Source organism: Bidens hawaiensis, unplaced genomic scaffold (genome assembly GCF_021521415.1).
Source record: "Bidens hawaiensis isolate Kalapana, Puna unplaced genomic scaffold, B.hawaiensis_p1.1 tig00025186_1, whole genome shotgun sequence".
Classification (NCBI taxonomy): Eukaryota; Viridiplantae; Streptophyta; class Magnoliopsida; order Asterales; family Asteraceae; genus Bidens; species Bidens hawaiensis.
In genome coordinates, this window is record NW_027494008.1 from 53,622 (window position 1) to 125,710 (window position 72,089).

At 35.6% G+C, this 72,089-nt stretch overlaps 1 protein-coding gene across 1 annotated transcript; it reads left to right on the forward strand.

Moving 5' to 3' along the window:
* Positions 1-10,292: 10,292 nt before the first annotated feature.
* On the forward strand, positions 10,293-29,598 carry LOC143571057 (beta-amylase-like). Its single transcript, XM_077056576.1, has 8 exons — positions 10,293-10,600; positions 13,152-13,214; positions 14,385-14,783; positions 14,934-15,098; positions 27,633-27,893; positions 28,393-28,602; positions 28,690-28,929; positions 29,336-29,598. The coding sequence occupies exons 1-8, from the start codon at positions 10,400-10,402 to the stop codon at positions 29,531-29,533; spliced, it is 1,737 nt and encodes a 578-aa protein (XP_076912691.1). The 5' UTR covers positions 10,293-10,399; the 3' UTR covers positions 29,534-29,598.
* Positions 29,599-72,089: the final 42,491 nt, after the last annotated feature.

Below are 72,089 nucleotides of genomic sequence, written 5' to 3' on the forward strand. Positions count from 1 at the left end.
GAAAATTATCTTAAAGTTCGGTTCTCTTCTTCTCTCTTCTTTTTGAAGTCTAATCCACTCTACGGGTTTATCGGGAGATCAACCATCTTAAATCAGTTTCTATCAAATACTAATTAGATAAATCTAACTTTTGGAATGTACAATTTACCATTTATGAATTATGCATTATGAGATTCAGCTTTCTTGAAATAGAAGTTCAAGTCTCATGTCATATTGTCACATATAGTGCTAGATATTCAACTTTAACATAACAAAAGTTGAACCAGATTACTAGACTTACAATGATTAAAGCATTAGTATATATTAAAAACAACTTTTGAGTGTGTCTTGAAATCACTATTTAGTTTTAGCTCTTTCTATTGGTCCATGGATTATGATCTCTTTTATTTATCGTAGTAGCGTGAAGTACAAACAAATTTGATGAAGAAGATTCCAATAGTATGGTAACACATCCTTTTTATCCTTTATTTGTTATAACGATTACATCAAAACCGACTGAGTTATCATCCGTCGCAACGTATACAGCGTATATATGTGTTTTCACTTATTTTATAGAACTAGTTATACTAACAGCCCATGCGGTATGGATGAGCAAATTCGGTACCGGTATCAATTGGTACCGAATCGGTACCAAAGTTTTGAGTTTCGGTATCTGTACCGGTACCGTGTTTCCTGAATTTTTTACCTTCAATACCGGTAACGTCCATCGAATTGAAAATTTCAATACCGGTACCTAAAATTTGCGATCAGGACCGGGATTTTCGGGACCGATCGGTATCATCCCTATCATGCGGTTTACTAATACAATTAAACATTCCTCCGCAGCGCAGGGTCCTATATACTAGTAGTATATACTTAAGTAGAAGTTGTATGCAGGCTCGACCCCATGGTGGTGGCGCGGGGGGGGGGGGGGCTGGGTGTTCGACGACTACCGGCCCGACACCATGCTAGGCCCGAAAGTTTTAAAAAACAAAAATATTATATGTATTTTTATGAAAAACAATATATATATTTAATGTTTAAACTCAACAACTTAACAACTAACTTGGTATAGTGACAAAGGAATATGACTTCGAACCAAAATGTTGTGGGCTCTAATCTTATTTGAGACATGTTGAAGCTTGTCCTATGTGACAAGAAAAAATGACCCCCAAAAATATAAACCTATGTGTACAAAAAATCAATAATACAAATCATAGTCACATAAATCGCTACAACACCCACGAATTTCGTATTGATTAAAAAGGTAGTTCTTCAAGATGTATCAAAAAACCAATTTACTTTTATCTCGTTAGTTTAAATTTTACTAGCTTTAGAGCCCGTGTAACACACGGGATGATCTAAATAATTAAGTTACAAATAAATCAGTACATAATATATATAGAAAAATGTATTACATCTATGCTCGTATCATCATACATAAATTAATTTTATTTATATCACAAAATGATATGTTCCAAAAAAAACTTAATAAAAAAATAACGCACATGCAAAAACATACTCAAACACACTTCATCTGTTGAAAATTTATTGTCAGTATTATATATATGTATAAATGAAAGAAATTTGGTTATGAACCAATTTCAAAGAATACCTTTCATATAATAATAGTTCTGAGATACATCATGAAAAAGATTTTTGATTAGTTTGAGGGGCTTCTCGACTTTCCCAACTGACAAAAAAAAACAGGTCAACCCATTCAAGTTTGTGAATGTTTTGCTTCACTTGAGCATGATTTTGTACATCATGCTTCACATACAATATTTGATCACTATTCAAGGAAAAGTCAATACTGATCTGGAGGTGGCATGTCGGAAGTTTTGTCATTTTTTCTTAAATTTTAATAATGATGGGAAAAATACTCAATATTCAAAATCTAGAATCTTTTAGCTATTTTCAAAAATGTCTTTAAAATAAATTCAAAAACCCAATCACATTTAAAATTCAAACTTTCATTTGTTTTATATTTCAAGTTAAAACTCTGAACCCGTAACAAGTTTGCCAATAAATCTATTTGCATTTTCAAAGTTTAAAAAATATTCAGACTTTCTTTTTTTTTACCAGTAACAAATTTGAGCCAAATGTAGTTAATTTTTATTAAACGAACTATTTACCAACTTTTAACCTGTACCAGTCAAATTTAAGTTCCACAAAAAACCCGAAGCAATCATTGATAAATAAAAACCCAAGAAACTAAAGATGATAAACCTTATTATATTTGAAAGTGAGTGTATACTATCCTTACAGTTTAATACATATATGTATAATTTACTAAATTAATCAAAAAAATAATTTATATAACGTATATGAAAAAATATACTACATCTATGCTTATATCTATATTATGTGTACATAAATTTATTTTATTTATAAAACAAAATATTATTTTTTTAAATGATCTTAATAAAAAAATGCACGTGCAATAGCGTACCCGAGAACGCACCTTATATTGAAAGTTTCATTGTCGGTATGCTATATGTATAATTGAAAGAATTTTGGTTATGAACCAAATTCGGGAAAAAGACTTCTCATACAATAGTATTTCTGATAACTCAACCTAAATACAGAAAAAAAATCAACTTTATTGATACTAGCAAATGTGCCCGCGCGATGCCACGGGTTCCTGCAGGTTATCTTCTCGTATTGGTTTATAGTGTGTGGTGTGGTCTGTAATGGGTTATCAGTGCGAGCGCGCTGCCGCATGTGCATATGGTTTGTTGGATATTGTTTTTTGTGGGGTGTTTGTGTGATGGGGGGGGGTATTAAAATACTAACGTATGCATATATATTGTATACATCGTGTTTTGTGAAATATTTATTAGTAGTGGTCTTTCGGTTGCAGTTGGAGTAGAAAACATAAATAAGTTTCCCCAACCGTTCTACGGCATCTGAAAGACTGAAACATAAACTTTTTTCAAAATCAAATTGGAAAATCTATGATCATATTTATGCATTTCGTTTAATAGTTATCTTAATGAAAAGTGTTTAATTCAATTGTTTCTTACTTGTAAAAGATTATGAACTTCACATATTTTACAGTTTTACCCTAAATGATAAGGTGCAAAACTTAGTTAAATACATTGACTCGTTAGCTGCTGCTAAATGCATGTTTGACTTTCAAAAAGTCAATTATAGCAGTATCTAAATGACCTCAAATGAAGTTTACCAACAAGTCAACAATACACCAAATTTCTAAAATATGTCCAATGTGAAACTAAATCTTTTTATACCATAATTTCCATTGTATGTAGTTTCACTTTTTGAGTATTCCCAAAATACTCTTCTCGCAAATCTAGCCCGTATTAGTATTTTGTCCACTGCAAATCCTTTTTTCAAACTGTTTCAAATAACCCGAAACAATTAGCACCTTTTTTCTGGAATTAACAATAGTGTAACCCATTTTAACTTTTTCAAACATAATACAAAATAAAAAATAATAAGGGAAAAAAACTTGTGAAGCTAATAAAAGCAAATGATGTCGATAGAATTATTAGCAATAGAGCAATAGTTGTATATGTTGGTGATTCATATAATCTATTTCCGTTGACCTCATTTAACATTAAACCCCTGGTTAAAGTATTTAAAATTATTTTTCCAAATGTTAAGTATTAGCAAAGTCTTTTACCTTTAAGTTTACCCAAGGCTTAAGTAGTTTAATTTAGAAGTTTTAAGATAATGCCTCAATAATTATTTCCCTCTTAGTAGTCCTAGTGTTCTGAAAACCGAACAAAACTGTCACTCGTTAAACACCATAAAGACTAAATAAAATAAAAATTTGAGAAGATAATATTTATTTGTTTAGTTATAAATGATCCAATGTGGGTATTTTTAATCTCAAATGGAACACCCCATATCCTATGCACGATCATTATCAGAGAGAACATTAATTAATAATGTTAATGATGGAAAAAACAACAAAAGACAATACTCTTAAGATGTACTTGGAACAATATTAATTATCACAAAGTTAATAGCCATATCACACACCGGAAGTCTCCTGTTGATGTTATTATAGTCAGTATTAAGGGTGTCAATTCCTGACACGACCCGAAACCCGACACAAAAAAATATAGGTTTTGGGTTGGCTGACATGACCCGTTACCCGTCAAAAAGTGGGTTGACTCGTTAACCTTTTTAAGAATTTTGGAGAAGTTAATGTTTTGATTTTAGAAATAAGAAGTTTATTTCAAAATATATTCAATAATTTTCTAGAATCAAACTATTGGTATGGTTTCATTTTTATTTTTAAACGTTTCGGTTTACTAGGATTGAAAAATTTTAGTACGGTTTGGATCACACTTTTACCTAAAAACCGTCAAAACTGGGCCACAGTTGCATATATGCACGAGTCACATGATCCAACCATTTAGTAAAATCACATAGCTTAACCAATAACCACAAACAATAATTTCAACATGTTAAGGTAACACCAATATTAAAAAAGAGAAAAAGAACAATTTAGCATCGAGAAGAATATAAAAATGAGGTGTCAGGCTTCACACTGCAGGGTGTTTCAATCATAGGTCTTGTCCAATTGTAGGCGACTGATTTATACTTGAAGGCTTGAAACAATATAATTTCAAATATTGAAACAAAATAGTTTTTAAGTGAAGAATGCACAAATTTTAAATGCACTGGAGTATGAAGTGAAATTTCTTCAAGATTTCAAGATGAGCACCAATGCTGTAAATCTCCTTGGCTTTCGGTTTCACCATAAAGTCACAATTATTTTCTTGTGAACACATAATAAAGACAAAACACTCAATAATCAGACTAACCAATGATGTATGCTTTGATTCGTAAACAAACTGTATATAAACACTTAATACCGATACCGGTACCCCGGGTACTGATATGTAGTTTATTTGTTTTGACTTGAAAACTGAGTTATATAATACGTCTAAATTCGACTTGCTTATATATTTGCCTTATCACAAATGAACCTCTTAATGGTTGACAAGATATGTGGATATTATCAAAATTGTAATGGTAGAAATCTTTTAAATATATGAAAAAAGCTATTGTTTTGAGATGTTTTAAGCAAATAAAATGGTTGATTTATGATGTCACTTTAAAGAATAAAAACAGTATAGACTAAAATTAGTTTGGCATTCCAAATAAAGCCATTGGAATCAAGCAGTTGATAACTTCATGGCTTGGCTCGTTATACTTAATTGATCCATTAATAAACCCGAATCCACCCACTCGAAAGCAAATTCGTTAAAAGTTGCCATATCAAATAAGTGGAAACAAAAAGGGACCCTCACACCAAGGACCAGAGCAATAGTTGTATATGTTGGTGATTCATATAATCTATTTCCGTTGACCTCATTTAACATTAAACCCTGGTTAAAGTATTTAAAATTATTTTTCCAAATGTTAAGTATTGGCCAAGTCTTTTTACCTTTAAGTTTACCCAAGGCTTAAGTAGTTTAATTTAGAAGTTTTAAGATAATGCCTCAATAATTATTTCCTCTTAGTAGTCCTAGTGTTCTGAAAACCGAACAGAAACTGTCACTCGTTAAACACCATAAAGACTAAATAAAATAAAAATTTGAGAAGACAATATTTATTTGTTTACTTATAAATGATCCAATGTGGGTATTTTTAATCTCAAATGGAACACCCCATATCCTATGCACGATCATTATCAGAGAGAACATTAATTAATAATGTTAATGATGGAAAAAACAACAAAAGACAATACTCTTAAGATGTACTTGGAACAATATTAATTATCACAAAGTTTAATAGCCATATCACACACCGGAAGTCTCCTGTTAATGTTATTATAGTCAGTATTAGGGGTGTCAATTCCTGACACGACCCGAAACCCGACACGAAAAAATATAGGTTTTGGGTTGGCTGACATGACCCGTTTTCTTAAACAGGTCAACCCAAACCCGACCCGTCAAAAGTGGGTTGACTCGTTAACCTTTTTAAGAATTTTGGAGAAGTTAATGTTTTGATTTTAGAAATAAGAAGTTTATTTAAAAATATATTCAATAATTTGCTAGAATCAAACTATTGGTATGGTTTCATTTTTATTTTTAAACGTTTCGATTTACTAAGATTGAAAATTGTTAGTACGGTTTGGATCACACTTTTACCTAAAAACCGTCAAAACTGGGCCACAGTTGCATATATTCACGAGTCACATGATCCAACCATTTAGTAAAATCACATAGCTTAACCAATAACCACCAACAATAATTTCAACATGTTAAGGTAACACCAATATTAAAAAAGAGAAAAAGAACAATTTAGCATCGAGAAGAATATAAAAATGAGGTGCCAGGCTTCACACTGCAGGGTGTTTCAATCATAGGTCTTGTCCAATTGTAGGCGACTGATTTATACTTGAAGGCTTGAAACAATATAATTTCAAATCTTGAAACAAAATAGTTTTTAAGTGAAGAATGCACAAATTTTAAATGCACTGGAGTATGAAGTGGAATTTCTTCAAGATTTCAAGATGAGCACCAATGCTGTAAATCTCCATGGCTTTCGGTTTCACCATAAACTCACAATTATTTTCTTGTGAACACATAATAAAGACAAAACACTCAATAATCAGATTAACTAATGATATATGCTCTGATTCGTAAAAAATCTGTATATAAACACTTAATACCGATACCGGTACCCCGGGTACTGATATGTAGTTTATTTGTTTTGACTTGAAAACTGAGTTATATAATACGTCTAAATTCGACTTGCTTATATATTTGCCTTATCACAAATGAACCTCTTAATGGTTGACAAGATATGTGGATATTATCAAAATTGTAATGGTAGAAATCTTTTAAATATATGAAAAAAGCTATTGTTTTGAGATGTTTTAAGCAAAGAAAATGGTTGATTTATGATGTCACTTTAAAGAATAAAAACAGTATAGACTAAAATTAGTTTGGCATTCCAAATAAAGCCATTGGAATCAAGCAGTTGATAACTTCATGGCTTTGCTCGGTATACTTAATTGATCCATTAAAAAACCCGAATCCACCCACTCGAAAGCAAATTCGTTAAAAGTTGCCATATCAAATAAGTGGAAACAAAAAGGGACCCTCACACCAAGGACCACCGAATCCAAGTTCAATCAATGTTTTTTGATCTAAAAAACCTAGTAGGCACCAAACTAAAAGCATGACCCCAAGATTGACCTTATTGACCGCCACAAGTGTCGTTGAGGGTGAAGATTGTGAATCCCTAATCTTCCATACTTCAAATCCTTGAGTATATTTTTTTTTCGTAGTTGCTTCCCGTTTTTCTTCTTAATTTACTGATTCAAACAACATCTAATACAATCCAACGGCAAATCCCCCGTTCATCTATAATTGTTCACATCGATTCAATAGGAAAAAAGAGGATTAGTTCAATAAATAAATTAATTATAAATACGACTAAATGAATCAATTAGGAATGCATGACTATACAGTCGCATATAAAATGAAAAAGAAGAGCACATAAACAAAATCGAACATAGTTGATTCAAAAATAAAAACCCTAAATATGCAAATACATAATCAAGCGAATATGAGGAATACATATGTGACGCGAATCAATTGATGAAGAATATTGTTCGATTTATACGGGGAGGATGAGTTGTTGAAATTGATAAGCTTTGATTTCTCATTAATTGGAATCGGTGTTTAGTGTTTCCCCATTGATATCGTGAAGAGACGGAACGTCGCCGACCGTAAAACGTCCAGTATGTTTAATGTAATAATTGAGATTTAAGTTAGCATTCAATTAAAGCATTAGATGTTAAGCTAATCATCAATTGATCATAAGACAATTATAAAAATACATGTTTGTCCTTCATACTTGTGTTAGATCTAATTCTACCGAACGCTTTAAGAATGAAACGAGAGATTGGCAAATTACTTTTTCTGCCCAATTATGAATGTCACTTTTGTTTTCATCATGCAATTGTGAAATTGCGATGGTTGTCCTTCACTTCTCCTTAATAATAATATTATATAGATAATATAGATAGATAATATAGATATAGATATAGATACACATACTTATTCTTCCATTTTTGTATTTCTAGGTAATAATAGCATTAATTCATGAATTATGAAATGTCATTTTTGTCCTTATCATTCAATTATGAAATAACCTAAGCAAAAAGATAAAAGTGTAATTTCATAAACCATGAATTATGAAATGTTTTTTTTTTGTCCTTGTGATGCAATTATGAAATGACATTTGTGCCTATCACTCTTCCTTTATATATAATATAGATATCTATCAATTTACCACCGATAGAAGGCAAGGATATCAATCAGATCATTAAATTGTAACGATAGATGTTCTTCACGAACTATGTTTTTTTTTTTTGAGATACGCTATAAAAAAGATTTTGATAATTTTCAAGGGGCTTCTCGACTTTATCATAACGATAACATAAAAAATACCATGTTAACTCATTCAATTTTGTGTATGTTTTGCTTCATTTGAGCATAGTTTGCATGCCATGCTTCCCATACACCGTTCTGGTCACCATTGAATGAAAAGTTAATGTTGACACAAATGTTTCAAATTTGATAAACGTTTGAAGAATTGATAGGCTTGTGGTGACATGTCGGAAGTGTTCACTATATTTTCTTAAATTTTAATAGTCGAGGGGAAATAGTCAATTTGACAAACCCCGAACCTTTTGATTATTTCTAAAAAATGTCCTTGTAAATAAATTTAATATCCAAATCATGTTTAAAAATCTAGATTTCATCCGTTTGACATTTTTAAGTCAACACTTTGAATCCGTGTAAATTTTGACGACAAATATATTTACATTCTCAAACTTTTAAAAATACTCAGATTTCTCATTTTCGACCCGTAACAAATTTTGACCCAAATTTTCGTAACAATCTATTTACCAACTTTTGACCCATAAAAGTCAAATTTAAGCATGTTAGAGTTTTTTTATTTACAATCTTCAAGAAAATACATAAGCTAATATATTAATGATAACATTTAAAATTATATTCTTTTAATATTTAATAAACACGGTTTGTTGTTGATTTTTGAATTTCACCAAGTATGTTATGAAATATATTCTAACAATGTATAGTAATATAATATGTAAATATTTATTTTTATAAAAACGTATAGATATAATATAAATAGAGTTTAAAGAAAAGTGAATAATTTAATAATGTTGTACATATAATATAAATGGAGTATAAAAGGAAAATGGATAATTATTTATCTATGACATATATTAGTTTTGAAGGAAGAAAATTGTAAGGATTAATCACAATCTAACACGTGTCTACAATTATTTTACTTTATTAAAATAAATTATAAATTTGTCTTTAAATAGTGTCAATGTTTATTGAATTTTAATAAGAAAAATTATGAGTAAAGTTTTCTCAAATTGGTTTCTTTTTTCTCTTTTGATTTTGGAGCTTAACCTTCTACGGGTCTATCCAGAAATTGAGCATTACGTATTGGTCACTATCATTGTGTGCCTTCACTTTATTTTGTACTCATTTCAAACTAGCTGATCTTTTTTTTTTTTGGAACGACCAACTAAGTAACGTCGGGTACTTCATACGCGCCCCTATTGGCTAAAGGTAGCCCAAGCCGGCCACTAGTCCGGACGGACGGAGCCGCTGGAGGATCACTAGCTAAACACATACAAATTGATAGGGATATCACCGGACAAATAGACATAAGTGATTGGAAATCACTTATTACTGATTGAAAATCACTTATTGTCTTGTTTGAGGCCCGCAGGGGCGGACCTATGTATTAAATTAAGGGGGCGACCGCCCACCTTAATTTTTTTAGTGTTATTTGTATGTGAAAATCCCGTTCGTCCCTTTTAAAATTAGTGTTAAGTTCCGATGTCGCTCCCTAAAAAATTATTCCTGGGTTCACCACTGGAGGCCCGAAAAAATCGACTGTTGTTGACAATGAAACGTTGAAGAAACACATATTCTTACAGTTAAATAGGTGACATGTGGCATTATTTTATTGAGTTTAAGTTTCAGCGGATGGCATGTAAAGTTTAGTCGGAACGACGGTTTTGGATAACCATTTTAGATATTTTTAAGAAAAAAGTGGCTAGTCTAAAAATTTGATTGGTCGTTCAAAATGGTTATTTCGGTCCCTTTCAGCTATAAACTATTTAGTAACTTATTGTTACTGAACTCCAATATAAATTAAATTTTCATTTTTAGGCATGTGTAAAATGTTAATGGTCGCATGCATACAAAAAGGCAAAGGATATATAGGGGAGCAGCAATAATTCTTGATGTTCATTGATCCTCATGAGACATCCCCAAGGAATTCCCACAGCCACATAACATTAATTTAATCAGATATCACAATAACAAAAATCAAATACAGTGTACTCTTCATCTGTTAAAATATTCGTAGTGTGAGAATGGCAAGTATAGTGTTTCCAAAAGTGGGTGGCTTTCCGACTAGGCTGCGATTATGCCGCCAACTTGAATTGCACTGTAAGAGCGTACAGAAACACTTGCATGCCGTTGGGAGTCGGATTGGAAATAGACCCGGGTTCCGGTTTCAAAGATTCATCAAGCCTCATGCTTTAGCTACAGAGGTTTCCTTTAAAGAACCCAAGGTAAACTAATCTTTCAATGGCCTTTATGGAATATGTTCTATTTACATGGTTAAAATGATCAACTATACCATAATGCACAACACTTAATGCACCTGGGGTGTTGATAAACCAAATGAAAAAAAAAAAAAAAAAAATCTTGAGATGGGAGAAGCTTGAAAGATTGACAGATCAAACAATGTTATCATTATGTTATCATGATTTAGTGGTCTTAAAAAGTGAGGCATATATATGTGAATATAATAAATAAATAAATAAATAAAATATATGAATTCAGTAGGGTCCCATTTTAACAAAGTACATCCATTCAATTCAAAACTCTTTTAGAAAACCAGAAATTTAAAAGATTTAAAAGAATAAGGGTTTTTTTAAATGATATGTATCTTATTCGGCTCTTCCGTACCCAACATTTTTTTTGAATTATCATATACTAGTTTTTGGCCTCGTTTTACAAGGTTGTTTAAATAACTTGTTTCTAACATTTATATATGTTGTTTTGAATTTTAATTTATTAATTTTAAAAAAATTAATAATATACTTATAATTTGATTTAAGAGCTATGTGAGTTTGATGAGACCCATGGTTCGCTTATTTTTTTATTGTAAAATTGTTTCTTAATTATAAATAATATCTTTTTTTAATCGGATATTAACTTTTAATATATCCCTAATTTATAGGATCTTCATATCAAATATTTGATAAGATTAATTTATAATTTAATGAGATGTTATAATCCGTCTAAGGGATATCTGGGTTTGGTGAGACCCATACTCGTGAATTCGGGTAAAATGCATGAGAAAGCAACATTTATAAATAATACAATCTGGTGCTTTAAGAAAATATAGAGAGCAACCAGAGAGCTTTTAAAAGTTTCGTTTATATATATTATTAAAGATATACACTTATAAATATTATAAATATCATACACGCACAAGTAAAACTTAAAATACAAAATAGTTAAAATAATATATATATATATATATATATATATATATATATATATATATATATATACCTATGTTAACAATAACTAAACACACGACCATTTACCTCTTACTTTCCTAAAATGTTATATTTATATATGCTAATTTTTTAACAAATAAACTATTCTAACCATTTTCATTGCATAATATGTTTATACCTTATGTTATTATTTTAACTTTGATTAATGTTTCTCATCTTTGACGACAACCAAATCGTCTTTTGGCACTCTATCAAAATTGCAAACCCTAAGGTTTTGCATCGAGTGTTTGCACCATAAACCATTTATCCGGTCTAATCAAACCAAGGTAGTACGGACATTTGTGATATTGTTTTTAATGAATTAGGTATATATGATATATTAACAACTTTGTAAAAGCATATATGATATTTTTAATTTTATTTGGGTATATATGATATTTCAATATTTGTAAGAGTACATATGAAATTGTCATTTATTTTTGTAAAAAAAGATTTATTAAAAATTTATAAAATATCCCTTCAACCACCTTTTCCCCTCGAAATATTACTATGCTTGTCCTTCTCATAAAATGTATATTCAAGCATGGGCGACAACACCCATGTTTTACCGTAGGAAGGGTCTTTAGGTTTAATAAAATCATGTCGTGTGTCGCAACGTCCATTTTTTTAATAGCATTGACGCCTCCGATGGTATTTGTGTGGTTAAAACACATGCACCATCGCTGGTCTTACACCCTTGTCACTTGCGTCCCGCCCTATTACATTTATTGATTTTAATTAGGAGCAACACCCAAGTCTATACTTTCTCCTAGGACTGTAAGTTTTATACTCGGACCTGTTAACAAGAACGACGCGAGTTTTAGCAGGTTTGGGTCTGAACTTAACAAGTTTTGTGTCTTAAATAGGTCTATTTTAAGACATGTCTAAATTCATGCAATAACATGTTAAAGACATTTTAGCATGTTAGTAACATGTTTAGAGTTTTAATTAAAAATAATAATATACACTCATAAAGTCTTAAACCTAAAGTCATAGTTACATACGGTGTTTAACTGCAACCCAACAGAATCCTATATTATACTTTTAAGGGATATTATGATATGCTTTATATGTTTTTTTTTATTTTAAGTATGTTAAAGATTTGCGGTTTTTTACTTCAAATATATTATGTATTATGTATTAATTGACACTTTTATGCTTATTTTGAAGCCTTTTATTTCATTATACATATATTATTTATTGTGGCTTTAAACAAGTTTCTCAACAAGTCTTAACATCTTAACATGTTAATAAACATGTTAGTGTTCGTGTTTGAAAAAAAATTGCACGATTAGTTGTCGTGTCATGTTCGTGTTTAGTATCGTCGATCATCTTTTTGTATCTAACATGTTTTTACAGACCTACTTTCTCCTATAATTTCAAATGAAAAGTTTGGAACAAAATATGCATTAATTGTCATGCCGGCTCATAAAAATTTATTACATTCATTGATTTTATATGTTTAGAAGAACAATGATCATTTTAATAATATTATTTTACTTTATAGCTAGTAGCGACATACACTCATCTCACACACTTTTCCGAAATGCAGGCATCAACCCCGTTGAAAGATGATATGATGGCAAACTATGTTCCAATCTATGTTATGCTTCAGGTAATGTCACTACTCTTACCGCTATAAACAACTCGAAAGACACGAACTAGTCTTATCCATGTTCGTTAATTTAACTTTAACTAAATGAATATGAACCCTTAAGCAAACAGAATTTCTTTTCCGTGCTCGTTTGTTAAAAAGTTAAATGAGCATTTTTGTGTGCGTTTGTTAAGAAACTAAATGAACATGTTTGTGTTGGTTTATTAATATTCTAAATGAACATAAGCAAACACAAACGAACAACAAACAAACATAAACGAACACATACAGAGTTTTAAATCTTTTAATTAATTTGGTTTAAAATTATCTGTATATGTACTATATATAATACATAAGACATGGTCAAATTAAGAGACATACTTTTTCAGTAATTTACAACTTGTAAAGCATGATGTACACCTTCTATATCATGTAAAATAGGGACAAACTTGTCCATTAGAAAATATGCCTAGAAATAGTTACAAATTTGCCACATCAACTTATTAAACTTTTGTAAATTAAAAAAATTGTTACAACTTTGAACATTCAACTTTACCCATGTATTCCTTTTGATTTTAATTGTAACCAACTTCTCACCAACGATTTTCCAACGGGTCGTAACTATTTCATACATTAATATATATATATATATAATTGCACCGTAAAAATAAACATTTTATTGTCTTTAATTTGGGTATGGTATTGCTATAGTTTCTTTCAATTAAAAAATTAGCATGTTACGTATGGTAGTTCACAATTCGATTTTAACGGTGTCTAAGTTAAACCGTGAGCCAAACCGTTGGTTTGATTTTTTGTCATTGAAAACCAGAACTGAACTGTCGAAAATTTAAACCGAATCGTTACTAATGGTTTGGTTTCATGTATTGAGTTTCAATAATAATTTTACAGTTCGACCCGATTTTATATGGCATATTTTTGGTATAAACCGTAAACCGAACTGTTTGCTATGGTTTGAACATTCAGAAACCAGCTAATCAAAGTGGTGATTGGTTTCAACGTTTTCAATGTTTCAAACGAACCTTGAACATCCGTAATTGTTACATGATTACTGTGATTTTTGTTTCTCGCCGCATCACACGGGTACCCGTTTAGTTTTTAGTAAACAAATGTAAATGAAACTATATATATGATACGATGATGACGTGATATGATATGACGTGATATGCATAGTTGGATATTGTTACAAATGACAACACCCTCAAAGACAAAGCCGGGCTAGAGAAGCAGTTAAAGCAGTTACACAACGTAGGGGTGGACGGCGTGATGTGTGACGTGTGGTGGGGCATAGTTGAATCCAAAGGACCAAAAGAGTATGATTGGAGTGCTTACAAGACATTGTTTCAACTGGTTCAAGATTGTAAGCTAAAACTGCAAGTTGTGATGTCATTTCATCAATGTGGTGGGAACATTGGGGACATTGTCATCATTCCAATCCCGCCATGGGTTCGAGACGTTGGAGAAACCGACCCAGATATATTTTTTACCAATAGAAACGAGACCCGCAACATCGAGTATCTCACTATCGGCGTGGATAATCTACCACTTTTTGGTGGTCGTACTGCTATTGAGGTTAGGCTCTGAAATGTGAATGAGTTGGTTTGGGTCATGTTTTATACTAAACAGGATAAATAAATTATTATATGTTAAAATTGAAAAAAAAAACTAAAAAGGTATCTGTGGTTGACTCTTGACTTGTACCAAATGGTCAAAATATTGCAGTTATATAGTGACTACATGAAGAGCTTTAGAGAAAACATGGCTGAGTTTTTGGATGCGGAACTGTTTATGGATATTGAGGTCGGGCTCGGTCCAGCAGGCGAGCTTAGGTACCCGTCATACCCGCAAAACCAAGGGTGGGTTTTCCCGGGTATTGGTGAATTCCAGGTGAGTGGCTAAGACGATGTTTGGATTTCCGTTTTGAAACTGATTACTTGATAGTTGATAAATATAAATTTTAGAAACGATCGAACGTCTGATTATGTGAATATTAAAATTTTAGTGAGCAGAAACACATCTAAATTTTCTACATGAAAGTAGTAAGCTTTTGGGTTGTCACATCATCTGTTGGAACCCTAGTTGAATCGTGCGTGAAAGTGTGAGACTTCAATGATGGGTTTAGGCAAGAATGGTGATCAGGTATAAAGATGAATGCTATTAAGGATGAGTATTATTGTTATTTATGAGTAAGATTGTTACATGTATTTTGCCCATTACACATACATAACATTTCTTTATATATGGTCCAAGGAGACCCCTTTTTACCCTCTAGGTCCTTGACTTGTTCTTTATCCTGTGGTTTCTTCATTTCCCCGTCAAAGTCGCAGGAGGTATCCTATTGTCCGTTGTACCCTACTCTCATCTTCTGGAGCACGCGTGCCTTAGGCCTTTCCCCCGTCAGGCCAACCGTGACCTCACTCTTTAGCTGACCTAGGCCTCTGTCTTGTTATATCTTTTTCTTTCTGGACCTGGGCCCATTTCTTGGGGTAGTAGCTTATTTGTTGCTCAGTGGGCCGTGATCCAGTTCCAAGAGCTCAATTCCCAGGTAGGCTCTTCAAGTCCCAGTCTATTATCCTTGTTATTTATAACAATAATAATGGACTTAATTTATTACCGAGTTTCCTCCTCACCATCCGTGGATTAACCTTGTTACTAAATACCCTCTTCAACCCAACTGGCTAAATCTCTTTTACTCCATTAACCAGCCCAATTTGTATCCCTATCTCTATGATTTCCTCTTTAGCCCAACGACAACCCACGATTTGGGCGGTAAATCTTGTGGTGTAAATTGAAGTTACACATTTTCCAACATTATCATTATAACCCTGCTTCCCATCCCATCAAAGTTATTTCCCATCCACTCACTTCTCTCTCTTCCTTCTCTCTATCTTTCCAGCGACCATCCGCTTTCTCCCCGAACATTATTTCACCGTGTTTTTTCTATCCAGGTTAGTGTTGATATTCTCTTTTTTCTTTCTTAACCATGAGTCATGAAGGATTATCCACCATAAACTCTACCCTTAATCAAGAGAAGATGCTCTCTCTGTTTTCAAAATACCATATTCCCCTGTCTCTATCTCCTACACTGCTTGGGCCTGGTGAAACGGCCATCAGTCGTCTGAACCTCATATCCTTGTATACTAAAAACCTTGAATGTGCCAATGTCGGATACTCTCTTACCGATTTTCAGATGTCCCTGTTGAAATACCATGGATTAGGGTTTTCTCAAGTTCATCCGCTTGGTTTTCTACGGGTAACACACTTTGAAGTCGCTTGTCGAGCCTTGGGTGGTTTTGCTATAGTACCACTGTTCCGACGATTCTATCGCTTAAAATCCGACGGCGATTGGTTTACTTTCTAACGTCATTTAGTGGAGAAATATCCTTCATGTTATTCGAAAATGCCTACCAGTTTTTACCCACGAGAATGAAAAGGCAGTTTTTCCTTTGTTTCCCCCAAATTTGCCCCTGGCCTTCATCGTCGTCGTATTTTATCATCTACCATTAATGATCTTGCTCCAGGTACACCCACGAGCCAAGATGGTTTATACAAGCTGCTTGTTGATAATAAAATGGAGGCTATGACTTTCCCCGAGCCCTTATTGCATATGGCGAGGTTGAGTCAAATATGGTCTGATCTGTCAACTCGCCCAGCTATGCTCGAGGGTGGCCGAGGTTATTTATTGCTACATGACTTCTTATTTTGGTATTTATTGTGTATCCTTGATCATTAATACCTAGAATTGTCTTTTGCAGAGATGAGCTTGATTGAAATCCTTCAAATAGGTTCGATGAAAACAACTAAGTTTGTTAGGCTTCCAGTATCTCCAACGACCAGTTCTGAGGTGAGGGCTCCGGCCAGCTCGGCTTCTTTGGACCTAGCAACTCGTGATTTCGTTACCAGGGTTCATGTTGAAGACACTTCCAAACGTAAAAGATCCTCTTTCGGACATCTTCGATGCTTCTTTGAAGAGTAGGATGCGGAGTTCGAAGTGCCCATACCTTGGCAAGACATCCGCCTCACTGCCTCCTCCTTAGCTTTCTCATGAGGTCGTAGATTTGGAACCAGAGTTTGCCTTCCCGGTTGTTCCACCTACTGGGGGAAATCAGGAGGCAAGTGACTCTATAAATGTTGAAGCTGACCCTAAAGGAAAACAACCTCAAGCGCCCAACAAACCACCAAGCGATTCTCTTATTTTGGACTCCGGTGGATCTTCTACGGGTGACATTTTTATTTCCAAATGGAAATTGGCTATGGGGGCTTCCGTCAACACTCCCCAACTGGCTCATGATTTCTGACTGAGGTCATTCCACCCGAAGATTATGATCACATCCAATCGTTGACTGCTAATTCTCTTGTGAGCGAGTTTGGAACTTATTTTTACCGTGCTTTGGCTTTGGGAGCGGCTACTCGTCAGGCCGTGATTGATGCAGCCAAAATCAAGAGGAGATTGCCAATTTGAAGCGTTTGGCTGAGAAGGACAAACACAAAATTTAAGAGCTGAGACAGAAGGTTGTTCTTGCTGAGGAGAAAAACTTGAAGGCTGATTTGAAGAATTCTAAGAGCAAGATTGTGCAGCTAACGGTTGATCTTCGGCCACAAAAAGTCATGTGTTTGAGCTGGAAACCAAATGTGCCACTTCACGGGTGGGCCAAGAGAAACTTCATGAGGTTAGGGTTTCTTCCTTGTTCCTTTGTATGATTACTATGATATATGTCTTTAGTTTGTGACTTTCCTTCTCTGTGTGAACTGTGTTCTTAGTTGGAAACTTCCCTTCAACAAGGGCAAGCGGAGTATGAAGACTTCAAGAGAAAAGCTGAGTCGACCCAGGCCCAGCAGGATCATGTCATCGAGAAGCTCCGCCAGGGATATGAGAAGTTGCAAAAGGAGATGGACCGTGCCCAAATAGACCGGATATGGATAGTGACGAAGGGATTTAGGCTGGTTCATGAGAGTGCTCGCACATGTCATGAGACCTATCAGGTACGAGACGTTTTGAACAAGGCTACTTTCGCTTCGGGGTTTCAACATGGTCTCCAGGCTGGATATGACTATAGTGCTAGAGGAACTCCCATCCTCGAAGTTCCTTCATTTTGTGAGACCGAAGCTCCTTCATTGCTCGAGGAATGTTATGATGTTCTCGTGCTCTGTCTCGGAGCTGCGATGCCCTTAAGATATCACAAAAAATTGTATTTTGGCTTAAAGCGCTTCTTTTCTCTTCCCCTGAGGGACCTAAGCGTAATATTTTCTTAACTGCACGGAGTTCCAAGTCCTAGGAACTTCTTCTCCTGAGTGGTACACCAATTTATATGAACCCTTTTCTCCCGTCCAAATGACTTGGTAGGGCCCCTCCCATCTGGGCCCCAATTTTCCTTGATCTTCTGGCCTGCTTCTTCTCTCTCAGGACCAATTCCCCTATCTTGAACTTAACTTCTCTCACCCTTGAGTTATAAAATTTCTCCATTTATTTTTGTACTCCACTTCCCTCAGGGCTGCCATCTGCCTTCTTTCCTCCACTAGATTCAGATTCAGCCTGAGGCCTCTATCATTTTTTTGGCCCGTTATTTGGGTTTGGCCAGTTGGTAACCCGATCTCAACGGGTATCATGGCTTCAGTTCCATAGGTTAAACTGAAAGGTGTTTCCCCATGACTAACCTTAGGCATTGTCCGGTGAGCCCATAAAACGTGGGGTAACTCATCTACCCATGAGTTTTTCTGTCGTCCCAGTCTGTTTTTTATCCCTTCCACAATGCTTCGATTTTCCCTCTCAACTTGTCCATTGGCCTTGGGATGAGCTACGGGCGTGTACATCTGCTTGATCCTCATTTGATGGCACCATTCTCGGAAGAGGACATCTGTGAACTACTTCCCATTATTGCTCACTCTAGAGTGAGGGAGCCCGAAACGACACACAATGTTTTCCCAAACGAACCTTTTTACCTGTTGTCCCGTGATGGTAGCTACGGGATTTGCCTCTACCCATTTTGTAAAATAGTCAATAGCCACAATCAAGAACTCCCTGGACCTTAGGAAAAGGACCAACTATATCAATACCCCACTTTTGAAATGGCCAGGACGAACTGACGAGATGAGATTGAGCTTCGGTTGTCGGGTGATGAGGGCATAGATTTGACAACTGTCGCACCTTTGTATTTCTTTTAGTGCGCCCAGGAACATGGCCGACCAATAGTACCCAACTCTCATAGGTCGGGCCACCACCATCTTTGCCCCATATCATCCCGAATATTCCCTCGTGTATTTCTTGGATGACATACTCAGCTTCCGTGGAGTCTATGCAGTTGAGTGAAGGTCCCAGGTATGACCTTTTGTATAAATTCCCTTCAATTTATTTCGTATTGAAGGGCTTGGATTCTGAGCCTATGAGCTTCTTGTCTATCCTCAGGCACAATTCCCTCTTGTAGGTACCGGAGGATTGGGGTCATCTAGTTCTCCCCCGGTGCCTCAATGTTGGACACCGTAGCTTCTAGTATCGATGGTTTCTTGATGGTCTCTACATCGACGTCCTTGGCTAAATTATCAAAGGCCACAGACGCAAGTTTGCTCAGAGCGTCAGCCTTTTTGTTGAGTCTCCGGGAGATATGCACGACCTCAGATTCTCTAAAGCTTTGTAACAATTCTTTCACTTTCTTCAAATATTCTACCATTTTTGGATCTTTTGCTTCATAATCTTCCTTTACCTGATTGGCTACCAGTAACGACTCAACATGGGCTTTGATTTTTTGAGCCATCCTTAGCCCTGCAAGTAGGGATTCATACTCGGCCTCGTTGTTGGTACTAGGGAAGTCCAAACGTACCACGTACGTTAATTCGATACCTTCGGGACTAATGAGGATGACACCCGCCCCGTTCCCTTATTCGTTTGAGGCCTCATATGTGTAGAGGCTCCATAGGGGTTCTTCGAGATCGTCCCGTACTACGATACCTCCAGCGGGCTCTTCTTGAACCAAAGATTTGTCATTTTCCGGGGAGGTGGTCTCAGTAATGAAGTCAGCTTGAACTTGCCTCTCGAATGCGGCACTGCGTTTATACTCGATGGTGTGATCTCCCAATTCTATTGCCTACTTGGTCAGTCTACCCGATACCTCCGGTTTCATAAGAACTTGTTAGGGAGGTCTATTGGTTAAAACGCGTATCACATGGGCTTGGAAATATCATCTTAGCTTCTGAGCCGTATAAATGAGGGACAAAACAAGTTTCTCTATGGGGGAATACCTTTCTTTCGGGCCCTTCAAGGTTAGACTGACGAAGTATACGGGTATCTGAGCTTACCCTCTTTCAAACATGAGCACCGAGCTGATGGTTCGGTCTGTTTGAGAAAGGTATAGGATCAGCACCTCTGCCGGTGGCTGAGTCACAGTTGTGGGAAGTTCACACAAATGAGCTTTAAGTTCCTGGATCGCATTATCTGCTTCCGTGTCCCAGCAGAACTTGGTCACATTGCACTTCTTCGCAGAACCGACATGAATGGGAGGGTCCTTTCGCGATCCAAAAGAGGAAGCGGTTAAGAGCCACCAATCTCCCATTCAGCCTCTGGACCTATTCCTCGGGGGACCCATATGAAGCAGGGCCTCCACCTTTTCAGGATTCGCCTTGATTCCCTCTTTAGTTACCAACACTCCTAAGAACTTTCCCTTTTCAACCCCGAACGAACACTTCCTCGGGTTGAGTTTCACGTTAGCCTCCCTCTGCATACGTAATGTTTCTTTGATATCTTCCAGCATTCTGTCTTCATTTGTGCTCTTGATGACCAGATCATGCACTTATATCTCTACATTTCTTTCCCTTTGCTGGTGAAAGAGTCGATCCATGAATCGCTGGCACATTGTCCCCGCATTTTTTAGACCGAATGGCATTTTGGTGTAACAGAAAGTTTCCTCATCAGTGCAGAACACCGTTTTTTCTTCATCTTTGGGGTCCATTTGGATCTTATGGTACCCCTTTTAGGCGTCTAGGAAGCACCCCCTTAGGGGAAATTGGGAGAGGGACTCTATCTTCTTTTCAACTTCAGGTAATGGGTAAGAGTCTTTGGGGCACGCCTTATTCAGGTCTTTAAAATCGACACAATACGCCAACTATTGTCGGAATTTGCTATCATGACGGGATTTGATATCCATTGGGGGTACTTTACTTCTCGTATAATTCCAGCTTGCAACAGCTTCCAGGTTTCCTCTAACACTGCCTGACTCTTTTATAGCACCAGACTTGTTTTCTTTTGCTTAAAAGTTTCCATCCAGGGGAACCCATCAAGACTTTGTTGTAATAGATTTATGGGGACCCCGGTCATGTCTTCATGCCTCCATGCGAAGACATCACTATTGCGGAGTAGTACCTCTTTCAAACCGGCCATTCCCCTGACTAACAACTGGGTTCTGATCATCACTTTTTGTTTCGGGTGTTCCCCATTGAGGACCTAATCTTCTATCCCCTTATATCCCTTCTTCGTTTTGCCTCTAATCCCCACACTAGCTATGATCTCTGCTGAAGATCGGATGGTTGCCACTCTCTTCGAGGTGAGGAATTCAATGTACCGGTGGATTGTGGAACCTACAACTCGGAGTACCTTCATGCTTGGCCTGCCTAAAATGATGTTGTATTTAGACGGCGCCCTGACAACCAAGAATCGAAGGTGAATCGTTCGTGTCCTCTCCCCATCCCTCATTAGGGGAAGAGTGAGGAAGCCCAATTGCCCTACCACTTCTCCAAAAAAAACCCCATCAGATTGCACACATCTTCTTCCAGTTTACTTCGTATCTCTTTCCGGAGCCACGCAAAACAGTGTTCATACATGACCTCCACACCACTACCTCCATCAACGTGCACTCGGGCTACGAGGTGTCCCGCCACGCTTGCCGATATATTGAGAGGCATCTCTGTAGCTTCTTCGTCCTCTAGACTGGGGAATGACAACGACATCTTCATCCATGACAAGTTCGTGGACAAAGACCCCACCCTCTCCATCTTGGGAACTCTTCCCTGATCCTCTCCATCACCTTCTCTTCTCCGGATCACGTCAACAAAGTGTGTGTCCTCATCTTCTTATTTTATCTTTGAAAGAGGCTCCCTTGAGGGGAGTGGGAGCTGACGAGATTTCAAAACGGCCTCCCATAATTTCTTCAACTGGACATAGTTTTCAGTAGCATACCCATGGCTCTTGTGGTAATTACAATACCCCTGAGGATTGGCTTTGTAAGATTTCTTGAAGGGGCTAGATGTATTTGGAACGTATTTGGCTTTTTCTGCTATTAGCTTTCTTGAAGGGGCGAGGATTGGTTGGGAATCAAGGTGGGTAAGAAGGAGATGTGGGGGAGTGCGCTGGAGTATTTGACGGGGGCCGGTATGGCGCAAAACGGTCTCTTTCGAATGAAGTCCTCCCCTTGTTATGACTCAGTCCCACACTATACTTCCCCCCATTTCCCAACTTTGGAGCCACCCTCTTAGTTTCCAATTCCCTTATCTTGGTTCTAGTGTCCTTTCCCCTGACAAAGGCTCGGAACCGATCCATGAGTTAGTCAAAAGTGGTAGGGAAATCTTCCCCCAACTTCTTATTGAGCTGGGAGAACCTTACCCCGTTTATGAACCCACTTATCTTCATAACATCAGGTAGCCCTTTGATATTCGTACTTTCAGTCCATAAACTGTTCCACCTTTTCGTCGTCTCTTCTTCGAATGTGAAAGATTTCATTGGGGTTCTTCATGGCTTTCCGTTGCTTGCTGAAGTTCAGCAAGAATTTCCCCCTCAACTCTTCATAGCTGTTTGTAAGGCCCCGTTACCGGTAACCCTACTTTGGATGTTGGATTTACTCATAAACACAGTTCAAATATCAGAGTTAATTAAAACTTTACGCGTAACATAAAAACTTTCATAAAACATTTCATAACAATCCAAAACTTGTCTTAACAAACAACTTGTCTTTCAAAAACAAAGTAATTAAAAGATAACACGTCTTGAGCCTTCTGATGCCAGCCTCCTATTCAATGACACGTGTCCCCTCAAGCGAGCTGCCTCATTCTACTCACCTGCGTGCATACTAAAAGTCAGCTACACTGAGTGAGTTCTAGTTAGTCACACATAATACAATACATACACTTACCTTCCATTATGCATCCGAAGATACATAATAAGTACTTTACTAATTTATTTTCATTTCATAAGTTCATACATACGCTCGTACTTTATTACTTTCATACTATATAAATTACCGTCCTTTTCTATCTCAGATAATATTCGGGTCTGGTCCCTCTTTCCTTTGTCTATCTCAGATATTATTAGGGTCTGGTCCCTTTCTTGTCTATCTCACATATTATTAGGGTCTGGTCCCTTTTTACTTCTCTATCTCAGATATTATTAGGGTCTGGTCCCTTCTATCTCAGATATTATTAGGGTCTGGTCTCTCTTTCTTCATTTTCGTGCATACTGTCTTTAAATACCCATAACCTACACACTTTCTTTAATCATTCATACATATTCATATATTGTACATATATCTATCATACACATTCATCTATCATAAACATACCTCCCTTGTTAGCACGTGCAATATCCGAAGATCGTTCACGTACTGACAAGCTTTCATTCACGTTTAAGATATACATACATAACATATAAACCATATAAGGCATACACTTACCAGTTAAGGTAAGTGTATTAACTATCACGTCGAGTATGCACACAGCCCCGAAAACATAACAAGGAAATGGGGCTAGAAACTCACCTGAATGCGGTTACGTTCACCGTTAATGGTAATCCCTTTATTCAGTTGTGCACGGCTGACTGTATAATAATTACACATATCAATTAACTATCACTACTCATATTATCTTTCTAGTCTTAGTTATTACCCACAACGAACAGGGGTTCGGGGGCAGCGCCCCTGGCAGCGGGGTTCTAGAGGCGGCAGCCCCTAGCAGGGTCCAAGGGGCAGAGCCCCTGGCTGGGGTCGAGCTGCTAGGTCAGCTTGGAAAATTTTTATTTACATTAACTGTCTTAACACATTTTTCATTAGGATTTTAATTTATTTTCTAATTCGCTAACCCATTCTTCATAACGAATTAAGTCTGATTCGCTATCCGATTCGTTACCTTAAATGTAAGCGAACATGCATGTTAGGCGAACTTAACTTAAGCGAACCTAGGTTAAGCGAACTTAACATCAGCGAACTTATATGTTAAGCGAACATATCAATGGGCGAACTTAGCTGATGGCGAACTTGAGTTTGGCGAACTTAATCAACAGCGAAGTTGATCATGAGCGGACTTATACACCCAGCGAACTTATATACCCAGCGAAGTTCATACAACAGCGAACTTATAACCAGCGAAGTTATACAACAAGCTCTCTGCTGTCTGAGTTCGTTTCATCAATCCAAAACATACGTTTTGCGACCTTTGTTCGCTTATTATGGTTCGGCCTTAAACCCAACCGTTCCCTAGTCCGATTGCGGCTTAAGATTGACCCAAACGAATCGTAAAGTTTGATCATTTTAAGCTAAAACGTCCCATATAGGTTCAAGGGTTCATTTAATCGAGTCGTTTCCATTTTCGGGTTCATTACATTCATGTTTATTATCAAGTTTGCAACTTTATGCCTCGTTTATACCCAATCTATTCTAGACTCAGGTTTCAAGGCTAAACGTCTATAAAAACGTAAACTTTAAGATCGAAACATACCTTTTCATGTTTATTTGGCTTAGTTATAGACTTTAGATCTTGTATATATCTTGTGTATAACGAGGATATATCAAGAATCAACATTTGTTGGGCCCGGATCTCACCCCTCTCTCACGGCCGTATATATGTATGGTGTAGGTGTGTGTTTTTGAGTGTGTAGAGATTTGGATGGAAGAAATGAGGATTTAGGGTTTTAGGGTGATTTAAGAGGATATTTATATCCCTTAAAGCCCATGGACCTAAGGCCCATTCCCTTTAATCCCTCTTAATTAGTCCAAGTCCATGATCTTTATTAATACTAATTAATTATTTAGACCCAATAACTAAACACGACTTTCTTTTATTAAATACGAGAATTTTAGGATGTTACAATTCTTTCCTCCTTAAAGAGGTTTCGTCCCCGAAACCTAACTATCTACTTAAACAAACTAGGGTAAAACTTGCGCATCTCATCCTCGGCCTCCCAAGTAGCATCGGATCCCTTGCGGTGCTTCCATATCACCTTTACCAATGGTATAACCTTGTGATGAAGTTGCTTCTCCTTGCGATCAACAATCTCTATCGGTTGCTCGACGTAGTTCAGTTGCTCATCAACCTCGATGTCCATTAATGGCACGTGAGACGTGTCATCAGCTAGACACTTCCTCAGATGAGAAACATGGAAGGTTGAATGAATTCCTTCTAACTCATCTGGTAAACCCAGCTTATAAGCTACTTCACCCACACGATCTAAGATCTTAAATGGTCCAATGTACCTTGGACTCAACTTTCCTCTTTTCCTAAAGCGGATAATTCCCTTCCAAGGCGAGACCTTGAGCATCACATTGTCACAAACGTTAAACTCAATCGGTCGTCGCCGCTTATCAGCATACGACTTCTGTCTGTCTTGAGCGGCTTTCATCCTAGCCTTAATCTGATCGAACTTTGAAGACGTTTCTTGTACAACTTCTAAGTTTCCCATTTCTTTTTGGCCAATCTCCCCCCAACACACGGGAGTTCTACATCGTCTACCATAAAGCATCTCAAACGGTGGCATACCAATACTTGAATGGTAGTTGTTGTTATAGGAGAACTCTGCTAGATGCAGATGATCATCCCAACTTCTGCCAAAGTCTAAGACACAAGCACGTAGCATATCCTCAAGGGTTTGGATCGTCCTTTCAGACTGTCCATCTGTTTGAGGATGATACGCCGTACTGATGTTCAACCTCGTTCCCATAGCTTCATGGAATTTCTTCCAGAACCTCGAAGTGAATCGAGTATCTCTATCGGACACGATCGACGGTGGTACCCCATGCTTAGATACAACCTCTTTGATGAACAAACCTGCTAACGTTTCTGACGAGATGGCCTCTCGTATAGGCAGAAAGTGAGCACTCTTGGTCAAACGGTCCACTATCACCCAAATGGTATCATGATGCTTAGATGTACGAGGTAGCTTAGTTATGAAATCCATGGTGATGTGTTCCCATTTCCACTCAGGTATCTCTAGCGGTTGCATCTTCCCATAAGGCTTCTGATGCTCGGCTTTGACTTGTAAGCAAGTTAAGCACTCACTGACATAATCTACTACATCATTCTTCATTCCAGGCCACCAGTAGTCTCTTTTCAAATCTTGGTACATCTTCGTAGCTCTTGGATGAATCGAATATCTTGACTTATGAGCCTCATCTAAGATTCGACCTCTGAGATCTCCATGGCGTGGAATCCACATACGGTCAAATCTAGTCTTAACACCATGAGTGTTTTCCATCAACTCGTCTTGTTGGCCATAAATCCTTTCTTTCTTAATTAATCCTTCATCTACTAGTACCTCTGACTGTACCTTGGCAATCTCTTCAAAAAGACTGGAGTTCATAATCAGCTGGTATGACTTCACTGTTGCAAGGACTTCCTCGTTCTTACGGCTTAGCGCGTCGGCGACCACATTAGCTGCGGTCGAAGTCCTTTATCCTGTGGTTTCTTCACTTTCCCGGTCGAAGTCGCATGAGGTATCCTATTGTCCGCTGGACCCTGCTCTCATCTTCTAGAGCACGCATGCCTTGGGCCTTTCCCCTGTCAGGCCAACAATGACCTCACTCTTTCATTGACTTAGGCCTCTGTCTTATTATATCTTCTTCTTTCTGGACCTGGCCCATTTCTTGGGCTAGTAGCTTATTCGTTTCTCAGTGGGCCGTGATCCAATTCCAAGAGACCAATTCCCAAGTAGGCGCTTCATCATCTAACCCATTTAGAGAATGGGTCAGGGTCGAATTGACATGTTAAATTAAGCAGGTCATGTGCGAAAACAGTAAGCTTTTGGGTTGGCACATCTAACCCATTTAAAGAATGGTTCGTGTTCGAATTGACCTGTTAAATTAAGCAGGTCATGTTAGAGTTGATTTGTTTAGTTAAAAGGCCAAAGTTTTTCAAACCAACAACCCGATGAACAAGTTTACAACTTGATCATTACGTGTGGGCACCGTTAGTTAAATGAGTTGTGTTCGGGTTAGTGTGAGCCAGATAGGGTTGATGTTTTATACTAGAATAGAAAGATGGTCTTGTCCGGGTTTAAAATTCAACCCGACACTCCTAAAATCCAAACACTGTTTTATATGATTTTGATTATTCATATCATATATGTTTCAAAGCGCACATCCAAACACACTGATAACCCGGCTCAACCTTCAACATAAAGAACTAAAGAAGAAATGATATTTTATTTTGTTATTAACATAAACAACAAATTGTCAGTGCTACGACAAATATCTGAAAGCCGATTTTGAAGAGGCTGCAAAGAATGCGGGACACCCGGAATGGGGATTGCCGGATGATGCTGGAGAATACAATGATAATCCAAATGCAACAGGTTTCTTTGGGTCAAAAGGTTACTTGAGTGACAAGGGAAAGTTTTTCTTGACTTGGTATTCAAACAAGTTGATAATCCATGGTGATCAAATCTTGGATGAAGCCAACAAAGCCTTCCTAGGTTGTAAAGTGAAGCTAGCTTGCAAGGTAATAAGTATTATAAAATACAACGCTAAGATAAAACATGTGGGTCAAAACGAGTAGAACATTTGGATCATATTAAAAAATATCATTTTGGTCCGGGTCAAACTGGTTCCGATTGAAATGGCACTACAACAAAAAGGGCTTCTTAGGACCTTTTGTGTGGGACGCTTGTAAAATAGGGTCCTAAAATCTATTTAATAGGACAAATGAACATTTGGGGTCTTTTTACAATATACGCTACAGCACCGGTGTCCTAAAAAGTTAGTTAATAGGATGGATGATTCTTTGGGGTCGTATTATCATATAACTTAATAAGACATTTGAAATGTAAATCTTAATAAAGTAATTTATAAGACATGTAGTTGTTGGTGTCCCATTATGTGGTAATGTAATAGAACACTTTATCATTGGATGTCTTATTATAACATAACTTAATAGGACACTTTGTAGTTAAGTCATTTGATATTATAATACACCTTAATGGGCTCGGTTAATGGTGCAGATATCAGGTATCCATTGGTGGTATAAAGATGATACTCATGCTGCAGAGTTAACAGCAGGATACTATAATTTAAACAATCGCGATGGGTATCGCCCGATTGCACGCATGCTTTTTAGGCATTATGGTGCTTTCAATTTCACTTGTTTAGAAATGAGGAACTCTGATCAAGATGCAGCTGCTAAAAGTGGACCTCAAGAACTTGTCCAACAGGTTTAGTTAAATAAAAAAACATTTTTCATATGAAAATCTAAGAAACCGTGGTAACAACTAACATCATATGGTGTTTCAAATGTACAGGTATTTAGCGCGGTCAAAAGAGAGGAAGTTCTTATGGCAGGTGAAAATGCGCTCGAAAGATATGATCGCGATGGTTATAATCAAATTCTTCTGAATGTTAGGCCAAATGGTGTCAACAAAAATGGACCACCAAAGCTAAAGATGGAAGCTTTGACTTTCCTTAGATTAGGAGATGAGTTACTAGAAAAGAAGAATTATAAGATATTCAAAGCATTTGTGAGGAAACTTCATGCTGATCAGGTATGTGACCACGTCAAAGATAAGACTTTTATAGTCTTGGGGCTTTTTATTATGATCTTCTCTAGAAGAGGTCTCAACTACATATAACTATTTAACCCATTGAAGGCCACCTGCCTAGCTTAAACAGTAACTAGTGGACCTGTGAAATTTCTCTTAACGGGTTCTAACGATCACAAAAAGAAAAAAAACTATTATACCTTCATATGGTGACTAAGTGATAAGAACATGATTCCTAGGTAGAATCATGTTTTCACTCTTTTAACCCCTTGAAGGCTACCCGCCCAACACAATGGTGGGGCCCGTGAATCCAAACGGATTCTCATGATTCATGATAACCCAAAAATAAATGATAAGTACTTTATGCACATCTTAGACTCTTAAAGCTAAATTTACAATCATTTTCCAGACATATGTCGCTGATCCACAAAAATATACATATATTGTCCCGTTGGAGAGATCGAAACCCGAGATTCCAATCGAAGAACTGCTAAAAGCAACTGAAATGCTTGAACCGTTCCCGTTCGATATCCAAACAGACATGAGTGTGGGGGGTGCACTCAATGATTTTATTGATGGTTTGCTAAACATGATTCCTTTCTTCTAAGAAAATGGATGGAAGAGTTGCAGCTATCCATTTCAAAAAGAGTTGTCCAAATTCAGATGCAAGTTTAAGAGAATATTATGTATTACTGTTATATATGAAAATATGAAATACACTCTTTTAATTATATAATATGAATAAAATAGTAAACTCTATAATAACGCTTCGTTAACTTAATACTAATAAAGTGAGTTTGCCCTATATTACAATAATGTATAGAAGAAATGGGTAGAACTAAATACAGTGACACAGACACAGATCAAAGCAACAACAATGAGCAAACACCAAGGCAAGAAAAACACCACTTTAAGGGGTTGTTTGGCAAATGCTGAATCATTAAGTGTTGAATCAGTAAGAGGTCTAAATAATTAAGAAAATGTGAGCCAGTAAGTGTTGAGCCAGTTTAAGTCTGGTTGGTTAGACATCTGAATAAGTGTACAAAATGACTATCTTACCCCTCTTAATTATTTCGTGCTGATTGAAACATATTTGATTGGTTAGAAGTTAGAACTTTGAATAACAAATAATTATAAAAAGAAAATACAAAACATTGTAAAAAAGATCATCACTAAGACCATCCATCGGTGAACTGAATTTGGGTTGGGACACTATTTAAAGAAAAATCAATAATGGGTAAACCGTTCTTGTAGGCAACCTAGGTTGCCGGCATTTTTTCAACAGTTCATCGCCACGCGGCCTAATATGAGTGGCTATCTTTTTGATTTATTTTTCTTTTTCTTTTCATGCTAAGAGCAATGGAAATACCTCTCACGGGGCACCGTGAGAGTGCTTTTGGCGCCGTGAGCCCGTGAAACACCACCCCCCTCCCCTGTGAAGGGGGCGCGATACACCCACCGTTAATTCTTTCATGGCATTGTTGAAGGGGCCCACTTGATTTCAAACGGCTATATAGCCGTTGGAGGCTATATAATTAAAAAAAAGTTTTTTTTACCTATAAATACCCCACTACTTTATACAAAAAACATACCAAACTCACACCTTTCTCTCTACTTTTTATAAACTTTCTCAACTTTTATAAAAAAAAATATCATGGATCCCAACATGCCTCGTCTAACTCCGGAGCAATACGCGTTGTGGCTCACCCAATATTTCGGTCATATTCCCGCACCAAACGTCAACACACAACAACAACGTATTCCTCAACCACCTCTATTCCAAAACTTCCCAACCCAAACTCAAACCCCGCCGGTCAATTTGGGGGACCCGGATTCGGTTCCGGAAACCCAACCACATGTGGCGGATAATGAAATACGCGAAACCGCCCAACGCAAGAAATCCGTACGCCGGAAGAGTCACAAGAAGCAAACGCCGATGACCGAGGCGGCTCGATCGATTCAAAAGTGGTCGGTGTAGGAAGAGCTTGCTTTGGCGCAGGCGTGGGTTGACGTCTCCGAGCATCCGATCGTTGGTGTTTATTTTAAATAGTTTTAAAATGTTTATATGTGTATTTTTTTTAAAATGTTTATTTTTGTTATTTCCTTTCTTATTTATAGGTAACGAACAAACTATCGATGATTTGTGGGATCGGGTCGAGGTGAAGTTTTTTGAAGCTATGGGAAAGGGTCCCGACTAACGAAGGAGGGATCAAATCACGGGGAAATGGACTCACATCAACAAGAAGGTGAACAAGTACATCGGCGTGTACGAGGAGTGTGCCAGAAACCAAAAAAGTGGCACGAACGACGTCGATCTTCATAAGAAAGTGGCCGCTCGCTACCAAGACGATGGCCACACCGGAAATATCCCTTTGGAGTTATGGGAGGTTTTGACCGCCTCTCCGAAGTGGCAGCAACTACGATTAGACGAGAGGGCGTCGGGGTCAAACAAACGATCCTCGGCCGACGCCGAAATTGACGCCAGTCCCGGCGCATCCGACGGAAGGTCTAGGACTCATGTAAACCTAGACGACTTGGCCGACGAGGACCACATTCAGCGCCCGATTGGAAGGAAGAAAGCAAAATCCATTTCTTCGGGGTCTGCGTCGGGGTCTGCTTCCGGAGCCGAGGAAGTCGGCAAACTAATGGTTGAACAGATGCGGCTGTTCAACCTTAGGGAGGATGAGAGGGAGAGGCGGAGGATCGAGAAGGAGGAGATGGAGATCATGGCTATCGACCTTGACACGTTAACGGGCTTCAAAAGGAGGTGGTACGAGAAAAAACAAAAGGAGATAGCCGAGAAAAACGAGTGGGTTTAGGAGTTTTTTTTAATAAGTAATGTAGGTTTTTTTAATTTAATGTAGCTCTTTTTATTTAATTTAATGTGTTATTTCAAAAAATTTAAATTTATAAAAATATTTAAAAAATTAATATGATAATGGTTTCAACCCCCCCCCCCTGTTTCACACAACCCATTTCCAGTGAAAATGTGGATGTGAAATGGTTATGTGAAAGCTGATGTGGCGCAGACGTAGCAGAGAGATAAGGTTTCACTAGCTTGTTTCACCCCACCCATTTCCATTGCTCTAATTAGTATTAACATTATTAATGTCTTTCTCTAATAACTTTTATTAAGTAAGTTTTAAAAAAAAATCTAAAAACACAATCTTGTTTAGTTTTTTTTTTAACACATCGGTATAAATTTATTAAAAAAAGTTTGTAAAAAACGATTTTATTGAGTATATTTGGCAAAATTTTGACGAATGAATAATAATCTTGTTTGTATCATTTTTAAGTGTAATTTTATATTTAATGTCACGATTGTAATCTTGTTTATTTACTTTATTAAGTTGATGAATATGAATATTTTTTAAAATATTTTAAATTAATATATATCGTTTATTTTTACATAAAAGAAATTATAAATTATATTTCAAAACACAAGAACATAAGACGGTCATCTCACTGTTTAATGTTCCATTGATGTACACATTTGGTCCTTAATCTATCAATGGGTGATGTTACAAGTTAAGGCACACTTCGAGTCAGTTCGTGAAGTTCTGGAATATTCGGAAAAGTACAAAAGTAATAACGAAGAATGTTGTGCGATGCAAGCGATTTCAGGAGTAAATGGGCATCATTACATTGGGAGAGATGTCGTGAACTTAATGTTGTAAATTTCTCTTTGTATATTTTGTTGTTTGTTTGTTACGTCTTTATTTATCGTTTGTATTTGTTGTGCCTCCTCTTTCTTCTTCATGTGAGTTGCCCGTAAAAAAGTTAAGATTCTTTCTCCATTGTGTAGTGCTATTGATAAGTTGTTAAAATATCTTTTAAACCCTAGTTTATTCACAGTCTCCTCTAAAGTTAACATTTTTTCTCCATGATGTAAGAACATGCTCTGGTCACCATTTTCAGCCAACAACTTAATGTCTTATCATATATTGACGAGAACAATTTGGTGTTCAAGAGTGGATATGAGAAAAATATATTTTTGTTTTTAATATAACTTACATATGGACGAACTAAAAGAAACAAAACACGATCGTGTTTATTAGATTCTCCAAAATTAAACATTTAAGTTTCATTTTGAACATAATAATTTGTTTTCTAAGTTACTTTAAAAAATATAAAAAATCTTACGATAATTTATTAATTAAAAATCAAATTATCAATAAACCTTGTGTTGTAAAAATCTCAACTAGGCATCAATTAATCACTGATTTGTCGTTACGCAACCCCACATACTTTAAGCCGATTAATCCTCATTTTCCCAAAATTGATCAAAAATGAACATTTTAAATATAATATTTGAAATTTATATGTATATTTGAAAATTTTACTAACACTACTACACATCCACTCCAAGATTAGCGTCTCATAACCACCCGGTTTATTAACTAACTAGATTTTTACCCAGCACAACTTTTGGTCTCTGAAACATACATCGTTGTGCGAAATATAAACAAGTTATCTTTAAAGATCAAAGTTTAATTACAGAAACTGTTGAGATAGTTTAAAGGGTAGTATCTAACATGGTTTTAAACCTGATATTATACTATTTTCCTAGCGGAGTAGCATACTTGACTTTTTTAGAACCGTAGTATTATTCAAAATTATGCATCTACATGTCTTGTGTTCGCTGTTGTTGTATGACTGCTAGTGTGGGTTGCAAAAGGTTTTTGTCTTTGAGAAAACAACAGAACAATATTGGGTCCGTTTAAAGGGTTGGATGTTGCTCCCTAGTAACTCAATTGTTTTACCTAATGTCACCCGCAGAATGCATAGCTGTAAGTTTTTAATTGTGGTTGTGTAACATGATTGTATGAGTTTACCTTAAGTTACCCCCCCCCCTCCAAAAAAAGTTGCTTCTATCGATGTCTAAGTGCCTAGCGGCCCTAGCCTCCTTGCTCAGAGGTGTTTCATCTTCTGCATTATTGTTGTGCATAAATGTTAGTCGTATGTCGATAAAGTTAATGTTTGCGAGTGTGTCTACCTGCTGTGTATGGACAGACCCTTTTGTTGGAATTTTTTTGCGGATGTTGTTGGTGGCAGTTGTTTAATCAGTAGCTCAATGCCGAGTGAAGTCACAGGAGCTTCTCATATACAGATGACGACCACGATGTTTCGGCGTCAGTTGTCGTCAAGGTGCTGTTGTATACGATTTTTTGGTTCTAGGTGTTCACCTCTGTTATAGTTCTGATGCAGCTCACCGTTGTCTCTGTATCAAGTCACACAATGGTTATTAGTTTTCTTTAAAGGTTGTATACGATTTTTGGGTTCTAGGTTTTACCTCTGTTATAGTTCTGATGCAACTCACCATCTATCTCTGTATCAAGTCACACAATGGTTATTAGTTTTTTTTTTAATAACATAAATTTTTTTCAAAACTGAAAATGAAAGTAAGTTTGTTAGGCTATTTTTGTTCTTGTTACAAACTAAATCGAAACTGAATTGAAAATTATTAGTTTCAACGAAACCATAAAACAGAACTGTATCTGTTTTTGCTTGGTTATATTAGTTTGGTTTTCTCAGTTTCCTGTGCACGCCTAATTGTATATTTTATATTGCTTTCAAAGCACAAAGTTGATTAATGCACTGTGTTGAACAGGTCCATTGATGCAGCTATGTACAGCAGTGGTTCATTTACCAGCACCGGTTGGATGAAAATTAGAAGGTACCATGTATTGCAGCTTCTTATACATGCAAATGGTTAAAACAAATGTGGCCTTGAGCAAAATTGCTAATAATAATAGTTTTATTATGTAGTTTTGTTATTAGTAATAAAATAATATCTGTTAGGATGATATATTTGATGAACCTTTAGATATGAATCTAAAACATATGGTTGGTTTTTAGACATTTTTAAAGCGAAAGTTTGTCTAAGTGTACAATTACAAATAGAAAAATATTTGGATCACTTAAGAAGATATACATATTATTTGATTTTCAATACTAAAACAACAGTTGAGCTTCCACTGGAAAAATGACTGGTTTTGGAGCTCATAAAAAATGGCGTGTTTAACACGAATAGAAAAATAGACTATTAAATATTAACATTTCGGAATCGTATAAAAAATGCACTTTTAACCCGCATTAAGAATTACGTTACCCGTTTTATATCCGTTAACGGTTCTTTTTTTAGATTTAACTTTGTGTTAAGGTGTATATGAGATCCCCACTGATTTTGGCCCGAAACGAAAGTAAACCATTTTTCCGCATTAAGAAATGATTGTTTTTACCCATATATAGTTCCCGTTTAGACACGCATAAAAAGTTCATGTTCTTACGAACATAATAAACATTACCTGCTTCGATCCGTATTAAATAATAACTCGTCAGAGCCATATCATGAATCTGAAGTGAGTACACTGTAACAAAAAACAATAAACATATCCGCAAACATGAAGTAAGCCGTTAAAAAATGACTATACATCCTATACTTCTCTACAAGTATACAAAACCAAAAACCTAAGGTAACCTCAAACATCAATCAAAACCTATAATAAATAAATGATTCCCTTTCATAACTTTCTTTTGTAGGCATAAACGTTTAACAACAAAGTAAGCTAGAGTAAGCTAATGTATGGTAAACTCCAATTTCACCATCAAATTTGACCGGCAACTAGAGGTGGCAATGTGAGTGGGTTGGGTTGGATTTGGATGATGGGTCAGGATGGGTATGGGTCAGGATGGGTATGAGGTCAGGATGGATTTTTAAAATAGAGGATTAGGATGGATATGAGTCAAGATGGGTAAAGCTAACCCATCTTGACCCAAGTTAAGGTTGACATACAAAGGGTTTTAAAAACCTTTCAAAAAAATATTTAAAAAAACTATTAAAATAATAACTCAAAATATAAATAAAAAATGCAAAATGTAAAATAACTAAAATGTTTCCCCCGTCATCCTCGTTCAATAAAAAAAACTCTTTTTGTACCGGTTCAGGTTCGAGTTTTTCGGGGTTTTTTTCGGTTCGGTTTTGTTTTTTTTCATTTCGGTCGGTTTCGTTATTTGCTCGGTTTCAATGATTTCGGTTTCGATTTCTCAGTTTTTTCGCTTTCAGTTTTGTTTTAGTCAGTTTTTTCGGTTTCATTTCGTTTTATTTTGTTTCGTTTCGATTCATTTTGTTTTATTTTAGTCGGTTACGTTTCAGTTTTTTTTGTTTCGTTTTGGTAAGTTTTTTGATTGCATTTCGCTTTTCTTTGTTTCGTTTTGGTCAGTTTTTTCGGTGTCATATCGGTTTTTTGTATCGCTTTGGTCGTTTTTCTATTTCGGTTTCGTTTCGTTTCAGTCGGTTCGGTGTTTTTGATTCGTTTTGATTCGGTTTTTAAATTGCATTTAGTTTTTTTATGTTTCCTTTTGGTCAGTTTTTCAGTTTCAATTCAGTTTTTTTTGTTTCGTTTCGGTCGTTTTTCTATTTCAGTTCAGTTTCGTTTCGGTCGTTTTTCTATTTCAGTTCAGTTTCGTTCTGTTTTTTTGTTTCGTTTTGGTCGGTTCAGTGTTTTTGTTTTGTTTTGGTCAGCTTTTCAGTTGCATTTCGCTTTTTTATGTTTCATTTTGGTCGTTTTTCTATTCTGGCTCAGTTTCGTTTTGGTTTTTTTTTTTTGTGTTGGTCGTTTTTCTATTTCAGTTCAGTTTTGTTTCGATTTTTTTGTTTCGTTTTGGTCGTTTTTCTATTTCGGTTCAGTTTCGTTTCAGTTTTTTTGCTTTGTTTTGGTCGGTTCGGTGGTTTTGTTTTGTTTTGGTCAGCTTTCATTTGCATTTCGTTTTTTTTTTGTTTCGTTTTGGTCAACTTTTCGGTTTCGTATCGTTTTTTTTGTTTCGTTTTTCTATTTCGATTCAGTTTTGTTTCGGTTCAGTCGATTCGGTGTTTTTGTTTAGTTTTGGTTAGCTTTTCGGTTGCATTTCGCTTTTTTGTTTCGTTTTGGTCAGTTTTTCGGTTTCATTCCGGTTTTTTGTGTTTCGTTTAGGCCATTTTTCTATTTTGGTTCAGTTTCGTTTTAGTCGGTTCGGGGTTTTTGTTTCGTTTTGATCGTATTTTGGGTTTCGGATGAGTTTTGTTTCGCACATGATAGTTTGGGTATTTTGAATTAGATAAATTTTGGATAACTTGGATATTTTGTTTTGACCCATTTTAACCTATAAATGAAACTCACATGTATATTTCCAACCCATCCTGACCCACTTGAAGAATTTTTATGATCCATCCTAACCCATTTTACTTTTAAAGTTCATCCATCTTGACTCAAAACAATCCATTTGGGTTGGGTTTGCCACCCTTACCGGCAACATATGTTGTAAATGTTCATTAGAAACCATAATATTAGTTAAGAATTTTAACTTGTTATTATATCAGGTTTTTAATTACCTGAATCTACCTACTTAACATCATTACTAATTAAAATAGTCACATTTACTTTCATAAAAAATACCAATTCTTGACATCAAACATGTAGTATGCTCAATTAAGACCCTTTTCGGTCCCTTCATGGAACTTAACTTTCTTCCACACACAGAACGTTAGTATTCTTGTATTAATAATCCTAGATTTAGCTCCAACAAAACATGATCTTTTAATGTGTGAATAAGTGTACAAGACATATTAAGATGTCCATACATTTACAAGAGTTTGAAAAATCCAATTAGATAAACCTTATAAACATATAGGAACTGATTGGACGGATATATATCGCTTTGTCATGTAACCTTAACACTAAAAGACCGTAGGTGTATTAACTAATTTGACGCTATTCTAAACCTGGTATGTATACTAAAGCAAAACACCGATTACATAAAACAAATGCACATCAATGTTTTAGAATTCCCAAGCGGAAACCAAAATTCATAAATTAGGGAAATAGACAAACCTTTTTAAGATCAGTTTGAACTGTGAGAGATCTGACATTTGGGAACATTACCTGGGAAGCAAAATCATGTTGACAAAAATCTCAACACCTAGAGTCATAAGAGTAAACTTATTTTACAGTATCTAGCAAATATTAAAGTGGAATCATACCTTAATATATTGCAAATTTTTCATTCACAAACCTCTATCTCATCTTCTATGTCCATTGTCTTCCAAAGATGGATAGCTGGAAATACCTAATCATATAGCATTTACCAAAATTATCAGTTGAAAGTCTAACAATAATCATAGATTAATCAATCTATCAACAATCCAAGATAATTAGTCGCCAATAGAGTGGATTAACAAATTAATTGAGGAATACCTAGAGAGTCAACGTATTTCTCCTACGACGCCTTACAACCCAATATTGGAAGCAAAACATGACATCGCTAGGGTTGTGTGGCATAAGAAGTAGCGAGGATTGATACTGAGTAGAGGCCACGGGTAGCTTTTAGTGCTGGATCAGATGGTGACAGGGAAGATTGTTGGTGTGAGTAGGAAGAAGCAGATAGACTAACATGATTGGCGTGGCCCACAATAGCATTTCATTGTTAAACTCAACTGTGGCGCCAAGTAGGGCTGTTCACGAGCCGAGCCGAGCCGAGCCGAGCCGTGCGAAGGCTTGCTCGTTGCTTGGCTCGTTTACAACCGAACCGAACCGAACGGCTGAAATTCGAACCGAGCGAAAACTGAAACGAACCAAAATCGAATTGAGCATTTTTCGAACGAACGTCTAGCGATTTCGAGCATTATTTATTTCTTTTTCACTTTAAAATTTCAATAAAAAACAAATATGAAGGTTGTAAATAATAAATTTTATAAATAAATTAGTAGTTTCTAGACAAACATGTAATATATTGTTAAATTTTATTAAAAAATAAGTTTGAAGTGCGATATAATGATCATTTAAACATACTTCTAGTATTCTAAGAACTTGAATCGAACAAATAAAACTATAAAATTTACGGAATATGAAAAAATTTAAGGATAAAAATAATTGTAAGCTTATATTTATGTGTTTTGTCTATATATTTATATATTTGTTCATATATAATTATATATAAAATATATTAAAAATATTCGAGCCGAACTGAACCGAGCAGACCTTTGCTCGTTGCTTGGCTCGTTTACAAACCGAACCGAGCAGAGCGGCTCGTTTTCAATCGAGCGTAAAAACGAGCGAGCATTTTTCGAGCAATTTCCGAGTGAGCGGCGAGCGAGTTCGAGCGACGAGCGGTTTGGACGGCCCTAGCGCCAAGCTTCTTGTTTATACTATAATGGCTTCTATAGGCATGACTAGACCACATGCCAAGGGCTCCACTTTCCAGTTCGATTGAGTCAAAAGTCATTGAAAAAATTATTAACGAGATATTGATTTTTAATACTCATACTGTCACACCGCAACTTAGGGCCTAGAAGAGTGTGATCAATAGTTGATACATGTTTTGTAAATATATCAAAGTTTAAGGTTATAAAACGGAAGTTATGATTAAAATATTAATATATTCCAAAAGATGGGGATTAAACTCCTGTTGATTGTTACAAAAGTATTTGAAGAAGAAAAACCATAATTTACATTATTTTTATTATTAAACTACAACTGAGCCTTCATATCATCTAATGGCTATCCATTATCTCCAAACATATAATCTTGATTACCTGTAAAACAGTTTATTAAACATGTCAGCAACGCATGCTGGTGAACACGTTGACACAAAATATTTTCATATACTTAATTATCCCATCGAGACATCGTAGGCATCGACCTTACGTGGCTTTGGAAACAATTAAGTTCTAAATAACTATTACAAACGCCAGCTCAACTCGAAACCGCTTAGCGAACACCGCAACATTCAAGATCGTAGCCACTACCTATATACACAAGATTATCTCCACTTGAACATCGTAGGTCCGGCCCAACGTGGCAGTGTGATGTGCTAAAAGTAGTTATAAAATTATTAACTACAATTATGCTAATATAGACACTAAGTAATAATTCTAGACTCTTAACTTAACTAAAACTACTAACCGGCAAGTGAACCGGTCGACTCTAGTTAGCTATGTAAGTCCAGATATCGAACCCAAGCGAATCTTTAAATTACGTTAACTAGCTAACTAGACTCAACTACAGACACAAATATTTATTTATTATTAAAATGGGGTTTTACTAAAAACTAAGATTAAACTAATATTAAAATTAATTAATAAAAACTAAAGACCACTCGAATTAGAACCTGGACTTAATTCAAATGATGATAAACAACCACCTAGGCTAGAATCCCTAATGTATTAATTATCAAATGGTAGGAAAATACTAAGTTAGGGAACCAGAATCTTAAACTATTCACTTAAGAGGTAATCGAACAGGACCCTTGACCATTATCAAGGAGACACCTATGGAACCCTAATAAGCTATTAAAATTACCGGTTTAATTAGACTCACTTACGATTGCTAATTTATTATATGACAAGTACCTCTATAAGAAATCCTACCTTACGGCGCGGAAATCAAAGGTAGTTTAAAGAACTCACTCGACTAGATAAACAAAGCTGATAAATCAAACCTAGACTTGATTATCAGCACACTTAAGTCTATTTAGCGAAGCTGATAAATCAAAGGTAGTTTGAAAAACTAAATCTAGCAATTTAAACAACCAAATCTTATCATATAATCTATCACCTTACAGCTATTTAGATTAGCAGCGCACTTATGTCTACTTGATTAATTATTATTGTTCCTATGGTTTTAATGCATATCAACCATAAACTAGTAAAAAACACACAGTATGCGACCTAACATAATCCTATTATATGACAGTCAATCACCAAAGACTTTGTGAAACAATAAAACTCACCAAACAATCCTAAGCACACATATGCATCGAATAAAAATCAATAAACTTCTTACTTAAATCATAAACCATAAACGAAAACAAAATCCAAACCAAAATCCAAAATCAACAAAAGTTCATCATAAGCCTAAGCGGTCTAAGGGGCTTAGCCAACAACCATACTCAAGAACAAAACAAATAAATAAGGTTCCAACACTTAATTCATAAAAACAACAATAAAATCAAACGAATAATAATAATATTGTTTGGATGGGTAGGTGTTGAACCCAAACTCTCTCTGCTCAAACCAATAGGGTGCTCTCCAAAAACCCACCAGGGCAACCACCTAATCCTCAGGGCCGTCTCCGAAAATTTATATGCCTCGGCCTAGCTGAAATAAAAAGGCCCGTAGACTCTAACGAACAACGAAATATTATAAGCAAAAAAAAAATTTTTGGCCTTAGGTAAATGGATCTTTTGTTTGGTTTAAACAATTAAATTTTTAATTGGGCTTACTAGGTTATGATTTAGGTTATATAAAAAGCTTTATGTTATGTAAAAAACATTGTGTATAAAAATAAACTTAAAAATGTCTCAAGTGAGAGTAGAACTTGAAACGTTTTGATTGGAAGTAATACTTCTTTACCACTAGACCAACCTAGTTATTGTATAATTTGAGTAAAACATTATATATATATATATATATATATATATATATATATATATAAATAATTTGGGAACCCAAAAATTAAGTGCCCCGACAGGTCGACCACATTGCCCTATGCCCGAGCCGCCCCTGCTAATGCTCTTTGTCCGTACAGTGGCGGCCCAAGGTTTTTGGAGGCCTTAAGCGAACTATAAACTTAGAGGCTTTTTTTCAAAAATTCTTTTTAATAAAAACCCTTCTTTACCCGGGATTGAGATCGGTAATAGCATGACAAAATGTTTATAGTTGACGGAGTTTATGTATTTACTTTTTAAGTTGTTAGTAGAAAACAATGATCCAATTAAAGCATCTTTCAAGTCTTTTTTGCTTTTTTTTTTCTTTTTGCATAACCAAATTCTCATGTGTTATAACTATTTGACATTGAAACAAGTATCAAATAACAGTGTGGTGTAAAATACTAGAAGCAAATAAGTGATATAACCTTAGTATTAAGAGAACTAACAAATTGGCAGATTCTAAACTTAAAAAAGTTGGGCAAGGAATTGAGGCAGATTATAAATAATTATATAGATAAGGACATAAAGTGATATTGATAACCTAATCTCAATGCCAAAATACATGGCACGAGCTAATACTAAACGCAGACCTGAACCAGTGAGACTGCAAATTAAAATAAAAAAACAGCAATCTCTGATTCAATTGCACAACAAACCAATCACAAATTCAAAAATAAACTTCAATCACACTACAAATTAAAATAAAAAAACATCAATCTCTAATTCAATTACACAACAAACCAATCGCAAATTCAAAAATAAACTTCAATCACAAATTAAAAATCGAAGAATATGAGAATGCACCTATATATAGATAAACATGACAGCTGTATACAATAAATATTCTTGAGCAGTTAGCGATTAAATGATAATCTCATTGATTTAGTTTCCCATTCCATAAACTTCGTGAAAGACCAAAATTGTGTGGCGGCCATGCCTTAAATGCACCTAAATTGCCGCTTCAGTTTCAGTTTCATACGTCCATAGACAACAAAAAAAAAAACTAATATAATATTTTTTTTAAAATAGGGGCTTCATATTTTTGGGGCCTAAAGCCCTTGCTTGGCCCAATAAACCTATTCAGCCGGCCCTGTGTCCGTAGAGTTCTACTCTCCTGCTTTCTTCTCCCCTTACTTTTTTTTATTAATTCTCTTGCGTGTTATATAGCCAAACAACTCACCGATCTAAAAGTCTCATCGCTAATTTAATAAACCAGCCCACTCAACTTGATTGGCACAACTGACAAGGCCCATGACATATTTTAACTAAAATATAATAAACGTCCAATTACTTTTTGACTCGATTGCAAACTTCCCATGAAATTTAATTTCCACACACACTTTTGTCTGCCCTACATATAATTCAATTACTAAAATTAAGTCACAAGAAAATTATTGGAACATAATTGTGATGAATTGAATTATAAGCCAACAAGATTATATAGCTAGTAAACCAATTATTTGACATCAAGTTACGTTATAATAGCTTTTTTAGTTTAAAAATTTTCTTACGATTCACATTCAAGTTCGATTTTCCATTAAGTAATTGATTAATAGAAAAATATATGTCACTTTAGCTCGTTTACTCGAATTTAGTAAAAGTACCTAATTTTAGCTCATTATCTCTTGCAACCTTAAAAACTCACATATGAACTATCTAAGACCATGTGTAGTCATAAAGTTTCACTACCAGGTATTATGCGCCACGTGGCGCCTAGTCAGAGTTATGGTTTTTTATAAAAACAGACTGTAGTCATAACTTTCCACCCCCAGGCATTATGCGCCACGTGGCGCCCAGTCATTATTAATTTATTTGTTTTTTTAAATACTAAATCATTTAAATAAAATAACATAAAATTAAAAAATACATTAAACTTCCAAATAAAAACTAAATTAAAAAAATACATCAAATTAAAAAAAATACATAAATAATACTAATAAAACTAAAACTTATTTATATTTTTCTAAAATTTTCGCTCGTCGAGTGGCTTTTAGAGATTGGACTATCGGGTCATCTTCGGATAGCTCGTTTGATAAAACCTCGATGTCTTTGTCCATTTCATTCCTTCTAAGTAGGTCGACGGAGTCCAAATTTACTTGAAGTCGTTGGGTTCCAAGTTCGTGTAAATCTTGGAGTCGAAAGTTCATTAATTTGAATTGGCTTTCCAATTCGGGATTCGAACCCGTTGCCGACGACGAAGCGACCCCTTTCCCCTTTCCTTTGCCTTTGGTTCTTCTACCCCCCGGCCGAGGCATCTCGGTAGTATTCACGGCATCATTATCTCTTAAGTTGAAGTTTCAAGCGTCAGAACGGGGCGTGCCTGGATCAACCGAAGATGATGTTTTAGACTTTTTTTTACGTGGACCACCTTCGGCTTCGGCATCCAACACCATGCCCCATTTTGGGTTTAACTTCAATAGGTCTTTCCAAATGCCAAAGTATTTGAATGTCCCGCCGACCTTATGTTGAAACTCAGTCAACGCGTTTTCCATGACTTCCGCGTCTGAGACACCGCTACTCCTATTTAGATTCATCCGAGAGAAAACCATATGGAAAGCCAAACATTTGGTGTTTATGTCGCCCCATTTCGACAGTAACGAATTTTTTCTCGACGTGAGTCCCCGCCAAAATTGTGAAACAACTCTATAATTTTGTGCCAAAATACCCCCATTTTTTGATAGTTCGCTAAAAAAATAAAAACATTACAAGTTTAATGTTTGTTATAAGAAATTTAAAGATATATATATGTATTTTAAAAACCTACCGCATTTGGCATCTTCCGATATTGCGCACCAAGCACGCCACACAGTACGACTCGTCGATACTCCACGCTATCACCGTCTTTTTAACCCGAGGTTCGCCGGCGGCCTTCTTTCCGTGTTTTCTCGGACGTTCGAGTTGGCTCGAACCACCTACGGTCTCCGGGACGGGTTGTGTCTCCGGCACGAACTCGACCTCGGTTTGGGTCTCCGGGGTGGGTTGAGAACCCGAACCGACAAAAATGTTTGTCGTTGGGTTTTGGAAACCGGGCACCGCGTTTGGCATAGAGTTTTGTAGATATGCAAAGTACGCGGCCATTTGCGGGTCAAGGCGGATACGGTTGGCGTCGGGGCGGTAATTGGTTCGGTTGTGGATTTTGGTTACATTGACCGAAACCGATAATATTTTGGTTGTTATTCGGAAACATGATGGTATAAATATTTGTGTAAAAGATATAAATTGGTATAGAAGTGGAAGGAATGTGTTAAAAAAATGAGTTTGGTTTGTTTATATAGTATAAATATAATTAATATAATTTTTTTTTAAAAACCCAACGGATCCAAAATGGCCCCAATGGCTCTTTTTTTGATTTGTGTGTCATTTCATCGCGTTTTGTATACAACGCAGCCAAAAAAAAATATCCCATAACGCAGGGGAGGTGGTGTACCCCCCCCCCACGCGTTTTCCTCCAAAACATTGGTGGCAACGTTGCCACTACACTTGGTCTAAGAATAATATTTATTAAAAACCAAATCAAACACAAATAAAAGGTTGGGAAAATAATAATATAAAATATGTATAACTTAGACCACATCATGGAGGCATAACCAAGCGTGGTGCGGCGTGCACACCGTCAAACCACATATGAAAGGATCAAGACAAACTTATACGATATCCTGAGCGCCAACGATTACCTTTGTTTATAACGTTTTACGAATACGTAATCCCATGTAATCATTTATAAGACTCAATTTATAAAGTTGTAAAGAGCTTGGACGTATTCTACTTTGTTATAATCAGTGTGTCTCACTGATGTATGCTTCTTGTTATCTCGGACCTATAGTATGAGAATCACCTTTTATAAATACTAGATCAACGATCTAGCTTTAGACCTTTAGTCTATTTAAATAATTATTACCTAAATAATCATTTCACTTTTATAAAATACTTGGACTTTTGGTCCAAGAGATTACATCATTTAAATACTATGTTTCTTCTTCATGAATAACCATATATATTATGTTTCTTATTTCTTAAGAAGTTTTATAAAATCTTTATAATTATAAAGAAATAATATTTTATCTATACCATTGTCTTATGAAAACTATAATTCACTTACTATATCATTAACGTATAGACTATACCCCCGACTAAGGTCTAAGCATGTATAATAAAATAATCGGCCAGAACCACTACCTTGTATGGCTATGTTATAAGAAATGCCTAGGCTTGACGCGGGTAACACTTCTACTAGTCAATGGGTAACGAAAGAAATAAATGAACAAAGCTTCAAACACTTACATGTACTTCAAGAAAGTGGAAGAGATTTGGTATTCAGGATGCCAAAAATGAAGAACCCGTGCTCACTATTTACAGCCATCCCCGATCAGACCGTCAATCACCACCATTCTCGACATGTCACTCTTGTGATGAGTCGTGCTCTTTGGTGTTGACATGTGGTATTCTAACTTGATTAGTCACTAGCCACATGTCATTTCAAGATGAAACGTGGCATTAGATGTTGGCAAGTGTCCTTCCGTGTCGTCACCACGTGACAGGTTTCAATTTATTGAGATGAGTCATAAGACACGTGTCGCTCCCATATTACTTTACTAAATGACAAACTGGTCCCTCAACTTTCTAAATTGACATTTTTAACCCAAAATATAATATGGGATTTTCCGAGATGTTATATCCTCTTCTCTTTGGAAAGAATCTCGTCCTCGAGATTCGTTAAAATATGTGTGGATATTTCATTCTCATCTTTGATTCCAATTCCCATGTAAATTCCGGTCCTCTTCAGGAATTCCATCTTATTTTGACTAACATTAGTTTTCGCCTTTTAAGTTTATTAACTATAAAATATTCAACCTTTAGAGGTTGTTCTACAAATTTTAGATTTTCGTTGATTTCGACATCTCTTAAAGGCGTAGCTAAAGTCTCGTCAGCCAGCCATTTACGTAGGTTGGAGACATGGAATGCATCGTGTATTCCTTTCATCTCTTCGAGCAAACGTAAACAATAAGCTACAGTGGTCCAACAAAACGTGGACTTAGGTTGCCTTTCTTTCCAAATCGAACAACAACTTTCCAAGTTGATACTTTCAATAATACCTTATCGCCTACTTGAAACTCCAATGGTTTACGACGGACACCAGCATAACTCTTTTTTCGATTTCTTGCCGTCTTAATTTGCTCACGGATTTGCAACACTTTGTTTGTGGTTTCTTAGACTATTTCAGGTCCAGCCATTTGGTTATCTCCAGTTTCAGACCAACATGCTGGTGTTCTACATTTTCTTCAATACAAAACTTCAAATGGCGCTTGAATACTTGTGTGATAACTATTATTATACGAGAATTCCATTAGGGGAATATGATCGTCCCAAATTCCTCCTAAGTTAATCACACAAGCTTGGAGCATATCTTCAAGCGTTTGAATTGTTCTTTCTTGTAACAACACGGACTTTTCGAGTTAATATTTTAAATACCCGACTTGGTTTGATGTTCGGGTTATTTTTATTTCGTTATCGAGTTTAAATTTGTTTAGTTATTAATATATTATTATTAAAATTTTATTTAATTATTTATAATTTTATCTTTCTTGTTTTGGCAATTTTAACCCAAAATATAAACTTTTATCCTTTTGTGTTCCCATCTTTATATTTGAGGGACCTATTTTGCAAATCTGCTATAAATATATTATTATAATCTATTTAAACCATTAACCCATATCCAAACCCTAACCCGAGACCCATTTAGCAAACCCGTGACCCAAATAACATTCTTGGACCCTAATCTTCACATCTAAACATTGTAATCAAATCAAATATATGTTATTATTGCCTTACATGATCTGCCGACATTATCATTATGGTAAATTGATCAATAAAATATTCATTTTCTTATTATACATAGCCGACCTCAACTCGTTAATCATGGGACGCGTTAACAAACATCATAATGCAATTAAATCTGCATACTTCCTCCCCTACCCGTCGCCAACAATAACCCCAACATTAATTGGATTATAATGCTCGTTTATACCCTGTTCGTTATCCAACTTTGGCCGCCTCTGTCGAATCAGATTAACCCTCTACGCGTCATTCTTTCAGGTAATTATATACATGGTTTTGATCGTCGTGTATCACTCTTCATTAACCCTAATATTAATTACACTAAAAGCTAACAGATTGATTGATTTATGATTCTAGGGTTTATGATCAAATGGGTTGTCTAGGTTGTTTTTTCATAAACAATTCGTTTCAGATTATAAACATCCAACACCCTAGCCTAGTTGGCTAGGGTGAGGCTGTTAAGGGTTGGGGGTTCTGGAGGGCGCAAGTTCGAGCCCCTCCAGTCCCGATATTTATGTTTTTTTTTGTTAATTAGCTATATAATCTTTATTTTTAAAAATTTATCTATTTAAACTATATAATAAATATTGTATATCCTTTGATAAATCATTATATTTACAAAACCGACATAATAGGTCGTTTTCGTTCCGAACCTTGTTTATAACCATGGATATATGTATATATTTATATGTATTTGTATTAAAAAAATCAATAAAGGTTTTTATAATAAAGGTTTTTAAAGAAAAGGAAAGAGCGTTAGTCTAAAATACATATTAACAAGTATTTTATAAAGGATCGAACTTTTATATATAAATGCTATTATCTATTTATCTCTTATTTACAACATTAACTTTAAAAGAAATCTTTATTAATAATAAGATATATATTAAAAGTAAATTTTAAGTTTGAAATAACTATTTAAAACAAATCCCTTTATGTAATCCATCCAAAAATAATATAAATATTAATTTTAGTATTTTAAGCATTTTTATATAATTAAATCATATTATTTATCATAAAACTTTGATAATGAAATTTATAATAAATTTATGAGATAAAGAGCCTTTGTAAGAATTCCCTCGATCATCAAATCCCGAACCTTTGTCTAATCTTAGTTCTGTTATTTCAATTATATTTACTTCCGCAATTATTCTTTACCAGGATATTCCGTCGGTAATCCCGAAAAGCTTGACTTACTAATTCCTTACCCGATCATTTTCTCTTGCTTATCGTTAAGGTGAGTACCACATTCCCCTATTTTACTTGTTTTTCCACGTTGGACATATGCCTAAATTATATTTCTTGTATATACTTATACTCAAAAACTGTAACTTTGACTTATATGTTAACAACTTATACCTTACTTGTTTATGTGCTTATTTGCTTTGTATGCTTCCGCATTCGGAGAGGTCCAACATAATCTCAGTCTAGTATGATCATACGCCAGTCATTAGCCTTCGTGCTTCCCGACATCTCAGTTATACTTGCTCATTTGGTTAATTTGTTATTCTCATATGACCTGTTGCAGCTACTTATTTTGTTATATATACTATATGTACAACTAAACTGGTGTGTTGCTCACTCAACATGTGTTGTTGACAAAATTCTATTTTAAACGCATATACAGGTTATCATAGAAATTTAATGCAGGTTGGTGAAGACTTAGTGAAGAATTTAAGTTAGAAATGATACGATCAAGAATTTAATTTGTAATTGTTATTTGTTTAATAAGTTGTATTTTGTACTTGAATTATTTGAAATTATTAAATAGATATTGAAACTTATATTGTGCATAATAGTAACCTTGAGAGCTGTGACAATCAGTTCGCGCCCAGACATTTTTGCCGTAGGTTGGGGTGTGACAGATTGGTATCAGAGCCGAAGGTTTAAGATAGGTCATTAGAAATTGCCTTAGACACATGTTTAGGAGCCCTATACGTGCCTATATGTTTACCTTTATGTGTTCAAATTAATTTGTTTACCTCTTTCTTAGATAATTATTTATTTATTGTCTATTGTATTATTATGCACACAGACACAAACTCCGAGGCTATGCCTCAACATTCAAAGAAAACTTTTCAAAAAATTAGATTGCTTTTATGTTCGGGAAATTCCTTAAGAATTCCAACCTGTTGTTTTCACTCGGAAACCTTAAGGCTAGGTTATATGGCATGTCCCTATGATAAACGAAAGGGGAAGAGAAACTGTGACTTGGGCACTAGCAAAACGGTTCCAAGAACCAAAGGTTAGACGCTATTCCTTACCTGGGTGATAACCTGACCGCAGTACTCAACCCTATGGACCCGAGCGAGACCCATAAATGCCATATGACCGACACCTTAGGTTGATTTTAACCGAATTCACGGTGTGTCGTGGCTAAACTCGGTTTTCCCGATTATTGTTTTCCGTTATTTAAATGGTTAGTTGGGTGAAAAATCCATGGAACCGATGGGCACTCCTACTATCCATTTCTAAACTTTTTTTCGTATTTTTGTTGGAGTAATCAAACGTGGTGATTCACAAGATACTCTGACTACCCATATTTATTTCGATAGTTCGTTATTTAGTTTGGTCGGTTAAAACGCCGTGTAATGCTCATTGGGCCGACAAACTATATTGCATTGTTAATTCGTTAATTAGTTGGGGCAATCAAATTGACATGTAACGCTCATGGGCTGTCCAACTCAGTTAATTTTTGTTAGTTCGTTGGGCCATTAAAATTGCCATGGAAAGCTCATGGGAGGCCAACATTGTAACATCCTAAAATTTTAATGATGAATAAAGGAAGTTATGTTTAGTGATTTCGCGTAATTAATTAATATCGGGTAAGGAGCGGGTCTTGGACTTGGATTAATAGAGATGGGTTAAATGAGAATGGGATTTCAGGGATATAAATACCCCCAAAACCCCAAAATACCTTCATTTCCATCATTTTCCTAAAAACACTCCAAAAACACACACATACCACACCAACTTCGCCGCCGGACCTAAGGCAGATCCGGGCAGATCCGGCAGACCCGAGTGAGAGAGAGAGCGATTAGTGGTGATAAGCAAGTAAACGAGATCCAAACAAGCCCAAAAAGGTATGATTCTTGATCTTTGAAGTTTAAAGATCCAAGCTTTTTAGTGTATAAACGACCAAAAATGGTCGGGTAGCGTAGTGGGTGATATTGAACCATAACAAGGGTGTTAAAATCGCTCGAAATGCCGATCAGAAACTAAAACAGCGGCTGCCTGGGCAACTTCGCCTTCATCTGGGCAACTTCGCCTTCAAAGTGACGAACTTCGCCTGCAAGCTAAGTTCGCCTGATGAACTTCGCCTGCAAGCTAAGTTCGCCTGATGGCAACTTCGCTGTAAAGTTAAGTTCGCCTAATTGGTAACTTCGCCTGAGGCCAAGTTCGCCTGATGACAACTTCGCCTGAAGCCAAGTTCGCCTGATGGCAACTTCACTGTAAAGCTAAGTTCGCCTAGCTGGTAACTTCGCCTAAAGCTAAGTTCGCCTAAGGTTAACTTCGCCTAAAGTCAAGTTCGATTAGAAAATAAATTAAAAATCTAATGAAAAATGTGTTAAGACAGTTAATGGAAATAAAATTTTTCCAAGCTGACCTGGCAGCTCGACCCCAGCCAGGGGCTCTGCCCCTTGGACCCTGCTAGGGGCTGCCGCCCCTTGATCCCGCTGCCAGGGGCGCTGCCCCCGGACCCCCGTTCGTTGTGGGTAGTAATTAAGACTAGAAAGATGTTATAAGTAGTGATAGTTAAATTGATATGTATACTTGTTATACAGTCAGCCGTGCACAACTGAAGAAAGGGATTACGATCAACGGAGAACGTAACCGTGTTCAGGTGAGTTTCTAGCCCCATTTATGTGTTACGTTTTCGGGGCTGTGTGCATACTCAATATGTTTGTTAATACACTTATCCTAAGAGATAAGTGTATGCCTTATGTGGATAATGTGAAATGTATGAATGATTGCTTGATAGTACGTGAACGATCTTCGGATATTGCACGTACTGTCAGGTTGTAACGCTATGTATAAGGTAAGTATGTTATGTATGTTTATGTGTATGAACATGATAGAGATAATAGAAGAAAGAAATGATAATGTATGGTTACGAAAAGGGTACCGAGCCCTAATAATACTCGAGGTATGATGTATGGTTGTATGGTTACGAAAAGGGTACCGAGCCCTACTAATACTCGAGGTATGATGTATGGTTGTATGGTAACGAGAGGGAATCGAACCCTTCTAATATTCGAAAACTAGGGACCAGACCCTTATAATATCTTTGATGATAGGGACCAGACCCTTATAATATCTGTGATGTTAGGTAATCGAACCCTTCTAATATTCGAAAACTAGGGACCAGACCCTTATAATATCTGTGATGATAGGGACCAGACCCTTATAATATCTGTGATGTTAGGGAATCGAACCCTTCTAATATTCGAAAACTAGGGACCAGACCCTTATAATATCTGTGAGGTTATAGGGCGAAAGGCTCTTTAAAAAGTATGATTTTGTATGTAAGGAAAGCATGAAGGTAAAACTGAACGTATGATTATGAATGTAAAGAAAGTATGAAAGTAAAAATGAAAGTAAAAGCACTTAGGTGTATATGAAAGAAAGTTAGGAGATTAAGTATGAAGCGTAAGAATGTATTGTATGATTATGTGATTAACTAGAACTCACTCAGCGTAGCTGACTTTTAGTATGCACGCAGGTGAGTAGGATGAGGCAGCTCGCTTGAGGAGACACATGGCACTGAGCAAGAATCTGGCATCTGAAGACTTATGATGTTTTAATTTTAATGCTTTAATGTTGAAAGACAAAGGATGTTTTGAGACAAGTTAGGAATTATGTAAAGTTTTATGAAAGTTTTATATTCCGCGTAAATGTTTTAATTAACTCTGATATTTAGAACTGTGTTTATGAGTAAATCCAACACGAAAGTAGGGCTACCGGTAACGGGGCCTTACAAACATCCACAATATATATTTCGTTAGTTTATTGTAAATTTAATAATCTAAATATTAAACAGACTTAACTCCTCATGTAGTCATCACACATTAATCTTATTTACTACATCATTTAATAACTATTTACGCTATGTACCCTCCTCATCTTATAATCTTTCACATTTAATCTTTGTGACGCAAATCCTCTTACTTCTTAATGCAACATTATTATAAGTTATCTACTGTTGGTGCATGTTTTGTAACAAATGATCTTTTGTGTTTGTTAGAATTGAGAGCAACGGTCAAAGGGGAGTCTGTTGGTGTATTTTGTGACCGTCGATATGCAATTCTGATAAGCGGAAACGAAGTACGAAGTTAGAACAACTTCACCATAGGCGAAGTTATAACAACTTCGCCTATGGCGAAGTTGTAACAACTTCTGCCATAGGCAAAGTTAGAACAACTTCGCCATAGGCGAAGTTATAACAACTTCGCCTACTGGCCCAAGCCCAAGCCTGCGAAGTTGTTTTGTCTATATATATATGTGTCTTGTTTAGGTTTGAGTATCCAGAAAGTCAGAGTGTTTTGTGATCAGTTTATTTGTCTAGAGAGAAACAGAGAGGCAGAGTCGTGTGGGACGGCCCGAGGTAGAGCTCACCTCGGGTCGGCCGTGTCTTTGTTTTCGTGTTTGGTATGTAGCGAGTTATGATTATTATATGAAAGGATCTGCAGATTCGTTTATCCCGTTCTTGTGTTTGTTCGTGTGTTTATGTATGTGTAACCGTGTTCTTCGTCTTCTACACCATTAAACGAGTCTAGGAGGATTCCGCACTCCTAGACTCGTGCGGATCTCTTACGATTAGCGACGCCCCGGGGGGACCTACAAGTGGTATCAGAGCCTTAGGCTCTTATGCTATGGTTCGAGATCTGCGTTTTGGTGTTTCTGACACGTTTCTGATGCGTTTTTGGTCCGAACAGCCGCCGCAGGCGAAGTTATGGGGTTCAGGCGAAGTTGTCGCTTAAATTTTAGGGTTTAGGCGAAGTTATCAGTTAGGCGAAGTTATGGACAGGCGAAGTTATGGACAGACGAAGTTATGGACAGGCGAAGTTAAGGAGGGGCGAAGTTAACTTTTAGGAGAAGTTGACTTTAGGCGAAGTTAAAAAAAAAAAAATTAAAAAAAAAAAAAAATTGTTTGGAGTTTTCGTCTGTATGGCCAGGTGTACACGATTATTGTGAGACCGAAGACGTTGTTCCGTCAACGAGTGAAACTTGTTATCTCTTGGTCTTACGTGTGAACAAATACGTGTCAACTCTGGATATGCAGTTGAGGTTGTGAATGGGATATTGATTGAAACTGGATATTGACACATATTTGGGTGTTTGTGGGCAATGAAATAGTTGTTGTTCGAGGTTGACCAACTGAAGAAAGTCAAATTGAACTGAAGGTTTTCGTCATTACTGGATTGCGGTCAGAGCATATTATTTATGTTATTTTCAAGGCGTTCGAGAATTGGATCCTGAAACGTGATGCTTATTTATTAAAGTGAAAATTCTGGAACAAGTTGGATTTAATCGGGAATTAAAGTGTATATGTTTTTGATCGTTATCCCTGGTGATTGAAGATGCTTCGGATTAATTAATGGTCATGTGTGTTAGATTCTATCAAGGTGGTTTTGTGATGAAATTGATCACTTGATGTTGAGTAGTTGAAGATTAAACCTTATCGTATGCCGACGTGTTGGTGAAGTTGTGGAGGGAGCCCAACTTCACGTGTTGGTGAAGTTAGAAGAACTTCACGTGTTGGTGAAGTCAGAAGGACTCACGTGATTGGTTGAGATGATCAATTAGGCACGGGGATGCATGCATTTCAAAGACCTCAATCTATATAGTCGGATAAGCTTACACTGAAGGGGAGATCTGATATGGAAGACGCTGGGTGATTGGTAGATTTGTGAAGCTACAAGACAGTTTCAGACACGGCTGGTTGAAGAGCAAACAGAAGATCATCAGTTAAGAGGGAGTCTGTTGGTGCATGTTTTGTAACAGATGATCTTTTGTGTTTGTTAGAATTGAGAGAAACGGTCAAAGGGGAGTCTGTTGGTGCATTTGTGACCGTCGCTATGCAATTCTGATCAGCGGAAACGAAGTACGAAGTTAGAACAACTTCACCATAGGCGAAGTTGTAACAACTTCGCCATAGGCGAAGTTGTAACAACTTCTGCCATAGGCGAAGTTAGAACAACTTCGCCATAGGCGAAGTTATAACAACTTCGCCTACTGGCCCAAGCCCAAGCCTGCGTAGTTGTTTTGTCTATATATATATATGTGTCTTGTTTAGGTTTGAGTATCCAGAAAGTCAGAGTGTTTTGTGATCAGTTTATTTGTCTAGAGAGAAACAGAGAGGCAGAGTCGTGTGGGACGGCCCGAGGTAGAGCTCACCTCGGGTCGGCCGTGTCTTTGTTTTCGTGTTTGGTATGTAACGAGTTATGATTATTATATGAAAGGATCTGCAGATTTGTTTATCCCGTTCTTGTGTTTGTTCGTGTGTTTATGTATGTTTAACCGTGTTCTTTGTCTTCTACACCATTAAACGAGTCTAGGAGGATTCCGCACTGCTAGACCTTGTGCGGATCTCATATCGATCAGCGACGCCCCGGGGGGACCTACATCTACATAGTTAAACATTTTACTATTCTTATAATTTCCCCAACTTATCCTTCATCTTATAAATCCTCATTGTTGGTCCCTATAGAATGTCTCATTCAAGAAACCTATGTTATCCTCGACATCAATCGTTTGATTCTCATGACCACCGCATGGCTGCCTGCATCGCCAAAGAGATAACTGTTGCGATCCCTAGGATAGTAACCCAATTCGGAACCTCCATGCAACCGATTCAACTTTCCCACTAATTCCCCTGTTGGTGACTACAAACCATCTACCTCCACTCATCCTCACAACAGGAAACGTAAGAACCTTGCCGCAACAAATCTACCCACCCGCAAGTCTCCTTAAACAAGAAGCCTTACCTCGGTCCTTTTCCGTCATGCTCCATTTGTAACTATCATCACTCGATTGAATCCATATGTCGTCGCTGCGCCCAGTGTAACCGTTATGGTCACCTTGCTAACACTTGCCGTGTTCCGCCTCCTACACAAGCTGTTCCGCAACAACCTACCCCTAATGCTCAACCTGATGTTCCTAATACCTGTGCTTGCTACCATTGTATCATCTCTGTGACATTTGTCAATTTTTATTCGTATTTGTATTTGTATTCGTTAAACCGACCCGTTATGTCGTTTCAATAAATTCGTGTTTGTCGTTTATCATTTAATATTAATTACAATGATTTATAGTTATTATTCGTTCATTTTCTATCCATTTAGTTCAAATAACGAATCTCCTAGCCTTAAACATTAATTGAAATAATCAAGTTCAAACTATTTGAGTGTAGAGCATAAACAATCCAAAGATAATAAAAAAATATCAAGTTTGATTAAGTTATATATGTTTGTAAAGTTCAAGGGTTAAGAAGTAAATAAACTTTAAAATCAGTTTTTAGGTATTTAAGAAGTTAGAGGGCTTAAAGTCTAAATTAGGATTTAAAATTATAATATATTATTATTATTATACACCCAGCCCCCCCAGCCCTTCTTCCCCACTTTCCGGCAAAGACACCGCGGCGGCGGCGTAATATCTCCGGCGAGCATTAAAACCACCCAAAACATCCATTTTTAATCAATTTTAATGGTATAAATTCGTTTCTCCATCATCTTAAAGCCTAATCAAGTCGTATTATGTGTATTAACAAACTACAACATTCGGATTAATCCCCATAAACCGCCGGATAATAATTAAGTTTCATTAACGCGTATTAATCAACCAACGGACCAATTGCAACTATAAATAACATGCTAATCTAATCCTAAACGTGCTACAACCATAATCTTACACAAACAAACTCACGAATATCATCAATTTGTTCTTATAATATCGGTTCCGGCCAACTCGTTGTTCAACCTCATTCCGGCATCAGTAGAGGTAATTGGCAGATTGATTTTCTTAGTTTTAACCCGTTTAACAAAACCCTTAATCTATATTAACCCAACATGGTCTGGATTTGGAGAATTGAAAACCCTAGGGTTAGATGAAGAAGATGAAGTTGAACAATTTGTTTATAATTAATTGTTTTCAATCTTTAACAACAAATGCTCTTTGGTCCAGTGGTGGTGTATGTGTTGTATGGGCATAGTGACCCGGGTTCGAACCCAGGTCACAACATATCCTTTTTATTTCTTTTAAAAACCATTTTTTATCAATTTTAATAAGTTAAATATTAATTTATAATCATACTAAATTTAAATAAAATTATTTTTATAGTTAAACAAAAGATGTTTTGATTTCCGTTAACAATTTTCGTTCAAGAGTCAACTTTTACAAACCAAATCACTCGTTAAATAATTATTTAGATAATATATATATAATAACATTGTAACTATATAAATTCTAACTGACAACGATTAATTCCGTAAATATGATTTAAATATAATATTCAACTTATAAGTAATATTATAATAATAATTCATCAACTTAAATATTAATACACTTAAAAATGTGTAACAAAATACTTAAAAATAATAATGCATGAACCTTAAAAACCAAACCTTTATTTCCATAAAATTAGTTAGTAATTCTTGTGTTTTTATTATTCTAGCTCGTGAGATTCGATCTTTCGGTTTCATATAGCGCGCTTTTGTTTCATTGTCAAGTTTGTCATCCCAATTCAATGGTGAGTTTCTCACACCCCCCTTGTTACTCTTTTATTGTTTTAGGGGTAGCATATGTATCCTACAAAAACCCAATTGTTTATGATTTTGCTTACAAACTACAATTCGTACATGGACTTGTGTGCTTATTTGTTACTTGCTCAATATTACTTGCTTATGGATTACTTCAATATAGTATGATCATACGCCTCCCTTTGCACTTAAGACCTTGTTGTTATGAGTGGAAAAGGGCCTCATTAACCGAGTACATTGGTGCACAATCCCAATTGGAAAGGACCTTATTTGCTTTCACGAATTTCATGGAATTGTATGGTTTTTATGTACTTATATCAAAATTTGTGTGAACTCACCAACTATTAAGTTAGTTGACATTATTTTATACATATGTTACAGGTATGCTTATTAGAGGATGAAACAAGCGAAGAAACTAGACATAGGATTATCAATAATAAGGTGTTTGACATGTTTATTTCCTTGTATTTTTCGTATTTGCAAAAGTTCTTGTTATTTGAATCATCAATGAAATAATGATAATATTGTCACTTAATAGTGTCACATGTGTTTTGGGAAATCTGTACGTCGCACCCGGGCGTATTCCGCTTTAGCCGGGGTGTTACAATCTCCGTAATGCATGCCCTCAACTTACCCAAGCCCATCAAGCCCAATATACGACTACACCATACTACTCAACCCATGCTTACCAGGCTCAAACCTACAACCTCAGGCCCCTCAAGCTTCTCCATTAATCAAGGTCAACTTTACTTAATTCAACAGTACCAAACCCCGCAACCGCAAACTCAAGTTTACCAGACATATTTCCACAAAATAACCTTCTTGCAAACTATTCAAGCTCAATTTATTCAAGCTACCCCAAATCAATATACCTCAACTACTCCTACTCCTACAACTCCTCATGGTGCTTCAAGTCACGCAAATTAATCTACTCAACGATCATGAAGACTTTTTATTGTTCCATTTATCTATGTTACCTTATTTGGTCTTTTTCTTAATTACGTATTGTAACGCCTCTTTATGGCTTTGAATTATTTCCCCATTTGAACTATTTGTGAATAAAAGCTCTTTTGTTTATTAGATGTTTATTAAAGCCTACTTCTATCATATTTCTTACCTTCATTAACCTTTACTACTTATAAGCTACCCTTCTTGAACTTTAAAAACTTAAATGTACATCTTAAAATTTCTTTGCTTTACTAAAATTCACTGCAACTTTTTAAATTATTTTTTTATTCATTGTTGACTTTCTAGTTTTCTAAATTAAAACTCCTTAAAACTTTTATTTCCTCAAAAATCATGTTTTAATCAAACGCTTTGTAAATACACACGATGGGACGAATCATGTGGACCATCCGACGATAACAATAATTATGGTCCGAAACATAATTATCGAAGTTCTCGCATGGAAATCATGAAGCGTAAAGTTGTGTGTCATAATATAGAATTAAATGTGGTTGAGATAACGGTACGAATGTAAAAATGATAAGGACATGGAGGATACGCAGTTGGTACATCTTATATATAGATGCCCTTATCGGATTTGCATTTGGAGCGTTATTTTAACTATTCAAAGTTCTGTGCTATGATAGATTATTTTAAATTTTAGTTTAAAATTTTCTTTTCCTCAAACTTTAATAATTTATTATAACACCCTTTAATTTCGGGACGAAATTCCCAAAAGTAGGGGAGACTGTAACAACTCGGACTTTTCGAGTTAATACTCTAAATACCCGACTTGGTTCGATTTTCGGGTTATTTTTATTTTGTTATCGAGTTTAAATTTGTTAGTTATTAATATATTATTATTAAAATTTTATTTAATTATTTATAATTTTATCTTTCTTGTTTTGTCAATTTTAACCCAAAATATAAACTTTTATCCATTTGTGTTCCCATCTTTATATTTGAGGGACCTATTTTGCTAATCTGCTATAAATATATTATTATAATCTATTTAAACCATTAACCCATATCCAAACCCTAACCTGATACCCATTTAGCGAACCTGTGACCCGAATAACATTTTTGTACCTTAATCTTCGCATCTAAACATAGTAATCGAATCAAATATATGTACTATTGCCTTACATGATATGCCGACATTATCATTATGGTAAATTGATTAGCAAAATATTCGTTTTCTTATTATACATAGCCGACCTCAACTCGTTAATCACAGGACGCATTAACAAACATGATAATGCAATTAAATCTGCAGACTTCCTCCCCTTCCCGTCGCCAACAATAACCCCAACATTAATTTGATTATAATGCTCGTTTATACCCTGTTCGTTATCCAACTTTGGCCGCCTCTGTCGAATCAGATTAACCCTCTACGCGTCATCCTTTCAGGTAATTATATAGGTTTTGATCGTCGTGTATCACTCTTTGTTAACCCTAATATTAATTACACTAAAAGCTAACAGATTGATTGATTTATGATTCTAGGGTTTATGATCAAATGGGTTGTCTAGGTTGTTTTTTCACCAGTCCCGATATTTATGTTTTTTTTTTTGTTAATTAGCTATATAATCTTTATGTTTAAAAATTTAACTATTTAAACTATATAATAAATATTGTATATCCTTTGATAAATCATTATATTTACAAAACCGACATAATAGGTCGTTGTCGTTCCGAACCTTGTTTATAACCATGGATATATGTATGTATTTATATTTATATATATGTATATATATTAGTATTAAAAAAATCAATAAAGGTTTTTATAATAAAGGTTTTAAAAAAAAGGAAAGACCGTTAGTCTAAAATACATATTAACAAGTATTTTATAAAGGTTCAAACTTTTATATATAAATGTTATTATCTATTTATCTATTATTTACAACATTAATTAAAATAAATCTTTGTTAATATAAGATATATATTAAAAGTAATTTTTAAGTTTGAAATAGCTATTTAAAACAAATACCTTTATGTATTCTTTCCAAAAATATTATAAATATTTATTTTAGTATTTTAAGCATTTTTATATAATTAAATCATATTATTTATCATAAACTTTGATAATGAAATTTATAATAAATTTATGAGATAAAGAGCTTTTGTAAGAATTCACTCAATCATCAAATCCCGAACCTTTGTCTAATCTAAGTTCCGTTATTTCAATTATATTTACTTCCGCAATTATTCTTTATCAGGATATTCCGTCGGTAATCCCGAAAAGCTTGACTTATCGATTCCTTACCCGATCATTTTCTCTTGCTTAATCGTTAAGGTGAGTACCACATTCCCCTATTTTACTTGTTTTCCATGTTTTGGGGACATATGCATAAATTATCTTTCTTGTATATACTTATACTCAAAAACTGCAACTTTGTCTTATGTGTTAACAACTTATACCTTACTTGTTTATCTGCTTATTTGCTTTGTATGCTTTCATTTCAGAGAGGTCCAACATAATCCCAGTCTAGTATGATCATACGCTAGTTGTTAGCCTTTGTGCTTCCCGACATCTCAGTTTAACTTGCTCATTTGGTGAATTTGTTATTCTCATATGACCTGTTGCAACTACTTATTTTGTTATATATACTATATGTACAACTAAACTGGAGTGTTGCTCACTCAACATGTGTTGTTGACAAAATTCTATTTTAAACGCATATGCAGGTTATCATAGAAATTTAATGCAGGTTGGTGAAGACTTAGTGAAGAATTTAAGTTAGAAATGATACAATCAAGAATTTAATTTGTAATTGTTGTTTGTTTAATAAGTTGTATTTTGTTCTTGAATTATTTGAAATTATTAAATAGATATTGAAACTTATATTGTGCATGATAGTAACCTTGAGAGCTGTGATAATCAGTTCGCGCCCCGGCATTTCTGCCGTAGGTTGGGGTGTGACATTTCTTTCTGCCCATCAGTTTAAGGATGATAAGCACTGCTAAGAATCAACGATTTCCTAACGCTTGTTGGAAACTATACCAAAAATGAGATGTAAATCTATCATCGCGATCGGATTTGATAGATAATGTCACACAATGTAATGATACGATGTTGTTTACGTATATACGTGCCAATCTATTCATATAGTAAGACTCGTTGATAGGTAAGAAATGAGCGGTTTAGTTAACCTATCAATGTTAACCCAGATTGCATTATGTTGGCGAGTAGTCTTTGGAAGTTTTGATATAAAATACCATGGTTATCATTTCCCATTTCCAAATGGGAAGTTCGGGTTGTTGAAGCAAACCCGAAGGATTTTGATGCTCGGATTTTACTTGTAACTAAGTTAGACATTCAGCTACATGCAGATCAATGTCTTTCTTCATTCCATTCCACTAGTAGTTAGGTTTAAAATTTTGGTACATCTTATCACTACCGGGATGGATCATGCATTTCGATTTAATACCTTTTCACGTAGCTCTCTGATTGTTGGTACCCATATTCTATTTCCAAGTATGAGTATACCATCAACTCCTTTGATTAAGGAGTCGATTGTGCCATTACGCTTTTCTTCGGAGTTGTTTTCTTCAATGGCTTGCTTTTGAGCTTTCTTGATTTGTTCGATTAGATATATCTAGAGTTATTATCTTAAACTCTAACTCTTTTGGGTTCCTCATCTTCTTTTTTAATGCGCCAGCCACCACATTGGCTTAACCTTCATGATAGACGATTTCACAATCAAAATCATTTAAGGTTTCCATCTATCTCATTTGACGCATGTTAAGCTCTTTCTGATCAAATATGTCCTTCAAACTCTTTTGATCGGTGTACACAATACTTAACTCCATAGAGATAGTGTCTCGATAATTTCAAAGCGAAAATTATGGCACCTAACTTTAGATCTTGAGTCGTGTAACTCTTTTCGTTTACTTTCAATTGTCAAGAAGCATAGGCTATTATTTTTATTTCTTTGCATTAGTACAAAACCCAATCCTAAATGGGATGCGTCACTAAACACAACGAAATCCTATGTACCTTCTGGAAAAGCCAGTATAGGTGCGTTAGTAAGCTTTTTCTTAAATAAATCAAGCGCTTCTTGGTTTTTGGTTCCCCATTCATACTTAACGTTCTTACGAGTTAACGAAGTTTGGGGAACTGCTATACGGGAAAATTTTTCTATGAATTTTCGATAGTATCTAGCCAAACCTAGGAAACTTCGAACTTCGGTTGACGATCTTGGATTTTCCCATTTAGCTATAGCTTCGATTTTGGAAGGATCGACTTGAATTCTTTCGGCATTAACCACATGTCCAAGAAATTGTACTTCGTGAAGCCAAAATTCACATTTTGAAAACTTAGTATACAATTTCTCGTTCCTAAGTAGTTCAAGTAAGATCCTAAGATGCAATTTATGATCTTCATCCGATATAGAATAAATGAGTATATCATCGATGAGTACGATTACAAATTTATCTAAGTAGGGTTTGCAAATTCTGTTCATCATGTCCACGAATGCGGCTGTGGCATTAGTGAGTCCAAAATGCATGGCGGTGAACTCATAATGTCCATACCTTGTGCGAAACACAGTCTTCGGAATGTCTTCTTCTTGGACTTTCAAGTGATGATATCCCGAACGTAAGTCTATTTTAGAAAAGTAACCCGCTACTTGTAACTGATCATATAGGTCGTCAATTCTGGGCTTCGGATAGCGATTCTGAATAGTTACTTTGTTCAAGGCTTTAAAATTAATACACATTCTCATGGATCCATCTTTCTTCTTGATGAATAATATTAGAGCTCCCCAAGGCGGCGAACTTGGACCAATGAATCCTTTTTTCAGTAGCTCATCCAATTGTTTCTTCAACTCTTTCATTCTGTGGGAGCTAAGCGATATGGGGTTCGGCTATTGGTGCAGTTCCAAGCATCAAGTCAATTCCCAAACTTGACTTCTCGATTAGGTGGAATACCTGGTAATTCGTCGGGAAAGACGTCTAGAAACTCGGCAACTATAGGTACATCTTTTATCTCGTTTGGTTTTGGCTCTTCGGTAACGTAGGCCATAAATGCTAAACAACCTTGGTTTAGACATTTGTTAGCTTTAAGCATGGAAATTAGGCTAACTTGACCAGTATCATTGTCACCGACAATTTGAATTGTCCGTTTATCAGGAGCTTGTAGTTCTATGGTTTTCTTATTGCAGATGATACATGCATGCTTTTCGGATAACCAGTCCATACCTAGAACTATTTCAAAACCGGCTAATGTCATCGGTAGTAATTGAACGGGTATGACATAACCTGCTACCAATATCTTTCCATTTTCTAAGGTTTTTATTTATATATATCGGTAGATAGAGTATCTTACAAACCTGAATATCTTACAACAACTTGGAATATCATACAAACGACTACTAGTCCTAGTGATATAGTATATTACAAGAACTGACACAGAAACAAACGATACAAATGAACGGAATTCCTAATCCTTCATATAATCCTTAATCATCTTCTTCATTTTACTACATTTTTGCAGTAATTTATTTCCAACTTTATTCTTCTTGCTAAACTCGGTAGCAACCTTCTTTCTCAAGTAAATGGTTTCATGTAAGGCTCGATCAAGATGTTCTTCTTGTGATTGAGGCATAAAATTGGGGTATCCATATTGTGGTGGCGGATCTCGGTAACCCATTATAATAATATCATAATGATTTCTTGGGTTCGGTGGTGGGGAACTCGCTTCAAATGGTAGATTGTAAAAAGCTTCAGCAATTGCCTCTTGTTCCCTTATTTCATTGGCTTATTACGATATGGTAGGAACAACACCGGTATATGGTGGGAACATGTAACAACACGGATTTTCCAGTTATTATTTATATCCGTCTACCCGACCCATGTTTTAGGTTCGGTAAATTTTAGCAATAAAATACCGCGTTTATCAAAATATTATTATTTTATTATTATTTGTTTAATTATTCATTTAATATATATAATCAATTTTCATACATATACATTTTTTCAACCCTAATCTATAATTTAGCCTATTTTTGTTTTCCTCCTCATATTACATGGACTAAAAGTGAAAATTATATATATTTTTATTATTATAATCCGTAACCCGTTTACCCAGGTCCAAACCCAAATCTGAGATACAATTATAGAACCCATTTACACAAATTTGATAACTTGGACCTCAATTCTCGCATCTTATTTGGAAATTGAACCAGGGATCCTGTTGTTCTTACCATAAGCGGCTCACCGACGCTCGTAATTATGCTAAAACGATCTTATACGATATAGATTTCTTATTATACTAAACCGTCTTTACTCGTTAAACAAACCATAATATAACGAACATAATAATACAATTAAAGGGAGATATATAACCCTTATAGAAGCGCCTTTCAAACCCCCAATGTTATATTTAATTACATCGACCTGCAAATACCCGTTTTTGATCCAGTTTTAGCCGTCTGTTCATTGGCTAATTAATCATCCAATAAACAATGTGTAAGGCAATTTAATATATGGTTTTGCTCGCTTTGATATGTTCTGCAATAGCCCTGACCTCAATTGATCAAACGTTTAACGGATTGATCGTTAAACGTTTGATCAATTGATTGATTTAGGGTTTTATTATTTACAAACTATACACAACGAATCTGTTAGAGCAGTTGGTTATATTTGCTTGTTAAGACTGTTGTGGCTGGAGGCGCGGTTCGAGCCACCCCCAACCCGTGTTTTTAGTTTGTTTTTGTATTAACCATTTTATGAATTCATTTAATTATTTAAACTATATTATTAATATTTTAAATACAATAATTAATCAATATTTTTCTTAAAACCGACACATTAACAAGTCTTTTTTCGAACTTTGGTTAAAGCCATATATATATATATATATGTTAGATTGTTAAATTTGATAAAGGTTTTTAGTATTTAATATTTAAAACGAGTTTTATCTTAGAATATATATTTAAAATTCATCTTGTAATCAACATATCAAAATATGATTATAAGATTGAGTATTTTATTAACGATTTTATTATATAAATATTATTATTTATTATTTATTATTTACAATACTAATTTAATAGATATCTTTATTAATAATAAAAATATTTTAAGCGTATTTTTAGTTTAAAATAAACATTTAAAGTAAATCTCTTTATATAAACTATAAAATCTTTATAAATATTTATTCAAGTATTTTTATGTATTTTTATATAATTAAGTCGTATTTATTATGATAAAACTTTGATAATAAAATTTATAATAAATCTAAGTAATATTTAACTTGCGTAATAATACACTCGATAATCAAATCCCGAACCTCTATCTAGTTTTAGCTTCGTTATTCAATCCATATTTATTTTCCTCTATTATTGTTACTTTTGATTTCTTGTCGGTAATTCACGAAGAGCGTGATTTATCACTTTATTGTCGTACTCATTCCCGCTTTGCTTATTTGATCAGGTGAGTAATCAATCCCCTATTTACTTATTTTAAATCTTTTAGGGACATATGTGTACTTTATCTTTTTATCTATTATATAGTATGCACTGCAACTGTTAATCATTGTGTGTATATCAGTTTATGCCGAACTTGCTATTCGCTTACTTGCTTTATTTTACCACATTCGGAGAGGTCCATTATTAATAGTATGATCATACGACCGCCGTAGCGGTCGGCGTCCAATTGCATGATAATGGTTACACCGACAACCCATCTTTGGTAACCAATGCCCGATTTGCATGGCAACGGTTTAACCCTATCTTTGTTATCTATATGAATTTTTTATATGCTATGACTTAATTGTTTATCTCACGGGAACACTTTGCGTTTTCTATTATATATTATTATTGTAGTATCAAAATCTGGTGTTTTACTCACTCAACATGTGTTGTTGACAAAATTTCTATTTTATACGCATATGCGGGTTATTGTTTGAAATAGTTGCAAGATTTGGTGAAGACTTGGTAAAGAATGTTTCAACCCGTATCAATAACAATCAACAGATCTTAGATCCGAATCTATACTATCAATACGTTTATAGATCTAGCTCATAATTAACCTTGATTTAATGTTATGTATGTGTAATAACGTTAATGTGAAGCTTGAGTGAGAGAGTAAATACTTTAAAACTTTTCTGAATAATGTTATATCTCTCAAAAACTCTCTCTATTACAAGTGAACAGTTGTTCACTATATATAGAAGGCGACCTGGTTCGCTAACATACCCTAGCGAACCAGCTTCCCCTTCGTTACATAATTTAACTTAACGAACCACCCCCTGATTCGTTAACATCCCCTAATGAATCAGGAGGGAATACATAATAATGTCTTAGTTAGCTAACATCCCTAGCGAACTAGACTTAACCTTAACGAACTAGTCTTAGTCCACTAACATCCCTAGCGAACTAGACTTAAACTTAACGAACTAGTTCAAAATAAACATCAAATATTACATTAATCATCAAATAAACATTAACGATAAATACAAAGACTCTAGACGCAAAACCGTGCACTAACAGACACCCCCTCGTCTTGAGCTCTTTGTCTTTAACTTATTTGAAGCGCTTGGACTGCCAGTCTCTGCAACTATGAATTCCATGTTCGTGACACACACGAACAACTCGTTGGAATTGCATAGCCAGGTCATAATCTTCTTGGCTTTCAAACAAAATCTGTTTCCTGTGTAGCACGTCGTTGTCAGTCTCTGATAAATTAACTAACCACATCGGGTCGATTATCTTGATGAGCTCGGCCTGCAGTCCTCGACCATAAACAATAATGGCCTCGCCAGTACGATTGTCATAGTACCAACGGTTGAAAGACAGATAAATATCTTGAGGCATTGTCTTCACAGGAACCTTTTTCATTGTCTTTGGCGACTTCACTTTCAAGAAAAGTTTCTTCCAGCCGGTCCTTGGATCAATCTCATCAGTGCGCTTACGTCTTGGGACCTGGGGCTTGAAGAATTTGAAGCCATGATTGACCTCGAACTGTAAGTGTTGATAAAACCACTCAGCCGTTCGGTGACCCCCACGATTGATAAATGGACGTCTCGCGAGGGTACGTACATCCCAACGCGGTAGAGTTAAAACATCCATTATCCTCTCGTAATACTGGACACCCTTTTCCCACTTGACAATACATACCTTAAGGTCTGAATCATAGAGCCAGGAGACAATATCACCATGCACCTTAGAAACAGTCTTGAAGGTAGTCACCTGATTCGCCTCAATCCAAGCAGCAGCAGTATCTTTTCTTTCTTGATCTACATACCGATAAGCACTTATAATCTTACCCACTTTCTGACGTTTGAACCATCTTTCAATGTCATCATCAGTCACTTCTTTGAGTGAGGGAACTGTTCGCTGCACAATCTTCTCCAGTTCATCCTCAGTCTCTTTAATTACGTCTTCATGAAATACCGGAGCACCTTGATCAACGTTTGCGTGTTGATACAAGTCCGGGTACTCATCAGCTGTCACATCCTCCATCTCAATCTCCTCGTTCTCATAAATAAAATTCGTATCCATAAATAACGGATCAACTTCAATTTCATCCTCATTGATCACTTCGACATCGGGCTCAGTCTCTAAAGCAGTCAACTGATCGTCATTCAGCCCACGCAGAATCAAAATCTGCTCCCGTGTCAAGGATCTAACCACAAACTCACCGACCTCTATCTCATCTCTGTTCACCACACTTCTAACCACCCCCGATCCATCAATAAATATCACCGTGTTAGCCTCAATCATTTCTACTGGCTTGGCAGCTGTTGGATCTTGATAGGTAATTATCTGCTTGCTCGAATCATCAGCGCCACTAATACCAGCACCAGAGGATGAACCATGCGATTGTTTAGGCTCACCTCCTGCATCAGATTCGTCAGGATCATCATCATCATTTTTGAGTTTCTTGAGGGCATCTTCTTTACAAGTTAATTGTAGAATCAACTCATCTTGTTCCTTTAATTTCACCCCCATAATTTAATCGTGTGAATAAACCCCTAACCAATGTCCTGTCAAATTCACTCGGGTAATCATCACTATCGTCAAATTGAAGTACCCGACGAATGACCTCAACATCAATCGTAATAGGAATTTGATTAATTGTAGCTTGAACCCAATTATTTTTATCAACATATTCCGCTGTGTTCCAAAACTGTCTGATTATACTAAGATACACTTTAGGTTTAGCAGTGATTGCATAGTGTATCTTTGAACGGCGTAAGAAAGTCAACATAGCTCCGAACGTTCTCAAATCAGTCACGTCTTGATCAACATAAGCACAGATGTTGTGCTTCTTATCAAACGGTAATAAAATCCTTTCAGCTTGTTGATCTTGTTGTTGTGGTTGTCCTTGTGGAGGTTGTTCCTGTGGCGGTTGAGTTTGTTGTTCTTGATCAGCCATGTTTTACTATATAAAGAAAACCGACTATAAGAATAGATATCACAATATATAATCAAAAGATATGTGTAATTAATCTAGTTACGCGTATTAAACGATTTAAATCCTTTAATTAAATTAAATGAATATTTGTGATTCAATTTTTTTTTTAAATGTCATTCGTTAAGAATCACACTGATTCGTTATAGCGATTCGCTATCAAGTAAATATCTTAACGAACTAAATCTAGCGAATCACTAATTAATTTTAACGAACTAAACTCTAGTTCGTTATATTTTAAGCGAATCAAACTCTGATTCGTGTAACATCTTATTCGCTTAGCTAGTTCGTGTAAAATCTTAACGAATTGGACACGAAACAGTTCCAATTCGCTAAGACTAACGAATGGTCATAAATAAGACTTATTCTTTGACTTCACAAAGTCAAAGTCAAAATTAGAATGAACAACAATAGTCAACATGGTAAACCCAGATACAATTGGACCATAACTATCGTTGAAACATCAGGATGATCAGCTCGTTGAGTTCGGAATCACACTAGTAAGCTTAGGTGGATGAGATTGAGACTCAATACCTAGATGTACTAAGGATTAAACGAACCAACAGTAAACACCAATAACACGAAACAATAATTAACCCGGCAAACAACAATCAAATTAAGATTTAAGTCCACCAAGGGTATCGGAAAGTGATTCCGATCATAATGACATCAAAATCATACAATTATGAACATAAATTATACACAAATGAGTTTCAAAAGTTCAAACCCTTAAACCCCTAAAATTTCATAATTCAGCAGTCAACACATGGCCATTTTTGACAAAAATGATATCGCCAAGATCAGTTATACCTTAGAAACTCAAATAGATCTTTGAAGTATCCAAACGAAAAGGTCGAAATTTCAGAGAGAATTCGAATAGGTTTCTTAAAGATGAAGAAAGAAGGCGAACAGTGGAATACTATTCATTTTCTTGTCTTATATATCAATGCACGTAACCCTAGGTACAACTTGTACGAATCAGACGATTCGTTTAACTTAAGGTTAGCGAATTAGCCCATTCGGTAACTCATTCGTTACCTTATGTTGGCGAATCGCTACGTGATTCGTTAAATTAAAGGTAGCGAATCAAGACATGATTCGTGTCATGATTCGTTAAATATGTATAACGAAGGGATGATTCGTTACAGAGTGCGGAAGCGAATTAGGTTAGCGAACCAGAAGCTAGTTCGCTATGAATAACCTAGTTCGTTATCCATAAATAACGAATTGTATTTTAGCGAATTAAACTCTTTTATTTAATTTTAAATTAAATAATAAATTGAATAAATTAAAGAATTAAATAAATAAATAAATTAAATTATCGAGAAATCCTTTTATCCCGACAACTAGATACGTTAAAAAAATGTTTTAGATTTCCGAAACATAACTTAAAAATTTATTTAAGTATTTTGTATAAAGAAGACGAAAATATTTTTGGTATTTTGTAAAAATTTAAAGAATTAAAGAATGTATTTACAGAAGAATATTCAATCCTTTAAAATAGACCATCTTTTTGTGTTTTTCAATGATTTTATCAAAAGCAGTACATATTTTTGTATTTTTGTTGAGTTTGAGCAGAGAATCATATTGACCAAATTGCCCTTCCATCACCGTTTTATATTTCAGCGATATTATGACTAGCGATAAGTCGGTCATTAGTATTGTTGTCCACATAAATCTAATAACACACATTCAAGTATTTTTGTGATATGATTAAAATTGTTCAATTAAAGCACAGAATATCAGAAACTATCAGCCTCTAATCTCGGTTCAAGCTTAATTTGATTTTTGCCAAATCACCCCAACTTGACTTAAACCATTATATTGTTGATCAAAATTTTGATACCAATTGTAGAAATTTTGAGCAATGCATCAAGTTTCCTTTACTGTGAGTGAGTATGCACGAGTCCATCTGTCGGCTTACATACATTGTATCCCCTGGGGTCCGTTTCTTAATGGTATTAAGACGCACGCAAGGGAGGAACAATTGTATGACTAACAGCGAATTTTGATCAAGTCAGTAATTTAAATTGTACGAAGTACAGCGGTGATCAAGTTTAATGACTTTGGGTTTGCTCTAGAAGGCGAGTGAAATATTCATGCTTATGAATACCCAGATGGTTAAGCCGCATAAAGACTCACAGTGTCCAGAATCTTAACGCTTGTTATTTGCTTTATTTTGTTTTTGGGTGATCAACAAATATACGGCTTGAATATGACTGGTTATTACATTTCTGCCATCCTCACCGAGACTTTTGCTAGAGACTAACACCCCTTTCAATTTGGCGTTTCTTTATGTTTATATCACATACTTTACTCTACTGGGTTGTTTTAAGACCTACCAATGCACCAATGCAATTAAGCACACAGTCTTTTAAGCTTACGTTTTGCTGAATTTTGGGGACAAGATAATCAATGTACTATCATGTTCTCTTTTTGCTTCAAAAACTCAAAAATTTTGAGTAGCATAAAATAAAAAAAAGATAAATTTAATCGCCCCAGTTAACTTAAGTTAATAAATAAATGGCTAACCATCAATTCACGAGTGAATCATAGGACCAAGACATGCAAGCATGCTTCACAAACTTAAATAACCGACGTAATTTTCAGCGAGAAAATAATCTAAAAACGTCTCAAAAATCTTTTTGGTTTTTCTCTGTACAAACATTAAAAACACAATATTTTTGTCTTTTTCAATTTTATTATAAACAAAATAAACTTCACAATCTTTTTGGATTTTCGGATTTTTCTGTACAAAACATAAATCACATTCTTTTTGGTTTTTGAAATGTTTTTTTTAAATGTTTTTGGTTTTTCTAAATATTTAAAGGAAAAACATTAAAGAACAGAAATCACAATATTTTGGAATCTTGAAATATTTTAATGTTTTTGGATTTTATCTATACAAACGAAAACACACTCTTTTTGTATTTTCTAGATTTTCACCCCCTAAAACCAAAATAAATTTTAAACGAAAGAAATGACAGAAAATAAAGATAGTCATCCTTGTTTAAGGATATCAGCGAGGGTCTTCAATCCATTTAAACCAAGCAAAAAATTAAAACGTGTTTTATCAAACGCTTTGGTAAATAGATCGGCTTTTTGAAAATCTGTGTGCACTTTCTCAAGATCAATTAATTTCTTTTCATAGCAATCCCGTATAAAATGATATCGAATTTCGATATGTTTCATTTTAGAATGTTGTACGGGATTCTTGGTGATACTAATAGCAACAGAATTATCAATCAAAATAGGAGTAGTAAGAAACTTCAAACCGTAGTCGCGAAGATGTTGTTGTATCCACAAAACCTGGGAATAGCAACTCGAGGCTGCAACATATTAAGCTTCGGCGGTTGAAGTGGAGACCGTTGTCTGCTTCTTACACTGCCAGGAAACAAGCCGGTTTCCTAAAAATTGACATCCTGCAGTCGTTGATTTGAAATTGATCTTGCATCCTCCATAGCCTGAGTCTGAGTAGGCGGTAAGATCGAAAGTATTATCTTTGGGGTACCACAACCCGATGTCTGGATTTCCCCGTAGATATTGCAAAATACGCTTGACCGCTGCCAGGTGAGTCACTCGGGGACTAGCTTGGTACCTAGCACAAAGACAAACAGCAAACATAATATCAGGGTGAGAAGCCGTTAAATACATTAAAGAACCGATCATGGCACGAAATAGGGTAGGATCAACGGAATCCTCCAATTCATCCGGTGATAAATTGTGCCCTACTGGAAGAGG

Coding starts and splice junctions, on each gene's coding strand:
- LOC143571057 (XM_077056576.1), top strand. CDS start 10,400: ATGGCAAGTATAGTGTTTCCAAAAGTGGGTGGCTTTCCGACTAGGCTG. Junction 15,099..27,632: donor CGGGTATTGGTGAATTCCAG/GTGAGTGGCTAA, acceptor ACAAATTGTCAG/TGCTACGACAAATATCTGAA. Junction 28,603..28,689: donor CTCAAGAACTTGTCCAACAG/GTTTAGTTAAAT, acceptor TCAAATGTACAG/GTATTTAGCGCGGTCAAAAG.